General features: G+C 40.3%; 1 protein-coding gene across 1 annotated transcript; it reads right to left on the reverse strand.

Annotated features, from left to right (window-relative positions):
- Window positions 1–12,240: 12,240 nt before the first annotated feature.
- On the reverse strand, window positions 12,241–35,674 carry smad6b (SMAD family member 6b). The gene is made up of 4 exons (XM_079466610.1): window positions 34,131–35,674; window positions 32,054–32,110; window positions 31,337–31,414; window positions 12,241–13,109 (listed from the first exon to the last, which is right to left on the reverse strand). Exons 1-4 carry the CDS (start codon window positions 34,936–34,938, stop codon window positions 12,568–12,570), a joined length of 1,485 nt encoding a protein of 494 aa, XP_079322736.1. The 5' UTR covers window positions 34,939–35,674; the 3' UTR covers window positions 12,241–12,567.
- Window positions 35,675–72,089: the final 36,415 nt, after the last annotated feature.

A 72,089-nucleotide genomic window follows, 5' to 3' on the forward strand; every position in this document is an offset into this window, starting at 1 on the left:
GAAATTAAGTTATTCAGTTTCAAACCTGCGACTGAACCAGACAGAGAGAGAAAAATCTCTTTTGTGCTCCACAGACGAAGCTCTCTCCATCTCGCCCTCTTTTTCCCTGCATCTCCTTTTCACGCTGAACAAGGGTTGACAAGCTCTTGTCGTCCCTGGCTGGTTCTAAAGATCTAACAAAAGCCCCCTTGTTCTTGACTTATTCCTGTCAGACAGTGTACTTTGATATTAAAAACTCACGAGCAGGGGAGGGAAAGTGGGGAGTGACAGAGGCAGGGGAAAGATAAAAAGGATGAAAACAAACTCCTACTGTCTCCTGAGCCGGTGTATGTAGGTGTAACCCCATAATGGACTCACAAATATTTGTCCAGTCAAAACAAAATAAAAATGGCTCTTTGACATTTCATAAAGTGGGCTTATCCAGGTGTGACCCGTGTGCCCCACCATCTGCAACAGTGATGCCTTTGACGCATACTGTACCTGCTTTTCTGATAGCGAGCATCATCAGGTGTCAAACCATGACAGCTGCGGTCGGTACCAAAATTCCCCCAGAGCAGTTGGGGAAAATTCCCACCGAATTGTTCTAAATGAGACAGAAGAAAATTAGTGGAAATTCATAGGAAAACCCAGATGAGGCTCAACAGCACAAAAAGTGTGCCATCCTCAGGGATGTGGCTCATTTAATCCAGCATGAACTTGATGGCCTTATAATGATCCGGTTGGAGCAGTGAAAGGGGCCGTTCACACGGAGCGCTTTCCTGCTTTCAAAAACAGCCAGGCGCAGCGGAATGGAAAAATAAGCTATTTTTACCTTTCCAATGATGAATATGTAAACATTAGAAAACAAACAAAAACACACAATAATAGAAGAATAGCCTCCAACTTGTTTGCTTTCATGATGAATACCAAACCTTGACATTAAAGGGATAGTGCACCCAAAAATGAAAATGTTTCAAATAATTGACTTACCCTTATGGCATTGCAGACTTGCATGACTTTATTTAGCAGAACGCAAAAGTAGATATTTCGAAGAATGTCGGTAACCAAACAACACCTATTGACTTACATTGTATGGACACAAAACCACAGAGACACTTCTCAAAATATCTTCTTTTTTATTCCACAGAGAAGAAAGAGTCATATACTGTCCAGTTTTTGAACCACACAGAGGTGAATAAATATTTTTGGATATTCTATCCCTTAAAGTATCAATAATTAAGGTTAAATTAAATTAATTGAACTCCCTGCCAAATCATTGCACAAAACAGACTCGCTATTTTCCAATAAGCTATAAATTGCCACTCTAAATCAAAAATTGTTTATGCACATGAGCGCACACATTACATACTTTTGACTAAACTACCTGTTGTACGCTTGGCTTGTTGTGTGAACAGAAAAGGATTGTGTTAGCAAGACAAGCTGCACACTTTCCAAATATCAACAGCAAGTCTCAGCATGCAGGCTTCTCAGGAAGAATGCAGAAGGCCTCTCTCTCTCTCTCTCTCTCTCTCTCTCTCTCTATCTCTCTCTCTCCCTCTCTTTCTTCTCAGGCGCCTGCTATTATACAGACTGCAGAGAAGCCTCAGGGCAGTTATTATTGCATTTATTAATAATCTGCCCTGCTTCATTCTGTTCATACTAGCATAAGAAAACACAGGTATAAATGAAAGGCCAATGGGGGTTGAAATGATATTTGTGAATACCGAATATCTGGAAATCTTGTAAAAAAACAATTAAAGTAATAGTTCACCAAAAAAGAAGATATTTTACTAATTCACCTCTATTGTATGGACACAAAACCAATGCAAGTTGCTAACAGTATACTATATTTATTTAGCTATTGCACTGTAATGTCATACTCGCTTCAGATTCTACAATACAACTTAAAACTACAAGATAACTGTACTAACTTGGTATCAACCACCGCTGTTACATACTGAATGTAAATGTTATGTTAATTTCGAAGCGATGAGTCTGTACGTGCCGCTGTCAAGCCTGAGGTTAAACTTGATCTCTCATACCTGCAGGGTGATTCTTAATAGAGATTTTTGGTCTTGTTAATGACTGTTTGAACATCGTCAGCATCGTCATCCATGACAAACTGCCGCCAACTCGTACCTGCAGGCGAGGGGAAGGGCACTTACATAAATCTCCCCGCAAGAATCCGTGAGAACCAGGCCAGGAACGTTTCTGTAACACATGACGCCATGACAGCAAATGTATGTTTTCTCCCATTCTTTTTCCTGAATATTGTTTTTTCCCTCGAGGCTTGCAAGCAGGCTGCACTTTTTGGTGTAGCTGTCTGGTGAACCTGTGGGTTTAATGGTATACATTAAACAGGCATCAATCCGTCTGTGAGAGCGTGTGTTAGGTTCGGACACTAAACCGCCATGGAAAGGGCCAGATGGAAACACTTCGCTGCTCCCTCCTGCTTAAACCAAGCCTGCAAAGTTCCACCAATGACATGTAATATATTCCTCCAATAACCTGCCTTAACAACTTCAAGGTCCCCGGCAGGCCAAGACCTGATTACAAACTCCAGACATTGAAATATATGTAATACAATTAACATCTGGTAGATTCTTTAAATAACAGAAATTTTAAATATGCCCAGCATCATGTCATTCCAAACCTTAATGACTTTTTTTCTTCTGCAAAACTCAGTTGTTCCTAATCGGTATTTCCTAAGAACTTTATGGTTACAAACCTTCTTCCAAATATCTTTCTCTGTGTTCGTCAGAACAAAGACATTTATAAATAACTTGAGGGTGTGTAAAGATGACAGAATTTGCATTTTTGGGTGAACTGTTCCTTTAATTATAGACACACTTTTGAGTCAAGAACGTGGAGCACACATAAACCTCACTACCAACCCTCTGTGCATCGCTCTCATTTCATCTTAGCTTTGCCTCCCTTTCCATCTCATTCACTTGTTCCCCTCTCCATCCCCAAAACCCCAGGTCTTTACTCTCGGGTGCTGACAGAAGTTAGCATTCATAGTCAATCAGTTCGGGCCTTAACAGGGCACAGCTGACAGACAGGTCTAGATTAAGGCCTTAAACAGCCTCCAGTAGGATGGCACAAGACAAGCGAAGCAGTCAGGAGCTCCGGCAGTCTGAAAAGCTCAAAACGCAGTCAAACAAAAGAGCAAGGAATGTGAGCGAGGGCTTGTGTTACATGGCGGCTCAGCGGTAAGACAGGTTATTAACGCAGAGTGCTGCCGGGATCTTTAAAAGCCTTTAGCAACAAATGTTGTTCGTGTTCGAGAGCCTCGGGTCTCTCGGCTGATGATACGTCTGGGTAAAAGCACACAAAAAGAGGATAAACCGATATATCCTCACTTTTCAGCTCTTTCGTTTGTGAAACTCAAACTTGAGGAGGCAATATGCATGTCAGCAGTGGATTAACATTAAACCTTGTTTTTCTCTGAAGTGATGATAGTCATAGAGCCAGAATAGTGGAACAGTAGGGTTGTTATAAAACTCTGTACTAACATTTTTAATGGTTGAAAAAATAATTCAGTTCAATTCCATTTCTTTGGACTTGAGTTTTGTATTGTAAGTATGTAACGTGTAAAGCAAGCCTGTTTCGGCCATTTTACAAGAAAAAAGCCTTACGTAAATAACAGTCTAAACCAACAGTGAACCAGCTGATTGTGATATTTAATAAACAAATACGTCATTTGCTGTACATACAGTTCCCTCTTCATTGTTTTCCATAGAAGTCAGAAAATAGTCAAATAAACAGCATTGTTGCTAATCAAAGCCACAGCGTGGAAGGGCTTGGTTCTCCTCTCTCTCTCTCTCTCTCTCTCTCTCTCTCACAAATACACACACACACGTCCAGTAGGCACCAGAAGCACTTAAAGTCACTCCCGTGGTTTCTCTTACTGGATTCCTCAGAGTTTTAAGGGGAACAAGCTTTTCCGCAAATTAGACTAAAAGAGCAGTGTTCTTTCTTTCTCCTCTTTTCCGTTCTCTTTTTCTATATTATCTCTCTCGTATGTGATTGTTTATGGATTCTATTGCTTTCAAATCCATTCGGTATTGAGCCTGTTACTTACAGTAATGAAATCAGTTTGAGGTCATATTTACTATAGAGCTTTGTATACGTCTTCAGCTGTTTACCATAGAAACTTGAGTCCTGGTTTTATAACAATAAGGTTATTATCTATTAACAATCCTCCGTGAAATCGAAAACCGAGCTTTCAATTTCCTACATCGGTTTTATACTGAACAATTGCTTTATGCAAACAACAGCAAAGTTTATCCAACAAAAACGTATGCGTGGAGGACTTAATTGAGGACATTTTCCATCAAAATGTGACAGAAAGTCTCTTTGGGTGTGGCCATTGTGACTCAGATATCTGAATGATTGAAGAGAACATTCAACATCTGGAAAGTCCATGTGTAGGGGTTGGTCCCTGGGGCTCTCTGGACATTTACAGGCCAATTACAGTGGCTGCCTCTGGGCTTCTCTCTCTCATTACCCCTCTCCACAGCTCTGGATCCTGGCCCTCATACCAGCTTTATTCTCTCCCAGTAATGTCAAGAGAAAAAGCCATCCACAGACTAATGCCTGGTTATTCTGCTCTTACAATACTGTAATTATATGCTGGATATCATATCTGTAATGAACCAGAAAAAGCTAACCATGGGCTTATGAAAAGGAATACTGTGCAGCATGGAGATTTTTTCGTCGTTTCTGAAAATTATGTATGTGGACATATGCACAAATGGATGCACACACACATAAATGCACAGGTATTTCAGTGAGGAGACAAGCAGTAGTGTGTGCCCCTGGAATGTGTAACCTGACCTCTAAGCTGAAGCTGAATCTATTCACTCATCTTTTTTCCTGAGAGAAAAGTGCTCAAAACCCCCCTTTTACCCTTTGCACGCACGTACGTAAGCACACACAAACGTTTACTTACCTATCTAAATGAGGACATTACAAAGACTAATTTTAATACCCAGCTAGTTATAAACACTACAGTACAACCTCACCCTGACACACGTTATAACTCTTACTCTAAAAGATAACTTTTTACTTTTAAAAAGGAAAAGAACAACTTTAATTTCTATAGTTTTAGCGTTTTACAAACGAAGACGTTACCTAAGGGAGGTTTTGCTCAGATTGGTCAGATTGTGCTCACTTCTGGGTCAAAATTTGTCCTTAAAATATGATTTATGGGACAGTTCGCCCACAAAATCTTTCTCCGTGTGAATTTTTTCAGAAAATAAAATGTAAGTTCGCCCACACAATCTTTCTCCGTGTGAATTTTTTCACACACTCATTCTGGACTGATGCTGCAAACAGCACTTACATCCACAATAAAAATATGTCTTAGAGTCAAGAGGCATTTTGTTCACGGGCGATTCTGCATGAGATACAGCCTGAGATAAAGACATGAATGAAAGCTACAACACTGCTCGGTCTAATACCCCTGCAAGAAACACGTCAGATGTTTGGCAGCAGTAGAGCTGTCTCTGTGATTGATTATCTGGAGTAGTGAAACAGGGAGGTATTCACAGAACATCTCCGATCTCCTCTGCTTCCCTGAAGTGTTCTTGAAGTTCTCCAGATTATCACAGAGCTCAAACGGGAATATTCAGGATACGCAATGCACATTCTATGGAAGAAAAATACACTTTCACACAATGTGGGCACACGAGTTCTCACCCTTCATATGAAAAAAATTATTTGCGGACTTTTATGAGTATAAAACAAGTTCACTAAGCTCCTATAACTGCTTCAATTACCCTGTATAACACTTAACAACTGCTATCGTCTGCAAAAGGATTGCATCGCAAAGCAGCATGGCACAATACAAGAGTACAAACTATTTTGCATATAAAACAGGCGACGTGGACACCTATTCTCCCAGGAGGAGGAAACCCGACACAGGCTTGCCCAGGAGACCGAACCCGCAGAACCACCACCACACCGGGCCAAACCTCAGCCTGGAATCTTGGAAAGGCAAAGCAGTGTGACTGCACTTCCTGAATACACCCTATTTAAACTCACAATATGGAACATATTAGGAGGGAGAAGAGAGGGAGAGAATGAGAGAGGCTGTTAGCGGTGTACATTTTCTGTTTAATAGGCCCCCTTGGAAAAAAATGTTGTCTTTCGTTGAGCTGATGGGACAGTCTGGTAAACCAGTATAAAGCAGAGACGCTTGTTCACCCCAAATTAAACATTACATAGTTTTAAGTCATGGAATGCTACGCTATGGCTAAAACAACATTACATGAAGGAATGTTACACGAAAGTACACACAACATTCAAGAGGGCATCCATGAATAATGACTAACATAACATTACACTTTTTTCACGATCCACATTTACAAATGTAGAGCCACAATCCACATTTACAAATGTAGAGCCACAATCCACATTTACAAATATTTATAAAAAAAACTTTTTGTGCTCAACCGTATTCAGACGTTTTTTGGTTGCATATACACAATTGCATATTAGATTAAGCAAATATGCCAGCACGACAAGTACACTAAGAAAACTTGCCCTTATTAACTACACTTGTCCCTAGGGGAATATACATGGAATCTATAGGAAGAACTTAACCTTCCCTTTCTAAAAAAACAGAAGGACTGAGTAATTTAAGTCTGATTCCATCTGAATGGAGTCTTGTCCCCTGGTGGCTAACTGAGAGAGGAATGCCTTTCTCATTCTTCTGAAAAGGGGGGGACTCTTGGCCAGGTTTCAGGGGTAGGGACACAGCTCACTGTCATGGCTACACGCTGCTGAAAGGGAAGATTGTAGTTGAGTCAGGCGTAGTGTCTCTTTGTTGAGACTGAAGGAAAAGAAACATGCTTCTCTGCTCCATTTTCAAAAAGCACCCGAAGACAATATATCGCTCTTTAAAACGTAAAGCGATCCAAAACCTGAGTAGTTTACAAGGTTGGACTATTGTCTCCCTGCTTGTGCTAACACGGAGTACAAGGCAGCCCTTTGATGAAAGCCTTCTCAATGAAATTTTCCAGTAACTATAAATTATCAAATAAAGGTCTTGAACGTGGGTGAATAGCTGAAACCGCAAAAACGGACGTGGTCTATTGTGCGTCTCTTGCCTAGAGACAGCCTTGAATAAGTTGGGGGTTACGAAGATGTAACGTTTGATTTATGTTATCAGAAACTCACCTACTGCTGTGTGTGTGTGTGTAGTGTATGTGTACTTGTTTTTTACACATTAACAAAGTTTCACACACTTACATTAGATGGTCGGTCCCCACGATTCAAAATGGATTATTAAACATGTTTATTTGAAAACGTAAAAATGCTGAGAGTTTTCTGTGATGGTTAGGTTTTGGTTTAGGGGATGGCAGTAGAATATAAAAATCATTACACCTATGGAAAGTCCCCACAATGTATAGAAACATAACATGTGTGTATGTTGGAGTGAGGGCATGAAGGGGAATGAGAGCGCACTTGTATTTATTGCATTTTAGCCTCAAAACTCTGGAGTGCTTGTATCTTTGGAGGGTGTGCTACGGCATTCTTTACACACTGTGGAAACTCACTAAAATAAATCCTGCGTCTACGTCAGTGAGGCCCCTCTTAACCCAGCAATTATAGTGGGGAGGGAGGGAACATCACAGGAACGTTGGTGCTGGCAAAAAGCACCTCTCACCAGTTGCCTGCCGTTTCGCAGAAATATGCCTAATGTACCTCAAACCTTGAACATCGATGCTTCAACCGCACCGAGTCACGCTCAGAATCCCGATACAGAAAGGGAGGCCTCCTTTCTCTCCGGTCCAGCCCGAGTTTGGTCTTATCTCTGTACATCCCCGACGCATTAAGCGATGAGGCGTGTGCGTGCATGTCATGCAGTCAGGTGAAGTACAAGCGGCTTTCTGTAATTAAAGCACACTAACCTTAGCCTAGGTGAGAAGACTTCCGCAGGTCTCGCTCATGAGAGAGCAAGCAAGCAAGCAGGAAGTCTTCCAGGCACTCTGTGTAATCTTCGTCTCTCGCCCGCCTTCAAATGTGCTATTAGTGCGGTGTGTTTGTGCCAGCGCCAGATGTGCCGGGCTGGATCAGGTCATCAACAGCAGCTCCTGTGTAGTGTACGGTAATCATGCAGCTGCTTGTGTAGCTGCTCCTACGCTCCCATCTGTGAGAGCTACTGCTTAAACATCTAATGACCTCAGATGTATAACCTTTAAAAAATTTACTACAGACAGGTTCTAAATATAATAGCTGTCAATGAAACATCAAAGTTGTAAATATTTAGGATGTCCACTATTCTGAAACAGGATGCGACGCCTTGCAACAAAACAAAACCTTTACGTGCGATGATCAGACGCTGATAACTGCGTTGGAAATTACCTGGGAGTGGTGTAAGAGTGATTCTGCAAGAATAAACCTGACCTCCTCATATTATTTAACATTTTGGATCTCATTAAAATATCAGGATTGAATGCATTTCAAGTTTGGTAAATATCCAAGATAAACTTGTTCTCTTTTACCTGTAGGAAAGTAATAAGACAGATGAGATGTCTTCGGTACATGCGATATATGTGCTTTCTCTTGGGTTTTGAAAGAGATATCGCAACATCTCAAAATGTGCTCGGTTTCAAGTTCTCTCATCTGGGACTTTTCTACCCCAAAAAAATGAAGTTTACTTTAGAACCGAAACAAAACACAGGAAGGAAAATTCCGTCATCATTTACTCACCCACTTGTCATTCCAAACATTACTTTTTTTCTACAGAACATGAAGATACTTTGAAGAATGTTGGCAACCAAACAAAAGCTGTACCCATTAACTAACCAATGCAAGTGAATGGGTTCCACCGTTGTTTGGTTACAACAATCTTCGATCTTTAAAACAATCTTTCAAAATGACAAGAGGGCGAGTAAATAATGACAGAGTTTTTGGGTGAACTATCCCTTTAAGGTGTATAAAACCTGTAAGCATTATACTAGTGATACATGTTGTATATCCAACACAAACTGACAACAATTTGTGTTTTACAAGGTGACTATCTTATTCTTAAAGGTTATAGTACAATTTGCCTATGCGCCAGTGAAATTAGGTTTAGAGGTGGGGTTAGGAGTGAAGCTTCAGTATAGCTTTTCTACAAATTGTGGTTTTTGTGCCACATGTATGAATTAATAGAAATTAGCCACCTTTTAAAACAGACATGAATTCCTGTGAGATCAGGCTGGCATACCTGCGAAATTCAGGACAGCTCTGTCTAGCTTATCGGGAAAAAAGTCACTAAATTTCAGGGTCATGGGAGAAAAATGCACAAAAAGTGTACAGAAGGCTGCTCTTTCACACAAGGACAATCTAATCTGCATTTGTCACTCTGTAGCATTCCCACCTTCAGTTTCATCCACTGCATTTTTCACACAAACTAACTCTCAGAATAGTTGAGTATAGGAGGTGTTGGTCCATCATACATTTTTGTCACGGACAACATTTCAGTTCACTTTATGAATGCATTTTGACAAAAACAATTTCCTTTAGCAGTAATTAGTCTGAGTGCAATAGGAGAGCAGAACCGAGGAAGGATTACATTCTGAACTCTGTGGCCTATGGAATTCATTGAGGGTTTGGCAAGACGCATGTCATAATCATAAGGCTTCCAAACCATGCTTTAAAAAGTAGTTAGGCGCATACTCGGGACACTCAGTTTTCAGAAGTCTTTATTGAGACTTTGGAAATTTTATCAAAGCCGTTTGGAATGATGGTGATCTGGTTGTTAAAAGAACAGTTCACTCAATAAAGTAAATTCCATCGTTATTTACTCACCATCATGTCGTTCTAACCCTATTTTATTTTCTCTTTTCCATGAAACATAAAATGAGTTATTAGATATTCAGCCTAGTTTCTTCTTTTCCATACGATGAAAGTGGATGGTGATTTATAATACAAACTATAAAACTGTCATAAAAGACCAGACTAAAGTGCTTCATTCCAAATGTCAGAAGCTATATGATCAGTATTGACTAAAATCCTCCTCTGCACTGTGGCTATCAATAAAATCTAATATTCTGCCTGTTTTATGTTTCATAGAGGGGGGAAAACGGGTTCAGAATGACTCATTTTGGGGTGAAATGAAAGTTTCGTCATCATTTACTCACCCACATGTCATTTAAAACCTGGCTTTCTTTCTTCAGAACACAAAAGATGATATTTTGAAGAATGTTGGTAACAGAAAATCCGTTGGTCCCCATTGACTTGCATTGGTTTTGTGTCCAATAGAGGTGAATCGGGACCAACTGTTTTTTTCTGCTTTGTTTATTTTGCAGAAGAAAGAAAGTAATACAGGTTTAAAATGACAAGACAGTGGGTAAATGATGACCGAATTGTCATTTTGGGGTGCACTGTTCCTTTAAGAAATGTAAAAGTATAAAAGCTCATTACACTTTATTCTAAAGAGTTGTTTTTTGTACATAAAGAGGCTAAACAAAATAGCGTGCTTGCTGGACTTCACCAGCTCGAAGCTGCTTAAGACATCTTTGGCAGCGAGAGGACTCTGAAACCCTGTTAATCAATACCATCCCTGAAGTAGCTGAGCACTCGCAAAGCTGCTTACGCTGCTTTTCCGTTTCTCCTCCCTTTCTCCCCCCCATCCGTCCCTCCAATACTCACCGCATGCTGGAGTTTCAGAGCTCCCACATGTGAGAGAAGAGCCCGTTCCCAGGCACGGCAGTTGGACGTGAAACCCGTCCTTCACTTCTGTCTATCTGTGTCTATCTCGCGTTTCTTTTCCTCTGGACCTCACCCGGGCCTGGTCTAATTAGGCCCCCTTTTGTACCCGCTGAGATGCCTGTAATTTGTGTACTATGTGTCACAGACTCTCGCCCTGCCTGATATAATAGTCTGCCAGTTCCTCCCCGAGTGGTGATCTGGGACCTTTTCCCATAAAGCAGACACAAAGGAGCAGAATAATGGCCCCCAGTTGCAGGGAGTGGAGCCACTCCTCTGGGCTGTTTGAACACGGCACGGGGCTGGCGGCAGACCCAGGGTAGGAAGAGAGAGCTTTGCTCTCTGTGTGACGTTTTTGTAACACGTCCCAGGGTAGACAGTGTTAACCGAGTGCAGCCGTGCTCGACTCGTCTCACGCATCTCCCTGTTCACAGTTAAACAGTAAACTTAACACTCGACAACAGTTGAATAAACAGTGCATTTTATCTTGGTGCAGGAGAGCATTGTTTGCTTTCGTGGCCGGATTGTTTTTTTTGTCTTGGCAGGTTAGTCGGCAACCCCCTCCTCTCCCCCCAGCGACTCGCACAACCAACACCCACAATTAGAAAGGAAACCAGCCCGACCACATCCTACTTGGATGCAGTTTACTGGCCAGCCCATAGTTTCGTTCAAAGGTCTTGGGTTTTGCAATGTGCAGTCGTGGAGATATATCAATGCAATGGGACCAGAGCCACCACCTCTTCCCCTCGCAGAGCAGTGGAGCGCAGCTGGGCCTATAAACCGCTGACCACGGCCGCTGTGGAGACCGGTCGCTCAGGACGCAGGCATGCAGGCTGAAGTTGTAGGGACAGAGAACAGGCCAGACTGAACCATGCTTGAGGATACATCATCTTCTCCTCATAATGCTCCTCCTCCATTCTCAACACTGGCCAACAAGGCTCTCAAGGACCTCAAGGAACTCTGGCTGTTAGTTGCTCTTCACCAACCAAGCGCGTGGTTGGAGGAACACATCAATTGAAGAAAATTATGTTCTTTCCTTAAACTATTAATTCCAGAGGTTTTAACAATTTAGAGCCAATGCGACCAAAGCCTGAAATCTGGTCTAAAATGATTGCCTGCATTTCTTTTCCAGTTCCACAGGGTTTGTTTCAACAGCCAATAAAACAAAATATTTTTCATATATCGACGCTGTCCTTCTGAAACCTCAACTGTCCACATTTGCTGTTTTTCAGGAAATAGAGTAAACCGTGTACTTTTTAAATGATTAAATACGGGGTTGTCAAAGTTGAAAAGCACTTTTTAATACTTTTCGTTGGTTAGATATTTGCAAAACCCAGTGCCAAACATAAAGGGTGACTAATATTAAAGCTTTAAGGCAAAAAAAGAAAAATCATGAAATATGGAGATACAAGGTTTCAAAGGGACAGCAGCGATATACAAGATTAATGTGAATCAGTTTATGAGTGAAGAATTCATAACTAAGAGACAGAATGCAAAGAGGTATAATGCGAATACTTTATTATCAATGTGTGAATGGTGTTAGCTTTTCATCTGGATATTAATAGTATATGAAAACTATACACCAAAACCAGGCTCTTCCTATTTTTGCTGTATCATTTTTCAAATTGGTATTGAAAGATTCTTTACCTTTATAGATATTTATATATATAATATATAAGCCAAAGTGCATTTCCCGGTTTTTTCCTCTTGTCCATGTACACATTGCACCATACATAAATAATTACATCGTAAAAATGACTCCAGTATTTACAAGTATAATATATATTTCTTATAATATATAAAACTTTATATTAAATCTAAGTAGATGATATTTGGGATAGTTTGTGGAGTCCAACAGTCCGTCCACGTGCGTGTCTGTGTGTGTTATCTGTGGTTGCTGAGGAGGATCTCGAGCCAGCAAGGGCAGGAGGTGATGAATTGGCGAGAGTAACAAGGGCCCCAGCCCTTGGCAAAGCTGATGCGCACACTGTTCGGGTCATACGGTCCGTCCAGCAGCTCAGACTCCGCCCCCTGTCTGAGTACGGCTGAGCGTTCAAAGTCAAACACCTTGATGGAGTAGCCAGGCATCACCTTGCGCACCACTAGGCTACGACTCCCCGGTACGTCCAGAGTAGGCGAGTTAACAAAAATGGGGTGCTGACTGCGGTTGTAGGCCCAGACCCCGTCTGGCTCTTTGCTGAGAAGCAAGCCATAGCCGATCTTCCCACGCGTCCGCTGCACGTTGCTATTGCGCTGATCCAAGCTCAGCTGGCCAAGACAGAAGCCGGTGCCTTGAGGTAGGTCATAGAATATGCTGACGGCAGGCTGGTACACCGTATAGAGGCGGCCCACCCGCGTCCTGTGCTCCCAGTATGCCACATTACACCAGTGACTCTGCTTGGGGGCGTCAGGTGACAGACTGGCATCTGAAACAGAAAACGAAAGAGTGTTACTTGCTAAATTCAAACACGTTTGCAAACGAAAATATAATCTTTTATTATGATCAGAAATTATTTCATGTAACTCTGCACTGCTATATGTTACCTCAAGAGGGCACTACTTCAAAAGTTAATTCATTGAAAGTATCAAAGGTAAGAGAGAAAATCACAAATGAGAACTCTGTCTTATTACAATTGCTTCTCATATCCAGAAAAGGTTAAATGGAGACTACATATGGATTTTTGTGGACCCTTTTATGTTTTGAGCAAAAAATAGCAATCATTTCTCCTTTAGAGCCGCAGAAGATATCTTCATTTAAACTTTGCCGAGATCTCAAATTTAGCTAATTTTATTTTATTTCAACTATACTAGGCTTCCACACATAGGCTCGCCATCTTGAGCAAACTTTTAGCAAACATTCCCTTCGAAACCACTGAAATAAAATTGCGCGCACACACACAACACAAATCTCTTGAGAAAACGGAACCTCTCCAGATCAGCTCATTTAATTCACTTTTCAAGGCTCAGGAGCCAGTCTGCTGCGTTTCTGCTGTGCCAAACCCTGAGTGAGTTACAACTCCCTGAATCCTTGTCTACATCATCCACACTCACACATTTCTTAAACGCTTCCACACGATCTCCCACCACACACCGTGCATATTTCTCCTTACTATTTCTTGATCCGAGGAGAAAGTAAAGAAAAGAGGGGGATATGGAAAAGCTATGAGCTCATACGGGTTCGGACGCCCTCCCCCCTCTGTTCTCCTCCACATTCCTGTGGGTGGGTGATGGTGGTGATGGCTTGGGTGGAGAAGGAGAGTCTCCACCCTGCCAGCTCCTGCTGTGGGCTTGGGGACAGCTTTCAGCTCCCTGACAATTTAGCACAAGCCTGTGACCCCCTGACCTCTCGAGCTTCACGCTATCAGCTCAGATTAACACGAACACATTGAGCGGTGCCATTATTTTGCTCTTGAAAGGCTATTGGCAGGGGGAATTTGTAAGGGCCCGGACTTCGGTCCCATTCCTTTGCACTCAGAGCTGAACAAATGCCCGGGTCATTAACCACTGCCTTGAAAATCTGCTGTAGCAGTAAGACCCAAAAAACTGGCCCCAAGAATCAACACAAGCATGCATGCACACATCACAGCCCCTCTGCCATGGGCCCCTGCATGTTAACATTACTGAATTCCTTAGATCGTCCTTGAGCTCGCAAAGCGGCGTTTCATGCTCGAATGGACTGATGAAACCATCACTCTCGCTTTTACACCGATGGACAATATTGTGACAGAATTATATACGATTCTTCGCTGTATAGACTCTATGTTAAGGCAAAGAAAAGGACACTGGAAAGCTGAATTTAAATTGATATCGAACCAAACAGATGCAAAAAAGCAAAAGTTTCAAGTGGCCATCTAACACAAAAGTGCTGTGATATGATTAATGTGGGACATAAACAGATATGTGTGGCGATGTTTTTGTGGGTTTAAGCAAAGGTGCAAAGATTAAAGGTTAATAATCTATTTGATGTTTAGCTTGGGAGCGAACAACGCTCAGCCCAGAAACCGGCCCATTTCCTGAGGGTGTTCTGCATGTGTGTTCATGTGTTTTAAGTGTATTCGAGTTGAAGAGAATATCCGCCAATGTTTGTGTTCGAGAGGGGAGTGTGTGTCTTGGCTGTTCTCACCGAGAGGTGCCGTGTGAGCGTGTATCAGTGGGAAAGGAGACAGGGAAGGAAGGGAACAAATCGGGCAAACTCATCAGAATCCAAGAGCTCTTAACCAACCCGTGCCATCGGTCTGTTTTTTAGATTTACTCCGACGTCGTGTCCTTTGCGAGTTTTCTTAATGCACTATGTCTGTCGTCGCATCATCCTGCTTTTGACAGGCAATTTGTCTAAGTGAAAACCTTTGAGATATTCCCTCATTTATCTTGGGGTGAAACATGTTTTTTTAAAGTACCGTGATATTTCACTTAACAATGTATTGATATTCGAATGCTGAGAATCGTATTTTTAATAGACCAAACTACTCAGAGCCTATGACCATGTGGTGCACACTCTATTATTTATTTATTTCAATGTTTCAACTTTAAGCTGTGACACATTAATGTTTTGGTTATATAAAATCTGTTATTAAGGAACTACATTATCAGTCTTAAAGGAACTGAAAATTCTGTCATCATTTACTCACCAAATCTATATAAATATCTTTGTTCTGATGAACACAAAGACAAATATTTGGAAGAATGCTTGTAACCAAACAGTTCTTTGCCACCATGGTCTACCATAATAGGAAACATTGCTTTATAAATGTTCTGTTGAACACAAAATAAGATATGTAGGAATACAAAAAGTTCTGGGGCACTTTAGACCACCATTGTAATTTTTCCTGCTATGGTAGCCAATGGTGTCCAAGAACTGTTTGGTTACAAGCATTCTTCCAAATATCACTGTCTTCATCGGAACAAAGAAATTATAAAAATAACCTGCAGATGTTTCAAACAAAGATGTAATGCAAATTTAATTGACATTTCTTATATTTTATGCATTTAGCATATGCTTTCTATAAAGCGACTTCAAGCTGTACATTATCAGTATATCTGTTCCACTGGACACAAAAACAAGAATCTCTTATATGTTTTCAAAATATGTGCCCAAGCTTATCGTAACATTAACGTATCCCATACAAAAATATCATTTCAAATCGATTAATTTATAGGTCTTTAATCTAGTCACACTTCAACGTCTTCGACAGAACGTTCAATCGGTGCATGTGTGCGTGCGTTCAGGTAGGAGCTGGAAACTGCACATCAGCAGGCACACAACAAGCAGGATGCAGAGTTCCTGTCTCCCTTTCCCATGAGGCCTCACTCATGAGTCAGTCAAGTGCCTCTGACAATCCGCCAGAGCTGGAAATACAGTCTTACTCAGAGCGGGAAACAGACAGACAGACGGACGGCACCTCTGCTCTAATCGCATCCAATGACTCTACTTTAGTATAATGAACCTTATTTAAGCTATCAGCCGCGGCAAGTAGGTGTTAGTTCAAAGGCAGCTGACATCCAAACTCATGTAAACGTAATGACTCAGCAACGGTTTGGTTAACAACACTCGAGTGCTGTGGGCCCGTCACTTTAAGAACAGATGATAATGCCAGAGTAAACGGTAACTCCTCACTTAAGCTGTGGAACTCTCTCACTTTCAATGCATCCGCACACACATCTCACAAGGGGTGAAAGACAAAAGCTGGGAGCAATTACATCGCTCTGTGTTCATTTAACCCCAGCACCTCTCAACAGCTCAGTTTACCCATTAGAAAGTTAGAGTATGTTATTATTGCCATTATATTCTCAAAACTGTCTCCGCCACTGTCAATCTCCTCCGAGACGCGCGCTGTCAACGGCACAAAGGGGACGGCTGTGTCCGAATTCAGAAAAAACTAAACACAGGCTCATCCCTCCCAGAGTACCCGTTGAGTCATTTCACTGTCTGCCCACAGATGCAAGATGTGTTCGAAACACATGTGACACACATCAAGTTGTTTGAGGGAGAAAATGGCTTTAAGGTAAGCAAATATGGAGCATGGCAGCTGAGATCAAACAACAGCGAGGGCTGTGTTGACTCACAACACAAGAGCTTATGACGGAGCCTGTGAGACTAAAGGTTACTTTTTGTGAAAACAAAATGGAGCCTAAATAAAAGACAAAGAGCCGCTCTTTTACAAAGCTTGAAATGCACGAAACACACACACACACACACACACACACACTCAGCTAGATAGCCACAAAGGTATTTCCTTTGAAATTCAGAGCTTATACATAATGCTCTGGTGGACGTGCCGCACAATCAGTAAGATAAACAAGACTGTTCCCAGACCAGACGGCCACATTCCCATCAGAAAAAACACTTCAGGGTCAGGCGGTATGGCGAAATATAGTTCTAAACAGCTTTAAAAGCAACAAAATATAGGCATATTAGTACAATACATATACTGTTTTGGGTTCGTTTTTTTAACAAGTTTATGATTTACTAAATGAACAAGCTCCATCCACTCCCTAAAAATAACTACAGTATATGGTGATATATATCAGTACCAGGATTACTGTGATATTAGATTTCGCTCATACCACCTCATACAACATCTCTGCCCTTTCAAGAATCAAACCTGTAGGAAGCTCATCCGGAAAGGCCGGTTAAGAAACATGGACAGGCTCACAACCAACAATAAATACATTTTTGCATATGCGGAAAAAGACACAAGAGATGCTGTGATTATCCGCTAATGCATTTAGAAGGGAGAGTAAAAGAACGGCTCTGGGATAAACACACACATCTACAGAGCTCCGGGCAGAGAAAAGCAGCGGCTTGTCATCTCTTCCCACCAAACTCCAGAGGTTTCTCTCTAATCCAGGGAATTCTGAAAAGATGAACTCATTCCTCCACAGCTCTCCTGCCAGAGCCTTTAACCAGAGGAAGAGAGACACTGTTGCTTTGGAAATAATGTGATCCTAACGTTCATGGCAATAGAGCGCTCGCTCTTGAATCGAATTGAACTGGGAGGGAGAGAGAGTCTCTTATCCTGTGCCAAGGATTAGATTCCCTCCAGCTATTAGACTGTACCATTGACCTGACATGCAGAGGGGGGAAAGAGTAAGGCTGTGTTTATGTGCGCAAGAGACAGAGAGAAAAGGTGAAGTTTTATGGTGGACAGAATTTATCTTTTGACGCCAGTCCTGACAGGCCTGGGCCTTCTTTTGCTTACTGGGGTCAGAGAGAGAAGCTGCTCGCTGGAAATCCGCTTGCCAGATTTGGGAAAAAAGCCAAACATAAGAAGCAATGCCACCATGCCTCCCTCCTTCTCTCTGGTTTTTGGTACGGCTCAGATTATTTAGACAACTATCACTACAGGGCGACTTACGACACAGTAACGGGCCACATTTAGGTTGGCGTCTGCGCTATCTCTGCCATCAAAGACGGCTTTATCAGTCAGACGCACTCACCGAGACTGCATTCGCACACTGCATGGCTTTACTTCTCTTTAAGCCTCTCTTTCTTTTTCCTTCTTGGCTTACTTCATACATTTTTGGGAGATTTTACTGTTTTCTCAGGCTCCTTGTTTCGAATGTTGGGCTATAAAGTGGTGGAACAACATGTCGACGGGAAGAAGTGAGAGTAATGGAATCATGCTGAGGGAAATGCAAGGCAGGAATTACATACTCGCTCATTTCTGTGAGAATGAAGTGTGAAAAAAAATCCAGATTCATATATTTACTTCTGTTGCAATGAATCTATTTTTGCTGCATATTTAGTTGTATGCATGTGGCTCTTTTTCTTGTTTCCACAAAATACAAAAAAACTAAAGAGCGCCTGCACATTGCATTGCGAACGACGACTGTATATTATATCCTTTCGCCATGGCTCTATCGTGTTAATGATGACTTGGTCAAATGTGCATAAGATTCACACCTCAGTCCCACATAAAACCCAGCTTAGCTAGTCAGATTGACCGCCCTGCCTCTCCGGATTCCCTAACACTCACCAGTGTTGACATTTCAACACATGGGCCATCTGAGCCCAGAGCAACAAATGAACGAGTATGCGGTCTGCCCAGGTCACATCGCTGGGCCTCTGCAGTGATTTCCACAGCCCAGTCAAGCAGTGCAAAGACCCACAGATCTGTGTACTGATCTCCACAGGCGAGTCTCAGCCAGAAGGACTGGGGGTTCCAAGCCGAATTCCTTTACCATGACAGATGGGGCAGTGTGAAGGACGAACTCCCAGAAACAGACCCTCTACAACTTCACACTTCTTCTGTTTCTATCAGGGATCGTGGGATAGATTTTTGATTTCTGCTTTGATCTGTGAGTGTTCTGTACTTGGAAGTATAACAGGGTGGTGTTAAGGTAGATTCTGCACAGCCTGCAAGGAGCCATGAAAATATCCATAACCTAAGCCATAAACATCTGATAAAAGCTGAAGCCTTCACTCAGTGTAAATTACTCATTGGTTAAGGAGTTGACAGTTTTATGCAAGTGATTTACAGTACAATTATAACAGGCACAAAGCAGGTGAACCAATAAACAGTAACCAGTCCAACCACAGAGTAACAACATAACAACAGGAAATAACTACCTTACCTAAAATGCATCGACTGCCCTACAAATATACACTTTTTGTCTTAGAAAAGTGTTAACTGATATAAACTTGCATGCTCCAAAATGAGACAAAAATCTCATGTCCGGCAATACAGACTATGACACTATGCACTTCAGCTTGTCATCAAATTTCGGGCTGAGGTAAAATGAACGTTACTTCTGTTTAAGTGGAAATTATGTATGAGATTTTGTGGCATCTAGTGGCGAGTTTGCAAATTGCAACCAATGGCTCACTCCACCCCTCCCTTTTGAAGGCCGTCTACGGTGGCTGAGACAGAACTAAGATCTCGTCACGTTTGGCTTCTTTGCCAAAGGAGATAACGTATTTACGAATCTGCAGAACAGTATGTCTCTTTAGGTGTACTGTAGGACAACATGGCGAATTCCTTGTAAGGGACCTGCGGGGGATGTAGATATAAATAACTCATTCTAAGGTAATAAAAACATAACCTTTCATTAGGTAGGGTCTTTATACATCTCTGAAGACATAGTTGTGTATATTATATAAGGCCCTCTGCTTTTTTCGTGCTTTATATCAAACAATATCAGTCTGATTTAGTGACTACACACATCGATCCCTCTGTGATCTTCCCTCAACAAAAAACACCTTTCAGATGCCCATTTCAACTAGGTGCAAAACCAACATGATTTAACCCCATTTCTTTAGTTTATCAAAGAACTGGAGTGGATCATCGCAACTATTGCTGTGACAAAAGACATCAAGCCGCCGTGCATCAATGTGAAATGGCAGCCGAACGTTACGCATCAGGTACGGTTTCACAGCGGGGAGCCGTGCCAGCGTTGAGACAGATTCTGAGCTCAGGTTAATTTAAGACGAAAGATGTGTATTTGGATACAGCACGTCTGCAAGGTGATGGACACGCACACACATCGGATGATGAGCCACTATTGATCAGCTCACTGGATCATAAACACTCTAGCCAATGTCTTCTGACAGCAGCCTCGCCACCTCCGCATTCAGTTTCACACACGAGATCTTGCAATGGCTCTCGTGCGGTGCAGCAGCTTTATAGAACAAAGCAAAATGTTTATGTTAACTATTAAAAATGTAGGAGTGAGCGTTTCAGCTATGTTTACGTATTTGGCTGTCATAGGACGTTTGCGCTGCTACTGCAATACTTGACAAGAGATATTTTCGCTGGTTTCGCGAAAGATATTCGCAACATTAAGATATTTTAAGGGTTTTATTTAAAGTATCATTTATGGCGACAAAGCTTAAAATGTTTATGTTTAGCTACTTGTTGTCATACTGTACGAACAAACGGCAGTTTTTCAGGTGGCACATTGCTTCTTGTGCTATGGATTTAGCATCACACACTTAAATAAACACTCCACTATAACCATTTACCGCAGAATACCACTCGAAACTCTGAAAACCCCCACAAAAAGCCGAAGTGAATGGTCTGTTTGCTGTGGGTTTTCAAAGTACTCAATAAGGGCCACTGAGGTATGGCACAAACTTCCCATTGAGGCCTCTAATTGCATTTAGCAAGAGAGACCGAACTCCGGACACAGATCAAATACGTCAAGCTGGTGCGGACCAACTTAGCGTTCCCTCTCACTCTCAGCCGCTCACAAATCCCGTTTTGTGTCTCTGAGGGAGTCTTCTGTTCCGTGCGCAGATTGACCAACAGGGCAGACTAAAACAGGTACAGCGTGTTTCGTCATACCACTAATAACATCAGAGAACGTGCTGCGGCTATGAGTGAAATAGTGACTGATCGCAGTCTGATCGCTAGGCCTCTCTCTCTCTCTCTCTCTCTCTCTCTCTCTCTGTCGCTGCTTTATCTCTCTCTCGCTGTTATCTGTTCGGAGTCATTAGCGTCGGGATCAAGGACTCTTGTATGTTAGAAAAGCAGACGGCTGCTCTTTAGTCATTGGAATGAGTGGACTATTTTGCAATGTTTGTGTATTATTCAACACAATGAGTAATGCGTAACTATTGGTATAAATTAGTACGATCTTATTCGTTGGTTTTAGTATTTTTTGCATTAGCATCAATGACGTTAGGATCGGGGCTTCAGTATTGCTTTTTCTCTAATTATCTGTTCGTTGTTTTGTACGATTCACATCCTACGAATTCATATGAATTAGCCGCCTTGTAAAATAGTTACCAATTCCTGTGATATTACGTTTGTATTATTCAACAATTCAATGCAATGACATTGTGTAAAAACTGGCGAGTGCAAAGCTAATGCGATCACGTACTCGAGTAAAATGTGTGAAGTCACATTCATTTCAGTGCTGAATGGCTCTTTAAGTTATCCGTCTGTATGATTTATGTAATGGATCTGACTTGTAAGAGGGTTTACAGAATTCCCCCTTTGTGAGCTCAGCTCTCTCTGATGACAGATGTTCAGATCCCACTTGGTAAGTCTGAATAATATTTCCATATTTTTGAGTAGCAAAGACATGGGGGGAAAAAACAACTCTTCTCAGAGTGTTCTGGAAAAATCTAAAAATATGCTGATGCCAATATGAGTTAGCTTGACAAGTGTGCACTGCGTTCAACCCCGTTTGATTGTAGCACCCGTTTCTAAAACAAGGGTCCATCATCACTGCTTGGCCAAAGTTGTGGAAAGAAACAGAAAAACATCAAAAAATTAAACATTCCAAAAGACAGGAAACTCAAATGTGCTGTGACAAATGCCTCCAGTGTGAAAATAACATTACGTCAGAAAAATACTCTCACCGCATGGAGAGAACTGGAAGTCATGCGCAAAATAACACTTGATGACCTGACGAAATTACAATGAGAGGTTTGTGGCTTTTAGTCCTCGTCTGTTAAGGTAATCTATAGTTCAGGATTCTCTTAAAGGTCCAATGTGTAATTTTCTGAATATAATACACATAACTATGTCTTCAGAGTCGATAAAGTCCCTACGTCATAATTTTATTATGTTTATATTACTTTCAAATGACTTATTTCTATCTACATTACACCACGGGTCCCCGTGCATGGAAATCGCCATGTTGTTTTTATTGTAGCCCTAAACGGACAACAAAAATCTGACATCTGATGACATCTTAGTTCTGATTCAGCCGCCGTAGTGCTTCAAAAGGGAGAGGTGGCGTGTGCCGTTGCTAGCAATTATTATGATTACGTAACCTAAACAACACATGACTAAATTTCCTTAACTAAAAGCTATCGCCTATTGTGATCTGTTCCTTTGATACATTTCAATAAGAAATATGTTCACAAAGAGAAAAACTGCACTTGTCAAGCAAAGTGAATATTAGAGACTTTAACTCCATTGATTTAGCCGTATGCACACACATACACACACATCATGTTTGTCCATGCATAATCTCTGCCTCTCTCTTAATGAAGGTTAACGTGAGGATCTCGGACTCTGCGGGCCCCTGCAGTTAATCCACGGTGCATTCTGCACGCCAAAGGAATGCGTTGGCTCTCCCAGTTTTATTAATACTGACTGCCACAGGTCCCAGCACAACTATCAGTGTTCCTCTGGGAAGGACGGGGAAAACATTCTTCACTTTTAGTCAGGCAATCAAACCACAGGCCTAAAACAAGGTGCCAAACTCAGGAATTGCAAATAACCGGGTTGAAAAATAAAATCGCCCTATGCATCTGTTACAGCCACCTTTTCCGCCTGCTCCCCCAGGCACAGGGCAGCTGAGAGCAGCAAAAGCATTTGACAGTGATGGTCGCTCAACGGAATATTGTTCCCTCTTCCGCAGCCTTGAGAGGAGGCTGGCTAAAACACTAAACTAACAGTTGGACATTCCATACATTTTTAATGGCATGGCTGCCTCTTTATTTGTTTCTCTAACCCCGTGGCCTGGACTGAATGAATGGCTCTATTAGAGGAGGCAGGCAGGCGCAGCGGCGTGCAGGGTGGAGGGAGCCACGGGCTGCACCAGCCTTCCCAGAGTGCACTGCAGGACTGGATGGCTCACTCATTACAGGCAGGGGGGGGGGAGGGCTGGGAAAATATTAACCTGTACAAATGGACTGCATTTTTAAACAAGCTCTGTGTGGATGTGTGTGTTTGCACTGCACAGGAACTTTGGTCATATGTTGGATAACCACTGAGGTTTAAGAATTAATGCTTCTGGCTATATTAAACACAGTTAGTGAATAATGACACTGTTCAAGAACAATATATTCTATTCAAGAACAATAGATTTAAACAAGACAAAAAATTACAAGTCTCTTGAGAAACTTGAGAGACAGGATTGACATGTAGAACTACCGATCACAGTTTTACATTTTACATGCTGTTTAGTAGAGGCTTTAAAATAGACTATACCGCAATAATAATACATTTAATAGTGGCACAGCAGTCTTCAGAAACAAGGGTACAGAAAACACAAAAACGTCTCTCAGCATGCACACATTGCACTAGATTAGTTTGCCGGGAAAAAAACACGCCTGACCGAAACTAATGTCACACTCATTTAGAAGACAGCTCTATTATGATATTGCCAAATACTTTCTCTTGATATTGATTTTGTGAAATACATGACTGATGTGCCTGCAATATGCAAAGACAATACTACAAAGAGATTAAAAAAAACATCCATCTTTCTCCCTCTCCAAAACACTTCACATCTTGAAATATTTATAACAGTCAAACAACGCAGAGAGCGAAAACAATCCTAATCTAATATCCCTGAAAACCAAGTCGGATTTCTCATCGAGGAGGCCAAGTTGCATGCACTCGCACACGCAATCCCATTGACAAAGATGCAAACACGCTACGCTCCCACCGAGACACAAACAATACGATAACAAACAAATGCACCCACGTCTCATACGGGGCCAATTTTCTGTTAAGGTGGGCGACTAATTCCGCTGTCCCCTACTGGCTGATGAGCTTGTGTTTGGTTGTTTACGTGTGTTATGTAAAGGGAAGAGGAAGTCGGTCATTCAGGACAGGAACACGCACTCAAGGAGAGCTGTATGGTATAGCCATGACAGCAAGGCACCGCCTGTGTCTGTTACGTCTATTTGCATTTCACAATCAACATAAAAACACAACACAACTGTAGCTTGTAGCGTTACAACGAATCGGCGAAATACGTAACATGGACGCACAAACAGGCATTTTAACCCATCACCTCCAGGCCACTGGCCTTCTCTTCAACATTCCTCAGCCTCCCCCTGCCGTCAAAGGGGTAGTTGAGCAGCCCCTGTGCTACAAAACCCAGGCAAGCTTTTTAAAACAGGATGTTTGGCCGAGGCCTCCTTCCCCTCAAATAAACAATCCGCACAACCTGATTTTCTGGAGGCAGGGTGGAAGTACTCCAGTCACATTATTTCCACATCCCGTATCCTGGAGCACTTGGGGCCCTGGGGGAGTGTGGGCAGGCTCTGGGACTGCGGTGGAAACCTGAGGCCCCATGCCAGGCAACGGGAATATGGGAGAGAAAGATAAAAGGAGGGAAAGAGAGAGAGAGTAAGGGGGCGAGCGATACTAAGGGATTATGAGGGGGAGGACAAAGGGGTGGCCCCCGCGCTGATACAGCCTCTGTGTCCACTTCACCGTGGCCCATTTTTCACTGGCACGGTAGAGCTGTTATAGAGATTGGCGCAGCGGCTGGGTAGGGTGTGTATTATGTTTTTATGGAATGGACTTTAAAAATGAGAGGAAAATATGGCAATTGACTTTAATCTTCAAGTTATATAATGCATCGTTCTGCTGTAAATGATGTAATGGAGCTGATGTCACTCTCACGAATGTACATGACCTCAGCGATGGACAAACTGCAGTACAGTTACAGTCTTCACATTGTGTACAACACAACAAAGGTCTAGGATTAATGGATTAGTTCACTCATAAAACTGTCAAAAGCCATTTACTCATCCGCAAGCCGTTCCAAAACTTTCCAAGATGTGCTCAAACGTGACGTGCCAAGTTTGAATATGTGGACGTGTAACTTGAGAGTTATTGCAGAGGGCAACTCAATAACCTTTCGGTGAATGACACGTTTTTGACACTTGGCCCGTGTTTATCTTAAAAATTTCTCAAAAAATAGTTCTATTCTTTCTGTGAACTATTCAATAGCCCAACATCTTAGAAATAGGAAATAATTGAAGCCTCAACACTGAATCTTCACTCTTGTCAGATGTTCACGACTAGCGAAAAGGTTCAAACTGAGGGAAAGACATCACATGCCTTTTAAGGCTTTTCAAAATCTATGAATGTAATCGAATCAGAAGTGATCAGCAGCCCCTCACATGCCTCGATCATTTTGTGCATCAATTGTGCCTCTTTTTCAGACTGGCTTTCCTTAGTGCTATCGCTATATTAACCTGTCTGTTTAAAATGATGATGAACTTTCAATGCTATGATCGACCAATGACTCTCTGCTAGCAATGAACCTCTTTAGTGCACCACTGAGAATCATGGGAATCACTTTATTAATTCCAAGTGTTGCTCCTAGTTATGTACATTTATTTTAACATTTAATTTAAGTCATTTGTGTCTTTACGAATCTGAGCTTACTTTTACGTAACAGACAAAAGGTATTCTACTTCATATAACTTATAATTCATATTATTCATTTTAATTAAAAAGGGTCTGAATTGACTACATTACATCACACAGAATCACTCATTATAATTGGAGCTGACTAGTTTTGCACCACCTAGTTTTGTTTTGTTCCTAAACCATGCCACTATAGTTCCTGGTTCAAGACCAGCATTTTTTTCGGCCTGTGAAATGAGCAGAAAGAATCGGACACTAGCACCAGAGCTCACACTCTGTTAATGGAAAAAGTGAATCACTGTCTTTAGCTTACGGTCACACTGGTGATCAGTTTGGGGAAAGCCCAGTTCATGTTGAAAGAAGTTGTTATTACTTTTATTGTCAAGACACAGCACAGAAAGAACTCACAGTGATGCCAGCCAGGCTGTGGTCTTCTCCTCAAAACAGCGAGGGCGGTATAGAGTAAAGCCAAAGTTTAATTACAGAACATCACAACCGTTTCCTTTACCTGACAGACTCTTTCCTCCTCAATCTGCCATTCCATTATTTTCTGGCTATATTTAGAACGGAATACATTCATTTTGGTATTATCCTGTCACTAATTCTCCAGGATGTGGTAGGAAATTTTCTGTCCCACAATGCACTGCACACACTGACTTTCGGTTTCCAGTGAGAAAAAAAACTTTTAAAACTTTTATCAAAATAAGTTTAAAGATACATTTGCCCACTGTATTTATGCATGTTTTCAATATGGTATATACAGTCAGTTCCATAAATATTGGGACATCGACACAATTCTAATCTTTTTGGCTCTATACACCACCCCAATGGATTTGAAATTAAACGAACAAGATGTGCTTTATCTGCAGACTTTGAGGGTATTTACATCCAAATCAGGTGAACGGTGTAGGAATTACAACAGTTTGTATATGTGCCTCCCACTTTTTAAGGGACCAAAAGTAATGGGACAATTGGCTGCTTAGCTGTTCCATGGGCAGGTGTGTGTTATTCCCTCACTCTCCCATTTACAAGGAGCAGAAAAAAGGTTCAGAGTTCTTTTCATGTGTGCTATTTGCATTTGGAAACTGTTGCTGTCAACTCTCAATATGACATCTAAAGAGCTGTCACTATCAGTGAAGCAAGCCATCATTAGGCTGAAAAAAATAAACAAACCATCAGAGAGATAGCAAAAGCTTTAGGTATGACCAAATCAACTGTTTGGAACATCCAAAAAGAAAGAACGCACCGGTGAGGCTCAGCAACACCAAAAGACCCGGAAGACCACGGAAAACAACTGTGGTGGATGACCGAATAATTATTTCCCTGGTGAAGAAAACACCCTTCATAACAGTTGGTCAGATCAAGAACGCTCTCCAGGAGGTTGGTGTATGTGTGTCAAAGTCAACAATCAAGAGAAGACTTCACCAGAGTAAATACAGAGGGTTTACCACAAGATGTAAACCATTGGTGAGCCTCAAAAACAGGAAGGCCAGATTAGAGTTTGCCAAACAACATCTAAAAAAGTCTTCACAGTTCTGGAACAACATCCTATGGACCGATGAGACCAAGATCAACTTGTACCAGAGTGATGGGAAGAGAAGAGTATGGAGAAGGAGAGGAACTGCTCATGATCCAAAGCATACCACCTCATCAGTGAAGCATTGTGGTGGTAGTGTCATGGCGTGGGCATGTATGGCTGCCAATGGAACTGGTTCTCTTGTATTTATTGATGATGTGACTGTTGACAAAAGCAGCAGGATGAATTCTGAAGTTTTTCGGGCAATATTATCTGCTCATATTCAGCCAAATGCTTCAGAACTCATTGGATGGCGCTTCACAGTGCAGATGGACAATGACCCGAAGCATACTGCGAAAGCAACCAAAGAGTTTTTTAAGGGAAATAAGTGGAATGTTATGCAATGGCTAAGTCAATCACCTGACCTGAATCCGATTGAGCATGCATTTCACTTGCTGAAGACAAAACTGAAGGGAAAATGCTCCAAGAACAAGCAGGAACTGAAGACAGTTGCAGTAGAGGCCTGGCAGAGCATCACCAGGGATGAAACCCAGTGTCTGGTGATGTCTATGCGTTCCAGACTTCAGGCTGTAATTGACTGCAAAGGATTTGCAACCAAGTATTCAAAAGTGAAAGTTTGATTTATGATTGTTAATCTGTCCCATTACTTTTGGTCCCTTAAAAAGTGGGAGGCACTTATAGAAACTGTTGTAATTCCTACACCGTTCACCTGATTTGGATGTAAATACCCTCAAATTAAAGCTAAAAGTCTGCAGTTAAAGCACATCTTGTTCGTTTAATTTCAAATCCCTTGTGGTGGTGTATAGAGCCAAAAAGATTAGAATTGTGTCGATGTCCCAATATTTATGGACCTGACTGTACTTCACAAAACAGTAGTATGCTAATAATCAATTCCAAACAGAGCCGTTTCAATGAAAAACAGAAAGAGACGAGAAAAACACATCACATTATCTTCCAAAATTGCAATTACACATCGTGACTTCTCGCACTACAATCTCACACATGTAAACAGTGGAATTTGCTTGCTTTTCCACATCTGGTGACAAACTCCAGCAGGCTTATTATAATGCAGCTCTCAGCTGCAGCACATCTATCGCAGGACTGAGAATAATTTGTAAACAGCCACTGGTCTTCTCGCCCCTGCTGGCCTTTCATTCCACATCTGTCAAGATAGCTCATTACAGAGTAATAATTACTGGAAAAACAATTCTACCGCTCCACAGACAGCATTAGGGCTCGTGTCGCAGATCAAAAGGCGTAAATTCTCAGGCGCAGCAGGGATGAGAAGACCGCCTCTTGAATACAGGGGCTTGTGGGCCACAAAGATCACAGAAACCCCAATACTGGGAGGAAACGCAAACTCGCATGCATACAGTTATACAGGAAGCAATGAGACCTACTTCAAAGGGCATCATTCTGATTTCCACACGACCACAACACAGGGTGAGGAAACAGGTGGGCTGCATTACAAGCCAGTCACAGATACAGAATGTGACAGCGAACACACACGTTCAATAGACACACACGATGCACAACACGACCACGTTTCAACAGCCACGCTGGGAAAACAAAGTGAACACTTAATCAATAGCTGCGCGTTGACACAGCGTAGACATTAACTGACAAACACAGTTTCGTTTGAACAAACTACGATGATGGGAAATTCCTTGCGGGGGAAGACGAGCTATAAGCGGCGCCCACATAGATGTATCCAAACACACGTGAGTGCAGACATTACAAAGATGTCAAAAATACATCTATCTTTTTAGCAGTCTGATGGGGGAAGCTTACGGAAACTTAATAAGGAATTTGAGCTTTATTTCCTTCTCACGAAGGCAGCAAAAGATCAAAGATGTATTAAGGCTCAGATCTAAGACTTCCATTGACTGTCAAAATCTGTCAAATCTCGCCCTTGGGCGACGGACAGTTTTCATCAGGCTGGTTGAGATGTGTTGCTATTGTCAGACAGAGTTCGAGGGGTGTTCCGAGAAGGAGTTACATCCGCCTTGGGGGCTGCAATCTGCTTTACTCCAACTGCCGGGCCCCCAAGCCTCACTTTCAAGAGCTTTACTAGTTACTGCATGTGGGTGGGGATAAGGGACTCGGAGGTCGGTGTATCGCCACATGTATGAACACTGTTGGATTTCGCGGTTTTCTTATTTTTATGGCTAGGGAGGTACATAGAGATATAGAGGTGATGAATGACATGGAATTCTGGTGAATCTCGTAATATGTGTGGAATTCAGAAATCTGATTTAAATTGTATTTCTACTAAAAACAGAACATCACTACGGACAATGTGGTGTTTTAGATGTTTAAAGGAACAGTTCACTCAAAAATGAAAATTCTGTTTTCATTTACTTACCCTCTCGAGTACAAATCTGTACACATTTCTTTGTTCCGTTGAACAGAAAAGAAGATATTTTGAAGAATGTAGGAAAGCCATCAGTTCAGGCGCACTTTTGTCATTTTTCTACTATGGTATTCAATGGCGGTGAAGATCTGTTTGATTACAAGCATTCTTCCAAATATCTTTCTCTGTTTTGATCAGAACAAAGACATGTATACAGATTTGGAACAACTTAAGGGTAAGTAAGTGATGACAGGATTTAAATTTTGGGTGACCTGTTCATTTAACTACATTAAGTCATTTAGCAAAGGCGTTTATCCAAAACGACTTGCAAATGGGGTAAACTACAAAAGGAAACTATTAAAGGAGCATATTCAGGTCTCCGATTCACTTCAAAACATTTCATGCAAAGTTTGATATTTACCAGAGCCTAATTTGTAAATCTGTTCACAATGGTCCAACGGCAAAAACGAACCTGGTTAAAAGCGATCACAGACCAAATCCTGCACCCATAGTAAAACGACTTGATTATATAAGCAAATCATAGCTCCCACAAACCCATTTCAGAGAAACAGCCCCACAACATTTCAGTGACCATTTGAAACAATATTTGTTTACGCAGGGAGTGTCGCCAGGCTGTGAAGTGGTGGCGACAGTGTGAATGAATGTAAGTGGGGGGGTGTGTGTATGAAGCCCCAAGCTCAGGTAGCTTCTTCTGGGAAAGGGGTGGACTGGCCTGCTCTCTCTTGAATGCTATTTCAAGCTCGGCAAAACAAAGCCTTAGCCTTTCTGTCTCTGCGGCCACGATCCTACGCATGCACAGTTGGGTTGCAGTTTTATGAGAGAAGAAATGTTGATTTTATTCCATGAGAGGGGAATGTTTCATCTCAAAGCATGAGACAGAACTGTTTCTTCTCATTTCTCTCAGTGTGGCCCTCTCATAAAAAACACAATCCTGGCCCACCCCTCGCTGCTGATATCAAGATAGAGCTGTAAAGGTTATGTGTGTGCGTGTGTATATGTAATATCTGTCTGAGCAAGCGTGTGTTTGCGCGCCATGCGTTCACAATCGGCCTGTGCGTATAACGTGACTTTGTGCGCTCGAGTGTGTGTGTCCCTGCGAGCTTGGATCTTATTACAGTTTGATCCCACTCAAATATTTCTGAAAGAAAACAGAGGAGGGGAGGCAGGGTCTATGGCCAGCCAACACGGCCCACTGAACCTCCGCTGGGCTCACAATGAGAGCTTTATCTCCACCGCACTCTCTATTCTCCTAATGGCCTTTAATGAGGAGGAGCAAAGCACAACATAAAAACCAAATTACCTGCAAAGTTTGCTCATTTATCTAAACATGGAGCTTAAGACAATAGAAGGTATGCTCTGCCATTTTTAATGCCTTTCAGACATTACTACACACTTAACCCTTTACTGGCCTTTAAAACTGATGCAGGACTATGTCACCGATCTTAAAGAACAAGCATGATGTGCTTCCTCCTGAAAAGAAAAAAGTAAATATCCGGTGCAAGGTCACCATCACAAGCACGTTACATTTGTTTGAACAAAGATGTTACCACATGAGCTGCCCAAGAATGGAAGAAGCACTAACAAGTGTGACTGGTCTCACAGACCAAACAAATCAATTTATCGTCTTTCAAATCATGATTTCTAAGTCTACATTTAATAAATAAGCAGACTAACCTGAGAATTCCCCTTGGGTGGCATTTGGTGAGCTGGCAGCCTCTGTTTCAGTGTAAGACAGTGTGGAATCAGACAGATCTGAGGAGAGAAAGCATGACTACGTCATTTCTGGGTTAATTTGTTTGCTATTATTATTTTAAAAAGGTCAATAATTTTTAAATGAAATGATAGTAAACATGCTGTTACGAAGATGGGGCCTAAAAAAATTTTTTTTTGTCTAGCCGAGGTGCAAATCCCGCCAGTTCTAGAGGGTACTCTTTCTACCCCACCTCCAGTCAACATTGTGTCCGATGTTGAGCTATGGTACCGATAGGGTATCCCATCCCAGTGGCCATGCCGGTGCCAGGCCTCACTAGAGATTGGCATGCTGAAAATGGGCCTGCCGGATACTGGCTGCAGCCTCCACTGGCTCTCAGCTGGTCACTGTGCCTAATTGCCACCATTAAAATTCTTCACGTTGTTCTACTTTCTGCTTCCCCTCTGGCTCTCTGTAAAGCCAGGGATTCAACCAGTGGGTGACAACTGATGGTACTGACTTCATTACAGGGGCCAGGTTATTTTGTTACACAGATTAGTTTATTCAATTTGTCAGAAATTGATCTTCTGACATCTGCTGCCTCAGAATGTATATTTACATCAATGTATACATTTAATGGATTGAGTCAATTAAAACCACGAAGTGTTTAATGTGCAAAAAAGACAAATGGGGAAACTTACCCAGTGGCTTATGTTCTTCGCTGGGGGAAAGTCTTGAGTAAGGAGGAGGGGGTGATTCTAAAACATAACAAGAGTATGGTTACACTTGACAATAATATGTATTGTAAATAATATTGTTAACAGATTTAATGCTGCTCCGAAATCTAGACAAACTGTATCAAGGCCTAAGGCTCACTTGAAGAGAATGAATAGGTTACAAAGTCTATAACTTTGCTAAACTACATTTTATTACGTTTTTTAAAAGGCAACCAAATCGATCTTAATTGCTTTACATAGGACCATTTAAAAACAAAGAAACACACAAAGAAATCAAATGATGCACCGGGAACAGTAAGGAATAAGTAACATATTTACATATACTGTATATTAAAGATTTCTAAGAAAAATGTTAATCGTTCAAACGAACACGCTTCCTATAAAATGCAGAATACAAACAATAATAAACAGCTTGATATTTGACCATTTAAATACCATGGGCACCAGTTATGTACAACTTTGCCACTTAAATCTAATACAAAAAGGAATGCAAGGTATGCATTTACACATGAACCATCTACTAACTACAGGAAAACACGAAAAGATCGTCAGCAAAAGGAGAAAAAAAGCCCCTGGACAAGGAATAACCTAGACTTTTGAACGTGGGGGAAAAGTATAATGCGTACTGTCTCTTTAAGAGTGGCGGCAGTAATTGCCAGGATCCTAAACTCAGTCACTCAGATACACAGCGAGTCAGTCTGGCGCCAGTTGTATGCAAACTGTATATTACCGCCACTCCTTCACCTAAATAGCATGAGGGGTCCTCCTTATGAAAAAAAGGCGACTTTTAAAGTACAACTTGAAACTGATATCATTTCAAAGGGTAATGGCTCAGAAAAAAAGTGGGGGCAAAGAAAATGTGTTTTAGTTCATATATATCCTATAAACTTGAGTTTGATCCTTTTAAGCATCCTAGCTAAACATGCAATGTTTGCTAAATTAAATGCTATCGTAGGAGCAGGGCAAGAACTAAACAAAATGATGAATCTCTTTTTCGTCTTTTGCGAAAACGAACATTAAAGAAAGACGTCAAAATCATTGATGAAGTTTAAAGATTGGGAGGGCTCTGTTGTTCAATCTCATGAAAGAAATACCATCTTCGTGGGGACACGCATGAGCGCCTGTGAGCTATGCGCGTCTCTGCACTCCAGCCCCAATATGAGCGAACAGAGGGGACTGCTGTCTCCCTCAAGCGTTTCTGCTCTGAGAAACTCGCATAAAACGCAGGCAAAAACTATTTTGAAGTCTACGCTGGTCGCGTTGTGCTTTTGAATAGCTATATATATTTATATTCCTTGTCCAGGGGCTTTAAATATATATAATGTAAATATTTATTACACAAAAAAAGATTTAGCCTACAGGTTGCCACAAATGCATCGCATTGTTGTAAATGTATCACTTGAATGCAAGGATTTTTAAAGCATCAAATAGTGATATGTTCAGCCTGTTTGTTAGACAATATTCTGGTCACGTCAGAAGTACAATCTTAAAACGAATTGGTTAGTATGAGATATTGCGATAGATACAGAGACATGAACATGAAGTAAATTGTGAAAGAATTCATTGGTTGAATGGTTTAATTAAGATCCGAATAAAGTGAAATAATACGCCCCAGAGTTTTATTCCCTTGGTTATTTGAGGCAATACATGAAAAAACAAGCTACTAATAAGCAAAAAAAAAAGATAAACTATGCAGTTATATTTAAGATGCACAAAATATGATTTATTGTTAGATCAGAAACGTCTAATAATAACATACATAATACAACCATAAGAGTCCACGCGTGTTAAGTTTTCATAAATGATGAAGCAGCAAAAATAGCATAAAACTATTAAGTGCAAAATAATCTGTAACATGTTAAACATTAAATATCCTATAACTTAAACTTTTCTTTACATATTATGTATTATCAAATAACAAAATCTAAGCAAAATAATATAGAATAACCTGCTGGTGTATGGATCACAAATTGATCTGGCCTAGTTACCGTTTCAGACATTCAACGTGCACTTTCACCTGAGGAAGTTTGGGAACGCTTACCTGGCCCACACAGTCTGCTGTAATGATATGGATTGCAGCACACAACCGGACCGTCCTGAGCACCGAAGCTCTTGCACTCACAGAGTGCTTTAAGCTGGGCTGTGTGCTGAAGATCTGACCACCGGTAAAGCTTACAGACGAGCAGCTGTGGAGGAGCCATGTGACCGCCCAGACGCAGCTCAGTCCGCGATATCATTACACAGTCACTCGGCATCCCTCCTTTGGACTCCACGGCCTCCAACAAAGTATCCAACGTTTTCTCTTTTAGCCTTTTCAATAGCGAGTAGGTGGCGGTCTTGAGCTCCTGCTCCATGACGGAGCGGGGTTTCGTCTCCTGGCTCTCAAAAAGACCCGGGTCCCGAGAAGACCCAATGTTCCTCAACGCGAACTGACACGAGCCTTGCTCTTTACCTTGAGCCGCATCTGGGCTTCTAGATCCAGTATGATGGTCCCGATCTTTAAACAAACAGCAAGTAACTGTTCTACAATCACTGTCCTGCACAGACCGAGGGCTTCCCTGCTCCAGAACGCACACCGTACCCCCATCTTGGTCCCAAACTCCCCCCGATGAGCTTCCGCCGCGCTCACTGGGATTCCTAGTACACAGTTCCCCATAGTCCACGCCAAGCGAACCGCTCGGGGTCATCGGTCTGAACTCCGTCTTGGGAATTTTCTCTGGGTTGGTGCCAAGCAGATCGTCCCGAGAGCTCTCGCCGCTTTTGCCATATCCATCGCCCCCCTCTTTATCTGGAATCAAACGGCTTCTCCAGAGTCGCCGCACAAGACCTGAGCGTTTCGTCCTGAACATACGACAACTTGAAACTCTAGATGTGTTCTTATTTGCGTCCAGATCTTCGCGATTCAAAACTATTTCTGAGGTCGTGCAACATTAATGTTTGCCGAACGCTGTGCAGCGCGTGCACAGCCGAGCCCCGTATATCGGTGGCAGAGCCACAACATTAGTTTTTAAGGCACAATATTATATTGCATTAAAATACAACATACTACACAAAGAGTACACGTACATTAAAATGCATTCATCTCAGAAGAATGCTGTCAGGTACAATGTTTGTAAAGCGGACATACAAGGCAATAGTTCTAAATGTTAAATGCACTACAGGTTTAAAGGGAACAAGCAATTATTCACCGCGTCGAATTACAAAGACAGAAGAGAACGACTTAAAAGACATCGCTGGCAAAAATGCAATAGACTTGCGCGTTCTTAAATTTTCGGACTTTGAAACGCGTTCAAATCCACTCTTCGGGTCTGGTGAAGCTGCTCCTCGGCGCATTAAATCCACAGACAATACCTCGCAGAATTAACAATTCCGGTTGTTTTCCACTATTCCAGCGCACTCCAAAAATATCCGTGCACACCCGGGTCAGAAAAGAAACAATCCATGGACTTATAGTACGCTCCTGATTCCGCGTTCAGACCTGGTCAAACTGCAACCCAGAACACTCTCTCTTTCTCCGTTTCTTTCTCTTTTTCCTTTTTTCTCCCCCTGTCACACACACATACAAATACGCGCACACACACAGGGCCCCCGAGGAGAGCGATGGAGCCATTGGCTGACTACCATCATGTGCTAGTCTAGACACTTTGGCGGCTCTGAGCTGCACTGATTGTTGCGCAAACAAGGTTTCAAGTTTCTTAACTCTTAAAGGCGTAACATCCCTCTATTTCTTTTACCTTCATATATTCCCAATAAGATGATTGTTTGTTATTAATAGAAAGAAAAACTTTCCTGTTGCTCAGTGGTTAGAGCATGGCACTAGCAACGTCAGTGATGGGTTCGATCCCAGGGATTGCACATGCTCAACATAAAAAGGGTGGAGTGTAATGCAATTTAAGTCAATTTGGATAAAAGTGTCAGACAAATGAATAAACGTACATGTAAAAACTGAGTTCAAATTAAAACTAATGTTAAAATCAAAGAATTATAAACATTATAAACCCAATAATATCATAGATTTTCATGTATGTTCAAGATTTCATGTTTTATTTTTTATATAAACAACTATCACGTGAAATCCCATGTTGGAGCAAAATTACATAGCAAATAAATCATACATGCATGCACTTACCTGCTCCATAAGATTTTTTGGTGGAGTGGGAAGCGCGTGAATTCCACAGAATGACCTCATGAGGTGCGGGGGCCTCTCGTTCTGGTGCGAATTCCAGCAATGGGCAATGCAGAATACGTGAGATAAATCCCCCAAATCCCCCCCTTAATATCCACAGCATACAAGTAATATGTAACACTTTCATGTAAACAATACACCAAAAGTCAGCTTGTTGTTATATTCTGTGACTTCTGGATACTTACTCTCTATTTACATTTACGCATTTGCAGACGCTTTTATCCATAGCAACTTACACTCACCTAAAGGATTATTAGGAACACCATACTAATAATATGTTTGACTCCCTTTCGCCTTCAGAACTGCCTTAATTCTACGTGGATTGATTCAACAAGGTGCTGAAAGCATTCTTTAGAAATGTTGGCCCATATTGATAGGATAGCATCTTGCAGTTAATGGAGATGGGTGGAGGTCTGGTGACCGTGGGGGGCATTTTAGTACAGTGAACTCATTGTCATGTTCAAGAAACCAATTTGAAATGATTTGAGCTTTGTGACATGGTGCATTATCCTGCTGGAAGTAGCCATCAGAGGATGGGTACATGGTGGTCATAAAGGGATGGACATGGTCAGAAACAATACTCAGGTCAGGCCGATGCCCAATTGGCACTAAGGGGCCTAAAGTGTGCCAAGAAAACATCCCCCACACCATTACACCACCACCACCAGCCTGCACAGTGGTAACAAGGCATGATGGATCCATGTTCTCATTCTGTTTACGCCAAATTCTGACTCTACCATCTGAATGTCTCAACAGAAATCAAGACTCATCAGACCAGGCCACATTTTTCCAGTCTTCAACGGTCCAATTTTGGTGAGCTCGTGCAAATTGTAGCCTCTTTTTCCTATTTGTAGTGGAGATGAGTGGTACCCGGTGGGGTCTTCTGCTGTTGTAGCCCATCCGCCTCAAGGTTGTGCGTGTTGTGTCTCCACAAATGCTTTGCTGCATACCTTGGATGTAACGAGTGGATATTTCAGTCAAAGTTGCTCTTCTATCAGCTTGAATCAGTCGGCCCATTCTCCTCTGACCTCTAGCATCAACAAGGCATTTTCGCCCACAGGACTGTCGCATACTGGATGTTTTTCCCTTTTCATACCATTCTTTGTAAACCCTAGAAATGGTTGTGCGTGAAAATCCCAGTACCTGAGCAGATTGTGAAATACTCAGACTGGCCCGTCTGGCACCAACAACCATGCCACACTCAAAATTGCTTAAATCGCATTTCTTTCCCATTCTGACATTCAGTTTGGGGTTCAGGAGATTGTCTTGACCAGGACCACACCCCTAAATGCATTGAAGCAAACCCATGACCTTGGCATTACTAACGCCATGCTCTAAATACTGAGCTACAGCCACGATTGATAATTAAAATATCTTTAATTATCTAAAATTTCTTTCCTTCTTTCTTTCTTTCTTTGGCAACCATTGCATCACACAATTAAGTTATGACAAATATTTTTTAAATATCTTTAAACAAATGCAGCGTGAAATAGTATACATCCGTTCCATATCCTTATGTTGCAGTCAAAACAGTGTAAAACATCTTGCCTTATTTAGGCAGACACAACTTGCTGACAACAAAAAAAAGTGTTATGAATAAAAAATATTCATTGTTTTAATATCTATATTAGATTATTGAAATAAGACAAACGTAACGTGTTAGTCTATTATTTTTACTCAGGGAAATCCTTTTCTTCACTTGCGTTTTCCGTTTCATTCTTCAAGCATGTGCACATAAAGAGTTAAATGCTTCAGCTGGAGTAGACCGGGCGGGGCGATATCTTTCAATGTATTAACTTGCACAAAGTAGCAAAAGTTCAGCAACGAACACCGCTGATTGGTTCCCCAATGTTAACGACAAGCCCCCTGAGACGCAGATTGGTTGGAAGAGGAAAACAACGCACAAACAGTAGACGCGCCCACAGTTGTTGCAATTGACAGTGAATGAAATAAATTCCCCACTTTCCGGCAAGTTGCCAAGAAGCAGAGCACAATATTTGACACGCTTATTCGGCACGAAGCTATGTAAATACACTCTTAACAATGGGCTTGTGCGAACAGCCTTATTTATCAAGTGATCAGGAAGATGTCAAATTAAGTAGTATGGGAGGAGATTTAAAAACGTCAAATAGGAGGTGTAAACATGCATTAATTTTGATTTAATGATTAATGATTTAATAGGACTTCAATAACTCCTCATGACAGCAGGAGTTGAGATTTGGAATTCCTGTATTAAAGAAGAATGTATTATAAAGTTCTGAACAGTAAATAAATGAATGCACAACTTTATTCATAAGCTAACATGCAAACACCTGTCCTCTCCTTCTGTCTCTTGCTCTGCGAGTAGAAGTCGTGTTTGCCTGTGTGTAAGTGGGAATCGGATTTCCCTGGCAGGTTCATGGAGGTTAGAGAGAGAGAGTCTACAGAGCCCCTCATGCCTGCTCCACATTAGAGGCACCTGTTGCAAATACATTCTCTTTTGTAACTTAATCACATGTCAGACAGGGCAAAGAAAACTGTTATTGCAGCACTGCACTCCATGTTCAATCATTCTTAAACTTTCTCGAAAAATGTGTGAAAGTCACTCACTGTATTGGAGATAATGGAAGCCATTCATTCACCTCTCTTCTGACAGGTAGCAGTTTAGATGGATTTGAGACGTGCTACCATTCGTTGAAATATAAGGACTCCTGTTTATTTTTCGTAATACATTATATTCTTTTTTATGAACGTATTGCACAGTTTCATGCCTATGGTAGGCACAGGTTCCATTATAAATCATTTGTGACATCATTTATTGGCTATTGCTATTCACTAATGTGGTTACAATACAATGTTTTACCCTAGGCTGTTTTTTCAAGCGTTGAGAAACAATGATAAAACAAGTTTTGCTTTCTGTCCAACACCATGTAAGCCTTGAGAGATTTGGCATTCAATGGCTTTGGCAGTGATCATTGGGTTTCTCCATTCGCTTGCTGATAAATAAAAAGACAGCATTTTTCTAAGGAACAGTGTGAGCGCATAAAGCACACAAGAAATTGCATTAAGATGATGTTTTTGGCCAAAGAAAGATATTTGCGGTTTCATGGACCTGGTCGCTGTAAAACAAACCATGTTACAAGTACACAACACATAAATTTACACATTTCCACATTACTGGATTCTTCTAACATTAGTATGTATGCTAATATCACATAACATGGGATTATTCACCTCTTTATTAGCTCTCTGGGTAACTGAAGATCCAGTCCACTCTCTTGACCCTTATGTGGCCTGCATGTGTGAAAGTATGTAAAGAAAGAGCTCTTCAAAGAGAAGGAGGTAATTGAGTCAGAGGGCTGAAAACAGGACCCAGCTGTTCACACAGGCTGTCCCTCTGCTCCGCTCTTCTTTACGTGACCAGGGAAGCTGACCGTCCACACCTCTGGAGACCCCAGGATAATACTCCAGCGGTCATGCCAGCTTGGTATACAACTGACACTTCAGAGGGAGAGGACAGACAATCGAATTAAACAATAGAGAGATTCGTGCAGGCAGAGGGAAGGCTGAAACATGGGATCTAGAGCGCAGCCTTGTTTTGAACATCTGGTTCTAAAAAATAAAGCATGATATGAACTCTTCATGTCACGTTTTACAGATATCTGATGGATACTGAATACTTATACACCATGGAGATCAGCATCCCTCCAAACATAACATTACTTTTGCGCATCTTAAAGGTACAGTGTGTAATATTTGGAGGATCTGTTGACAGAAATGCAATATAATACACATACATACATACATAGTATGTCCTTAGATGTGTAATAGATTTTACATAATGAAGCGTTTTGGTTTTATTACTGTGTGACAGTAATAATACCTTAGAATGAGCTATTTCTATCTACAGTACATACACCACGGGTCCCCTTGCATGGAATTGACCATGTTGTTTCTACAGTAGCCCTAAATGGACAAACTGCTCTACAGAGCGCGTTTCATAAATGTGTTATCTTCTTCGGCAAAGAAGCGAAACGTGATAACATCTTATTGCTGTGTCAGACACCGTAGTACTTCGTAAGGGAGGGGGAGCATTGGATTGAGGCGTTGCTTGCAATTTGCATCCTCACGGCAAGATACTGCAAAATTTTATACACTTGACAAAACTGCTCAACAAAACTGTCACACAGTAAAAACTAAGATTGTCCTTAATTAAAAGGAACACTAATGCGAAATAAAATCGCTTCAGAACGCTATATAATAATGAATGTTTTTAAGTGAAAAAACGAATCCTTAGAGAGAATACAGCAACGCAAGAATAAAATACACCAGCTTGTGACAGCGGCCATATATTCAATAAGCGAAAGGCATTAATTCTCCATAAGGAAATTGCGAGGGAGTTTGGTATGGACAGACAGTAATGAGAAACAGATTCGCACACTTAGGACTGTGGACACAGTGGGGGTGGAGGGCACTCGAGTAGAGGGGATTCTGCAGCTAATCTATTCACTCAATGCTACACAAAGACACAAAACAGAAAAATTACACCCCCCCAACTCTGTATATTCAATACTGTACAATAAATCTATTCTTTGTAAATGCCACAAGACATGTCTGAGCGTCGAGATTGAAAGCATGTCGTGAAAGACAGAAGGGATTGAGAGAACAGCAAAAAAAAGAGAGATGGTTAAATCTTTAATTGGAGGCAATCTGATTCACTTGCTTGTGTTGGAGACGGGTAGTCCAGGCAGAAAGGGCCCGAGGCCTCGTGTTATTTTCTCATTGAACCAGTCAGGGTAATTCATGCCTCCAGGGACGGGCTGTCAGAGGCCAGGCATCATGATCATGTTTTTGCTGATTTGGCCCATTATGGGTCCATTCACCCACTGTAAGAAAATGGGAGTGGGAGTACGAAGGACATTGGCCAGGCATCAACCTGGGCTTGAAGGATTACAATGACTCCTCAGATACGCCTGGGATGCAGACTCCTTAAACACACTAGACAGTAAACACCTCCTCGGCAGAACTATGAGCAAGACCTTGAGCTCTTAATTCAGGTCGGTTTTAAGAATGCGGCTCGCCGACACGGAAAGAAAAAGTAAATTAGATTTTTGTATATTTTATGTAGCTTTATGACAAAAACTGACTGAATATTGGTTAGATTTATAGGGGCAGAGGTATAAGATGAAATGTTTTGCAATCCGATTCTGAGTTCAGAACATTGGATTGAGCAATAAATCTGTTAATAATTCAGCTTTGCAATACATTACTCTTCAGAACTCGCCTCAAAACATTCCACACACTGCAAGTCTTCCTCCCATGCTTTCTATCGTGATGCTGTCAGACATCACAACCCCCAGGAAGGAGGCAGAAATGGCCCTTTAAGGACACATCGAATCTGACTAATGAATCAGAAATGTCTCCGTGTCTGCCGCTTACATCAACAAACCGAAGAAAACACACTGTACCGCCTCAACTAATTAAAACTTGTGTTCAACAATGAACATGGGAAGTAAAGCCAAGCATTACACCAGTGCCGTTTTCTCATGCCAAACACTAATGACAGACACGTCACCATCAGGTAGTTTTTTCACTATTACTGATCAATAGTTTGGTATCCGAGTGTTGCATGTTTTTTCCTATCTGTCTTCCTGACCGGCGGAGACGGCGAGGCTGAGCCCCGTACGACTGGGTCACCAGAGCCCAAACCAGAGACACACTTGTGTGAAGAATAATATTTTCCAGCGTTTTATCAGCATTTGTTCAGTGGGTTACGGAGACAGTCTGTCTTTGCGAGCCAGATAACCAAGTCAAAACCTCTAATTGCACTGTCTCGGCCAGATTGATCTAAACCCATTCACACACACACTTTCACAAACGCAGACACGCATTCCTCTAGGCCTCAATTCAGAGGCATGTTCACAGAGCAAAGACAACCCTGATGGGAAAGACAACGTATTCCCTCTCGGAAATAGCCACACTTTGTGACTTCTCTGGCAGATTAATTGTCGGTAATAATGATACCTTTGCGAAGCTTCGTGTTTAATTTGAAATAGATGTTGTGCTGACGTCGTTTTTGTGACACTTTTTATGAAACTGCAAGAGGAATCCAAACTGCTTTACATATCACAGCTTATCAAGAAACTATGCAGCAATACCTCATTTACCAACAACAACTATTTATAAATGCGCTCATAGCTGACTATTAAAAAAACTAGACTGGGCTCATTACTGTATGTTTATGTAGAGATTTATACATTCATAAACTTTTACTCAGGACTGCCTGCAGTAGAAACCAGGATCCATTACAGTAAGAAAAACTACTACGTGAGCAAAGATGCCAACACACACAGAAGAAAGAGAACAGGGCCAAAATAAACTGGCACCAGGGAAACTTTCACACCTTGGCATAACCCAGTCCTCACACTCTGGCAAAAACATTCACATGTAGAACACAAACGCACTTAGCATACCCTCAACCAATAACAGACTATTGACTTAGCACAACAAAGCATTCATAACACGTTACATTTAAAAGCCCTGCTTCTCAGAAGGTGAGGGGAAAATAATCGTGTAAGCTTCACACTTGGTGAAATGAGAGTATCAAATGCTGAACGTTTTAATAAAACAGTTTTTAACGTGTCCTGCCATGGTACATTGGCCAAGCTCTGGGGACACGAAGGGGTGGACTTCTGGCGAGAGCTCTCTAACTGTGAACCACTGTAGTTTTTAATGTTTCCCGAACGCTTGTAAATCTAACGCTGTGAAAGCCCGCTTTGGAACCAAATGCCAAACATGACATCATCTACAGACACTTTATGATTTCACAAACCTTACTGTATATGAAAACGGGGAAGCGGAGCTATGCCTGACTACAGGGCCAGTTATGTAACATGAGATTTGCATTGACAGGACTGGCCCAGCAAGCCATTTACGATGGCACTGGTGAGATTTCTCAATTCGTGCTGGCACATGGGGTATACAAAAACAAATTATAAAAGACACCAGTAGCTGTAAAATAACAAATTTGCAAACGCGGACAATCTGTTGCAGGATTTCTGCTTAATTGACAATTTAATCTGTGACGTGGCAAATCTCATCGCTCAAGCGCTAATGTAAGCCTCTGGGGCAAAGAACTTCATTATATCGCCTTGTTACTTTTGGAATGCGGTCGTTCCATAAGCTTTGTTAATGCAGATCAACAGCATTCCGACATGACAGAGTAATTGAGCGTGTGGGCTGATGTTTGTCCAAGTATCCACAGGCCCTTTTAATAGCCGACTTCTATCTCACAATGGGAGAGAAAGCCATTTTGATAGCCGCAGCTTGAGCGTGAATTTTTAAGGCGCTCGCAGGCCCTCCTCAAAGAGAGCTCTTTCAACACTTCGTTTCAATGCGAGGGATTACTGGACGATCGGTTACAACACACAACAGCAATGAGAAAACACCCAATATAATCAAGCGAGCAGATATAAACTTACAAGCGTGACAAGGCTTGTTTTTATAATGACACTCCACCCTATAATTATTATCATACGTAGTCACCATAGAGCCATTCTTGATCGTACAGCATGTAAGCCGCTGAACAATGCTTGAGAATATTGTGTGTAATCTTCTAGACAAAGCAAGGACCAGAAGGACAAAGTTTGGCATTGTCAGACTGAAAAAAGTAAAAAAAGGTTGCGCAAAAATGTATATGGTATAGTATAGTATAGGTTGCATACTTCCTGGGAAAAGCTTTGTTCAGGTCCCATTTAGGACAAAAAGGTTTTATAATGGCAAGTTGTTACGCAATGCCAATCGAACTGTTACGCAACACATAAATTGAATACCAATAAACACCAATAAAATAAAAATACAATCAATTATTGTGTTTAGCACTTTTATATGAGCTATTACCTCTCTGAACTAAATGCAACCCTACAATCAATAACACACTTGTTTGTGCTGCAGCAGTCGATCTAGCCTCTCTTTGTTTTATTCACTACACGTGTTGAGCTTGGCTTGGATATCTGAGGGTTTCTTAGCCACATCCTTTGGAAATGTTAGGGACAGAGGATTTAGTAAATTGTCTCATGGTTGTAAATATTGTTTATGGAAAAACCTGCCGTGGAGAATTCGCATCGCCACAAATAACTACGAAACCAGTAACAACATGTTTTCATACAGCGAGGCTACAGAAGCCTTACGTAAAAAAATCTCTCAAAAAGATTTGATCACATTTATTTGTTTTGGTTATGGTTATTATGATATATTCAACTATTGATCACAACCATTGATTCATCGACATTAACATTTACTTTTTATCAAAATATCTTCTTTCGTACTTTCACATTCAGATGAAAGAGTCACATACATGTTTCGGACAACACAACGGTAAGTAAATGATGAGAGACTATTTATTTGTGGGTGAACTGCCCCTATAATGCATCAATCCATTACTTGAGCCCTTGATGTTATTTCATGCTCCTTTTGAAAAATGCTCATTAGCACTGCGACTCGCTAATCTGGTGTCGGGGTCCTGATAATGATAACTGGTTCGCCTGGCGTCAGGATGGTAAATGGCACTGTCTCCCCTTTAAGAGACAGCAATCTGATAGGCTATCAGCAGACAGGCAGTCCTGGGGAGACAGGGCGTCCGGCTAAAAATGACCTCCTAAAATAGAGCATTATGCTGGGACTCCAGGCCTCGCCATCCCTTTCGTCAGAGAGGGGCCTGTAACGGGGCAGACACAGGAAGAGTATGTCATCACGCCAATTTCTGTTAATGGCAGGCAGGACTACTACCAGTGAGGTGGTGGACACAACCAACAAGAGGTCAAGATTACCAGAGGTCGACTCCGATAAAGAACAACTTGTGCGGCAAATTATGTCTTTCTCACGATCCACAATTTAGTTCTCAAAGACTGTATTTGTGCTGGAGACTGCTGTGGTGACACAGTGGCATCTGCTTTATATTTCTGCTAGATGTTACAATATAACAGCCATGAAGGAGAACATTCAAGCTAACAAAGAAACAGATGGAAAATGTGCATGCAGACATCTTCATTAGGCCTACTGATTTAAGAAAGTAGAATTGATATCATTTAATTACGTTGGGGTAAAATGTGCATTGTTGCACAGGAGAATTTTCAATTGAAAACTATTGTAATATTTAAATACATTTTTTAATTCAAATATATGTTTGTTTGTTTTTTTGATAAAGAATATGCAAAAATTCATGGAATTGAATAAAAAATGCATTAGGTGCTGAAATTATCAATTGATAAATTAAGCAAATCTCATTCGTTCATTCTGTCAAATGAAACATGCTGTTTTCATTACATAGTTGAACTTTCTCTCCACCCAGGGAAGCTGGGTGATTTAAGCCATGCTGGTGCTGCTGGGGTCATCCCTGTGACCCTCTCTCTCTACTCATGATTTATTCTGCTCTGGCGGGCACGCTTTCCACTGCCTTGCCCTGGCCTGATCCTCCCAGAAGAGCCACTTGTTTAGGCAGTAATACCTTTACTATGCCTCTGTTTCCGGTCTGGTGGAATAAATCAGAGTGTAAAGGAAGAGTGTGAAACAGAACAGAGATAGATAGATCTTAACCAAATACACGGTAACCGGTTGCTAGAGATGGGTCACCACAGTCGACTAAATGAGTAGTTGTACTCCAAATGACAAATTGATAAGTGAGGTCATTTCTTCAGGAAATCTTTTAGAATATGCTTGTTGCATTTAAAAATGCATCCTTAAAGCACTGCTTCGGGTTAGTTTTCTAACCTGACAAGGTCTTCATGGCCTAAAAGAAATGGCTTGCAGACGGTCTGAGCTATAGAATCAATTAATACAAGCCTCTGAAGATATTTTGTAACACGTACTGTTACCAAATAAGAAATAACATGTTTTATGGTTATTCTTCTTAATGGGACAGTTCACTAAAAAATGATGTTACATATACTCACCCTTGTCATTTCAAACCTGCATGAATCTTTCTTCTGCAGAACAGAAAAGAAGACTTTCTAAAGAAAGTTGGTGACTGAACTATGGTGGTTCCCATTGACTTGAATTGGTTTTGTGTCTATACATTAGAAGTCAATGGTAAAAGGCTACTTAAAACTTCTTCTTGTGAATACTTGACAGAGAAAACTCAACAGGTATTGGCTTTTGTTGAAACTTTGTATTAGCACCTATTGTATTATTGCTGTATGACATATTGTTTATTGCTCCCTGAACTCTCTGTAAGTCGCTTTGGATAAAAGCATCTGCTAAAAAACTAAATGTAAATCGAAATGTTAATGTAAGGGGTACCACAGTTGTTTGGTTACCAGCATTCTTCAAAATATATTATTTTGTGTTCAAGTCATGCAGGTTTGAAAAGACAAAAGGGTGAACTGTCCTTTTAGGGCAAATATATCTATTTATTACTTGACATTAGATTTTTTATTTGAAATTTGTATTTATTAAGTATATTTGTATTTTGATACGAAATAGTATCATAAAACATAAAATGATATAAAATGTGACCCTGTACCACAAACCCTTTTGAAATGGAGATTTATCTGAAACATCATCTGAAAACTGAATAAATAAGCTTTCCATCTTTCCATTTATATATGGCTTGTTAGGATAGTACAATATTTGGCCGAGATACAAATACTTTGGAATCAGAGGGAGCAAAAAAATCTAAATATTGAGTAAATCGCCTTTAAGCAGGCCGTTGCTAAGAAGAACCAGGTTTGTGTTAATGCTCACAATTGGCTTACCGCTGTAATGTGGTTGTGGAGAGTAGATGAACCCGAAAGCTGAAATTCAAAGATCTATAACAAATCTATAATTTTGACCCATACAATGTATTGTATTACTTCCTACAAATATACCCATGCTAGTAAGGACTGGTTTTGTGTTCCAGGGTCCCACATTTTTGCATAATTTTCTTGTACTAAAATATGTTTTTGGTGAAGCTACTTCGCAACAATGCACATTGGGGAAAGTGAAATAAAATAAATTACAATGAAATATTGTAAGTGTCAAAAGACTGAAACCTTGAGACGTTACTGCACACAACAGATGCTAAAATTCAGCCACTATGATTAGCGGAAAAAGTGCAGAAGTTATCAATCCACATAATGGCACAGCTGACAATGAGGCATATGCACACTCGGGCCTTTCATAAAGTCAATGAGAATTTAGAGGTTTACTGCCACTGAACAGACAAACAGCCCCGAGCAACAACTGCGCTTTGACATAAAGGTGGCCAAAACACTCAACAAATAGAAAAGCGAATAAAAAGTGCAATAGATCAGATGTCCACCTCTCCCCATACATCAAAGCATGTATCCGTGGATTTACCAATAGGCTAGTGGTGCAGAAGAGATTAATCTCCATATGTCCACTCTCCCATGTTTCCCTGACATGGAAGCCATATTAAAATCAATTGGTTTGTCTCTTGCCTTTATGGCCTGAGGAAGCCTTTGAAAAATGGATCTCTTTAAGAGGTGATAGAGTAACAGCACGGCACCAGGGGCCATGCATCTCGGCAGCTTAATGGAGCTCTGCCATGTCTGTTGGCCACTGCAGTCCTCTGAGCTGTAATACCAACACAAACACTTTCAGTCTCAGGTTAACCACACAAAAAGAATGCACGACACATGCTCAAGAAAAGCTTGCAAACACGGCTCCTTCAAAGATTCCAAATAGCACCTTTCTTTTCCCACAGCGTGTCGTCTCCCTGGTATCGGCGAGCGCTTGGTTGCCGGCATTAGGGCTCCTGAAGGGCTAACACGTTCTAATTCTGATTTACTTGATCTGGTATCTCAGAGGAAGCCGCGTAGTGCCTGCCAGTCTGGCTCCCCTTATGACCTCAGCGCATAGGCCTGATCACAATGGGCGGCCCAAAGGAGCCCCGCAGCCTCATGGGTAACTCACAGTCAGTGGCAGGGGAGGATATCCTGGTGGGGTTTATGTACTCAGAAAGCCCAAAGCCATCTAAGACAGACAATGCAATGAAATAATTAGAACCGCTCCCTTGAAAGCTGCTTTCATTTGATTGTTTGTGTGCATGTCATAAGACAAATTTACAGTTAATAAGTATTGAGAAATACACTAAAAGTTGACATTGTGGCCCTCACTAAAGCGTATTTCTTATGAAATATTTGTCATGCTGAAAATGTTTGATAAATACACAAACAAGGAAATGTGTCTGGAGGGGAGGGGGTGCCTTGATTTATTGTTGGTTCCTTTAGAGCTCAGTAAACTTTTTTTTACTGTTGATATGAAAACATCCTTGAACAAATTTCTCAGTGAGAGAGTGCTGTTAATATGGACACCAGGCTGTTACTTAAGATGGGAGGCGCTGCAAAAAACACTGAGGAGAAATTCTTTCAAGCTCCACTTTAAAGTGTGAAATTGAGAAAAAAAGTGTGATCCTGTACATGCATTGTTTCATGTACATCTGAGTCTATGAAGGTTATTCTCTAGGGAGCTCAGATTGAATCATTGCAGAGTTTCACAGAGAGTACGGTACAACGTATGTGACATCTCTCACTATGTTGCAGGTGTGCAAATGTTTGATCCTTGGGTCAGGTGAAGCTTATGACGGACACAAGTAATGAATCTTCATCTTAACATACTTTATGGTTCCATCTTAACAAAACTAGTATGAGGAAACCACACCACCTACCCAGAAAGTGAGAGATAGAAACATTAAACATAAGCATGTAATCACACATTGTCTGCTGAAGAAATCTGAACCTCCAGCTCTGACAATAGTGATACATAATGCTCTGACATGAACAACACTCTAGAGTATGCAGATCTGTTCCACATCAAGAATGAAATATTCTTACACCATATCTATAAGTCAGAGCCAGGAATCTCGTCATTGAAATGATGGCCTGTGATTGGCCGGTATTGTATATAGTGGCAGCATGAATTTGAAAGAGACGCTTTACTGCGCCTTCCTGAATGCCAGTGCCAATTAGAAGCTTCCCTTTATTTATCTTTTCATCTTCTCAATAAGTCTGTCAGCTTCACATCACTGGGGAAAGAATTTCGAGGAAAATGAGGAAGGAAATGCGATGGAAAACAGAGGAAAGGGAAAGAAATCTTCATCGTTAGCACGTCACTCCTGAGTACAGCAAGTGCATGGCGCCATCAGAAGCGGCCATCCAGGCGACTGCATGAGGCAGACAGGGAGAGGAAGACAAGAAGGGACGTTCACTAAATACCAAGTGAAAGGGCTAGCCAGTTAAACAGTCCGGGGCAGAGTTTATATGTTTTAGATGCTACTGATTGGGCTTCTGTCAAAAAAAACACAAAGAACAGAGAAATATATGAACTCCTCCCATAGTCAAGCATTTCAAATTATTTGATGTTATTGCATGGGGGTTGCCAGCACTTCGACTAAAGTAAATATTGTTATATATATATAAGGTAGACATTTAGCTTTTAGTTTAAGTCATCAAGCACAAGGCATTGGCAATGTAAAAAACTATGCAAACATTTCAAGATGAGATTGTTTTCTTCCAAGACTGACACAGATGCCAGCTTTTTTACTTCTAGTGCTTAAGGGACAGTTCACCAAAAATAACAAATCTGTTGTAATTTATTCTAGGGATGCACGATAAATGATCTTTTTTATGTTATCAGTATCTGCCGGTATATTATAGCCGATAATTCTTAAAAAATTTCTTTTGGTTAAACTTCTTCAGCTGCATGCTGTTGATGTAGGTGCAGTATATAGACACAGTATTTATGAATATGTGAATTATAGGAACAAAAGTATATTGTTTGAATCAGACTGCTGTCTGAATATTATGTGGCTATTAAGAAAAAAAATTCTGGGTTGCTCTGGAAGAACATCTATAATATGTTTATTACATAACAAATATAACAGAAAAAGTTTGAAGGTTATAGAATCTTCAGCTATTGTAAAGTAGACTTGGTAAATTATTTTCAGGGGAAAGAAGAGAACTAATGGTTACCTTGTTTTCTGCAGTCGATGTTTTCAAATAAAAGCAGCTGTCCACTTTTTGCCTTTTGTTTCAGTCTAAGGGAATTTTATATTAATATTTAGATACTGTATATTGACCAAAACATCGGTTATCATCGGCTTAGAATGTTAAACAATTATCGGTTATCATTATCGGCCAAAATTGACATATTGTGCATCCCTAATTTATTCCCTCTTATGTCGTTCAAAACCTGTACAACTCTCTTTCTTCTGTGAAACACAAAAGAAGATATCCTTAGAAATGTCTCTAAATGTTTTTTTGTGCATATAATGAAAGTCAATGAGGTTTCTTCTTTTGTTTTTTGCAGAAGAAAGAAAGTAATTGGTTCAAAATGACACGAGGGAGAGTACACGATAATGATTTACATTTTTTAAAGAACTTTCTTTACATGTTTATATTGATGCCTTTTTGGTCTGTTTGTATATGTGTGTGTGCTTTATGTCAGTATTAGCATATCCTGTCTTCAATAACCATCTCTGTGGATCCTATTGCAGTCTATTATGCAAATATAACCTCCGTTCAACTCCCTCAAGATAATTATACGAGTTAAGAGATTGAATATTTGCGCCCCAAAACATTTGCTAGTGTCCGTGGAGACGACATTCCCGTCTATTGCACAAGTCATGGCAATGGCAACGTGTTATCCATACTAAAATTAATAAGAAAGTTTGCACCCACAAACACACGCACACTCGCCAGCAACAAAGCAAGAACAAGGGAACAGCTGAGCGACGTGAAAAGGAAGCCAGAGGACCCATGGAGAGAGGGAGTTGAAGTTTAGCAGAGGCATGAGTGAAGAGAAAAATCAGCAGTACGGATTTTAAACAGGAAGAGAGTGGCGTCAGTACAGGCGAGAGATAAGAGAGCCGCGCTCCATACACAAACACAGAGCTCAGCAGACTAGCAGCTCCCAGCTTTACAGGCGCCTCGCAGTAGCTCTGTCCACCCACCTAGACTGAGCTCCAGGCCCCAGACCACCGCTCATACACATGCTATCACACACACACACACACACACACACCAACACAACCCTACCACCCCCCGGTTTGATGGTTTAAAGGCACGATAAGCATGAGAACTTTTCAGGCCATGTAACATAGAGGCTGTAGAGGGACTTTCACATATTGCAGTGAACGAGAGGATCACCGTTATAAAACACACACAGACAATACATCCCTATCATAACCAATTGAAGGACGGATATGCAACTGACGTGGAGATTCAATATTCTTGTACACAATCCCATCAAGAAACACTGAAGCTGTCTCTCCCTAACTTAATTTTGAGGAGATTAATAGCTCCAAACGTGACATTATTTGACATGTAAGAGTAAATAATCACCAAACTTTATAACTGCAATGAATTCTTCAAAGCAGAAGACAACACCCTCTATGATTCATGCATGGGAATTCCCATGTGTTCATTAACTTTACCGGAGACCAGGTGATTTCAGAACAGATCTAACCTGTCTTCAACAAAGATCACATTTATATGCACAAGCGTCAATTAAGGTAATTATTATAATTAGGCTTTTATTTACAAAAAACTTTAAACGCTCCATGAAGTATATTTGTTTAGAATTCTGTAAACATGGTTATTATGAATTGTATTTGCATTATGAAAATACCAGACATACTGTGCATTTTGCTAATTCACATTTAAAGTTATAAAATATTCTCTTTCATGTCTTTCATATTGTTTAAAGTCCCAGTGAAATAAAAGAATTACAATGTCAATAAATTTTTTCATGAAATATTGCAGCGTTTATTGTAAATCAATTTTCAATCAGTTTATCAACGGGGGCCATTCTCTTTAAAACATGTGTGTGCCCTCATAATCATTAGTTAAAATCTGAAAATGCAATTCCTTCCTGTAATGACTATCTATATTAAATGACCTCTGTTATCCGTGAGTATGCGTTAACTCCTCCCCTTCAAATGTCAGTCTGCTGCCAGTTCCATTTCAAAATGCAACGGCTGTTTTTATACATTCAATCAAATCATAGAAGAATACGAAAGCCACGCCCTTCTGATTTTCTCATTACAAATTCAAATTAACACATCATCTCTATACTGATCTATGCAAAACATTTTAAGTATGCATTGATTGTACAGTTGTAAATGTGTTTGTAATACAAACATAAATATTCAATCGAAGGTGAATTATATTACGTGAAATAAAAAAGGGAATTTCTCTTTTTAACACATTGCTTTAACATGCACTGAAGCACAAAATACATGAAGATATAGCAACAGGTTCCACTGGACACCCCTATAGTACAGCGCAACGTTTTTACAGCTCAGCTCTGAAGGAATTTGTGCACAACAAAGCCTCTAAATCCCTTTATTATTTTACCTGTCCAGACCAGCCGAGAGAGGCAATTATAAAAAGTAATCTTGACTGGAAACAAAATACAAACCTTTTTCTGTTCTCTCGCTGGCACTGTTCACTTTAAGAGAATGACACTTAATAGCCAAGACTGTGCTGCCTGAATAAATAAACCAAACGGAAGAGCTATTCCATTGACCGAATAAACATTTGCACATTAACACAAAAAAGACTCATATATTCGCACAGGCATACATTTTGGGAAATGTAGGGTAACTCCAATGTGTTTCTTCTGAAGATCAATATATCCGACACGGTGTATGTTATTCTATGTCAAACATTTCTCACTAGAAGTAATAAAATAAATGCGCACTGATACCGTTACTCTAAAACCACTGCCCAGTTACTTAAACATAGCCACACTGACGTGGGTCCAAACCAGGCTTTGCATTTTCTTCACCCAGAACCATATTGTTTTAAAAAAAGATCTTGTTAAATGTTAAGATTAAAAGTATATTTCTTTTAACAGGACAAATCCACCACAAACATATATATGGCTGGAAACAGAACCACTACCCTTACCCTGATGGGACGAGAGAGAGAGAGACCGAGAGACTGACAACAAAGAACTGCAATCTAAGGATTTTAATTAGAAACATGCACGATTGCAGATTAGCATTTCCCAAACTAGCAATAAAAATAAGCTTGAATCTAGTGGGCAGCAGTCTGATTTACCCACTGGGCCATTCATGCAACATCCAGAAGAAAATAATTAAGCTCTCTGTGAGGACCAAGACTTCTGGGAAATATCAAGGTCAAAGAACACAAGCTTGCACTTGCATATTCAGAAAAGCAAGACATCAGCAGAGTCTAAACATAATAAACAGAACAAAACTATTCCCTATTTACCTCACTAAACATGTTGATGAATTGGTTATGTACATATTAGTAGACACATTTTATAAGTGCTCAGCGCTAACTATGAATTGGGGGATTTAATTACTTGAAACCTCCTCAAAGTATGTTTCTTTCATGCTAAACCAAGCTTTTAAAAACAAAGAGTATATACCTGGCAATTGGAATGCAAGTACACTAATGCTAAGAAAGGCGTGACTGAAGAGCAGAGTAAATGTATCTGACAATACTTACATGTACTTTAACCTTATCATTAACACGCAACTGTGATTAAGCAAAAATCAGCCAGACCTGTACTTGACATGCCGCCCTCAAGATTTGAATAATCAGTAATTATGTATGCAGACTCTCAGATGTGTTATGGCGCTTGGTAAACACAAACGGAGTCATTTCCCTCTTGTGATTATCAGCATGGAGACAATCGGTACATCTCTATCCTGTCCGCTGTTTAATGGTTGTAGTCAGCGCTCTTGGACTTGCCCATGTAAACATAACATCACTGCTCTCTCAACAGTATCGGGCAAAATGTACCTTCCCAAGCTTTAAAGCAGAGAGTTTCGCTGCGTTAGAAGTTGAACTATGACGCTCTTTTAGCTCTTCGAACTATGTCGTATTAACAACAAACTATACATGAATGTTGATAAAAACCTAATTTAGTCACGCAGAATATATTTATTGGCACTTACAGTAAAAATGTCTGCCTTACAGTTGCATCATGGGATAGAGAATTGTCCATCTGATCCACATTCACGAAGTAGTAGACCATCCGGGTATTTCTCGCCTACACTGTTTTTTGCATACTGAGGTTTTGGGCATACTATGACTCATACTCATTTTCGCCAACTATATATAGGATGGAAGTAGGCAATTTCGAACGCAGCGTTTATACACAATCTATCCTTCTACAAATGTAGTTAACTACTCTACAAACTGTTAATGATAAGTAGCTAAATATATTAAAGCGACTTCATGGTGAAATATCTTTAAAATAAATCAGATGATGTAATTTAGAACAGAAAATAAATATCTTAATTAAGGATTCATTTAAATTCAACTAATAAAACAAAAACCACTCACAATTCTCTAAAAAGAGATTATTTTCACTTACAAAAGTCACAACAGAAATGGGATACTTGATTCCGATTGGTCAGTCATCACATTCCAACACATCACTCAAGGTGAGTGGTACTGTGAGTCATCTTCTTGCTGTTCAATTCATGAATTAGATTTTTAAAATGCTAAATTAACACATATGAGATTATATCTCTTACAAATGAGTTAAAACTATACTTGTTTTCATTTTGTGTCCGAGGGAAAGCTGCATTTCGTACACATGAGCTAATAAAGCATTTAAAATAGATATTTAAAGTACAATCCTTTTACTCGTATGGCACGTAGCCTTATAATAAGCAGGATAATGATTTAAAAAAAGATTTATTTTGCGATAACTATGTACATTACCCCTTACATTACATCTGTATACTTGACATATAGTATAATCTGTATTCGTCTTTGTTTAAATCAACTTAAATTGAAATGAAGCTCACCCACAAGGCAAAGAACATCATGCACTGAATAGATGATGGCAACCTGAATAAAAAAATAAACATGACATAATAAGATTTCCTGACAAGCGTCAGCTGATCTCCTTCACACAGACATGAATAGGTCTTGACATATGAACTCTGAACTGTAAACCCATCCCAAGTTAAACATACACCCACAATGGGGCTCTAGTGGCACGTCAGTTATAACCCATTTCATGATCTACACTGGGTTCAGTGGGTTCTCTTAAAGATACACAAAAGTGTATAAAAATAAATGTGGTATGTATATTTTTTGCAGCACACCGAATTTGACTTCAGACATTCAGTCAGGTCAGTAAATATGAAGAGTCAGTGTATTTTAATGCTCTACAGATTATCAGTCAAAATGCTCTTAGCTTAGATGAACAACATGTGGGTCAATGGAGTCTTGAGTGTTTTGTTGAAACACTGGCGTCAGTGACGGCGTATATGTTGACCACAGATGTTTAAAAAAGCCTGGCAAAACTTTTTTTAGGTCAAGTTATACCACAATGTCTACAGCGACATACAATCCAAATTTTCTGTTTGCAGAAGTCCTTAAAATGTAACAGTTTGGGTCTAAAATGAGCAAAACCCAAGACGGGGTCAATAGGTCTGATATGTTTAAAAGAATTGAAAGGACTTTTCTGTCCCCTACAAGGACGAATCCAATAACCCAATCATTTAATAAACAAGTGGATAAAAAGACAGATTCCACAGTGTGGAAACAGCAGATATCTGACGCTGTTTGTCTGCTGGGATGTCTTTCAGACAGTTCCCCGCCGCTGCGATAGTAAAGGAATCAGGGGGGCTCTTTTTCACCCCCCGTCTCAGGAATTCAAATGGAATTTATACTAAAGGCTTTTGCACATTAAGAGCTCAGAGCAGGTTTGGAAAAAATAACATGGAGATGAAATCAGTCAAACTGTAAGAATAATACTCTGATCTTCAATGATATACAGTAAGTGACATGAAAACACTTTACTCTTTGAGGTTTATATTTTTGTTCTCCAGAACTTTGTGTGAAGACACATGTGGAAGAATATGATATTAAGCCAGCGGTTCTCAAACATTTTCATTGTAAGGCCACCTTTGTGTAGGGTATGTCGCTTTATGCACCCCAAATAAAGATTTGTCATCCTAAACACAGAATTTCTATTAAACCAAAAACATTAATAATTATACAATGATGGAACAGCAATTCTTTTGGTTTGTGGTCTTATTTTGCAAACATTAAATCTTACAAAAGGTATCATAATTTTCTATATTTTCTATACTGCCTCAAAACTGTGGCCCCCCAGGATCCATATTGGGGCCCCCAGTTTGAGAACCACTGCATTAAGCAACCCAAACAAAAATGACAAACAAAATTACAATGGTACGGCTCAAACATGATGCAATGTCAAAAACGAAAAGTTTCTGTTGTTTGAGCTAAAAATTAAACACTATTGTGGACCAAATTATTTTGTTTCTATGGTTGTACGATATTTTTAAGGCTAGTCATTTTTTTCCATCCACCTGCCATCAAAGCTCCTTTCTCAAAGCTTATTGTGCGGATTTTTTGTTTATTGTTTATTATTTAGCTGCAATCAAGCTAGAAATACACATTTTTTATCAATCTTTCCCAACAAAAATGCATGTTTTGTAATAGGACAGGCCGTAATAAAGACAAGACCGGCGTGCAGCGTGACTGTGTGATACACAAGCACGGAGACAGAGCTTCACTATTGATTTATCCTTCAGTAACCTCTCTGTCTTTCTCAGTATCCCCGCAGACTGTGTTTTTTGGTCTGTCCAGGCAGATTTGACTGGAGCCAGAGTGTAGATACAAGGCTGAGCTCAGATAAACAGCTTCTTGTTTGAGCTGCCGCTGCGTTGAGCCGCTCTGTGCTGAGCGGGTTGATAAGAAACGAGGTGGCGGCGTCGGGTTCGCGGCAGCCAGGAAAATGGACCGGGGGCCGGGGGAAGCAGACTTTCTGACTGCACCCTGCCCTCCCCTGACCGCTTCTCCTCCCAGTCCTAATCTCTCCTCTTTTCTTCTCTCTCTCGCTCTTTTCACAGCAAAAGGGCAGAGCCGCCTAATTGCCTGGTGAGAGTGAAATGTATCAGCGGGCCACATCGGCGCGGGGAGCGGGGAAAGCGATGCAGACGTCGGCAGGAAGTGAGGTGCACTCGATGGCGGCTCATATATTACTGTCATTCTCTGAGGACCAACACAAAGAATGAACTCTTAAAAATTTAATCTTTAAGATTACATGGGATGGCTAAGAGTTTTGTAATGTTTAAAACTCTTCTGGTATGTGTCATATATTTACATCATATGGAGAAACTGCTGCCTTTAAAAGGATTTAAAGGGACTTTTAAGGGATAGTTAAACCCCAATAAAGGTATTCTGTCATAATTTACTCACCTTCGAGTTGTTCTTAATCTATATAGGTTTCTTTGTTCCGATGAACACAGATAGATATATTTGGAAGAATGCTTATAACCAAAAAGTTCTTGGACACCATTGACTACCATAGAAGTGAAAATTACTTTATATATTTTTTTGTTCTGTTAAACACAAAAGAAGATATTTTGACGTGGCCAAGAACTGTTTGGTTACAAGCAAATATCTTTGTGTTCAAACAAAGACATTTATACAGGTTTGGAGCAACTAGAGAGTGAGTAATTCAAAATTAGAATTTTCATTTTTGGGTGACTATCCCTAAAACAAAGTATCGGTGTGAATTTTAAAGCTCTTAAAAAACAGTTAAACATACAAAGTCACTCATCTAACCCATGACGTGTCATTCCAAACTCAAAACTTTCTTTCCTCGATTAAGCATACAAATTTTATATTTTGAAAAAGGTTCCCCAGACATGCAAACCAATGGTAGTACATATTTTAATACACAAGCTTAAATTAAACTTGAGAGCTTGCTTTGTGCTCCATTGAAAAAGTGAGTAAATGATACCCAAACGTTCATTTTTGGTATACTACTCCTTTGAATAGAATAACATCAATGTCTCTTATCTTCATAGTTTAAAATATTTAATGTCTCCATTGCCTTAAATTCTCCCCCTGCGCTAAATATCCCTTACTATCATAATCCATCATCCTGGTTGCAGAAGGCCGCTGATAGGCCAAACATGCCAGAGGATTGGCAATCAATAACACAGGGAGAACTCTTTGGCTCTGCTCTGGACCAAACCCACATCTGCTTCAAATATCCTCGTCTCCTAACACACACAATCTTCCCTCTCTCTGTCCGTGTGTGTGTGTGTGTGTGTGTGTGTGTGTCTAAGACTCCTTAAAACAAAATGTCAGCCATACTGACTTTCACTCACATTTCACTCCGAAAAGAACAAACAAAGAGGCAAAAAAACAACAACCATTGTCACCCGGTCAGCTATTTTCTAGTACATAAATACATGTACAGCTCCAATCTATTTAAGAGGATAGTTCACCCAAAAATGATTATGTTTACTTACCCTCATGCTATTCCAAACCTGTATGACTTTCTTTTCCAGAACAGAAAAGATGTTTTAAAGAATACTAAACATCACTGGCCCTAATTGACTTCCATTGTATAGACACAAAACCTTTGTAGAGACATTTCTCAAAAGATATATTTAAAAATTATATTTAATTGAAAGCTTGTTTCATTTCTACTGACACCAGATAATGTGTCAGGGAACACTCTATAGTCAAAATCAATGTTAAATTATCCAACACATGTGGAGACTCCAACTTGTGATGTAAAAACACACACAGCCTACACAAAAAAAATCTGGTTGCACAGCTATAATTAAGACTTTGGTTACTTGGATGACTAAATACAGTAATACTGACAGTGATTTAATAGGAACTTGCCAACTGTGTGGGAGTAACAGTGCTATCAAGTCTGTGGTCCCTGTCAGCCGTGGCTCAATGTTTTTTCCCTTTTATTCTCACAGTTGTACCTCACACCGGGCGCCTGAGGACTGGCGGTGGAGTCTTTTGTACTCCTGCTTATTTTTGCTGACCTGGAACAGACAGACAGACACTGAACAGAGCACAGGCTGGGGCAGAGGAAGCGGGGGCTCTCCTGAAATACGCTCCTCTGGGTTGGACTGGGTGAGGTGGAATAACAGCATCAGAGTTCTCAGGTGTCAGGTTGTCTGGCAGGGGGTTGGAAACAGGGGGTGGGGTGGTGGTGTGAAGGCAGTCTTAAATGAGATGAAAGTACTACATGGAGAAACTTTATTAGTGGATAAAGCAGTGCAGAATTCATTAGTGGGTCATGCGCTCCGTGGAGGACTAAAACAAATTTATACTGTCACTTTCCTTCCCAAACCTTGTATGTCCAAATTTGCTGTTTTTCAGGAAATGGAAAAAACACTATAGTCCTAAAAAGATTAATTATGATGTTGTCAAAAGTTGACAAGCACGTTTTATTGGTAAAATATAACGAGATATGTAGAACCAATGTTTCAGAAGGACAGAAGAAGATAGACCAACTGCTAATAATTTGTGGTCTTCAATTTCCTTCAATAACCCAATTCTCACATACTGCACATGGTGCAGCTCACTCTGTTCCCCCCAACGCAGACTCAGAACTGAGATAGAGCGTTTGTATTAAAACATTAAATACTTTAGTGGCAGGATCATGACAGAATCTCATGTTTTGTGTGGAGAGAGGCAGTTATGGCCCTTTTGGACTTCCATACACTCTCTCCGGTCTCTCTGTTCCCATCCTCTCGTTACCTCGTTATTGATTCATGCCCTACACCTGTTCCCCTCTTGATTTGGTCCCTTATTTAATGTCCTTGTGTCTTCTGTCTTGTGCTGGTTCATTGTGGTAGTTGGGTGAGTTCTAGTCTAGTCTAGTCTAGTCTAGTCTAGTCTAGTCTAGTCTAGTCTAGTCTAGTCTAGTCTAGTCTAGTCTAGTCTGTTAAAAGTTCATTTTAGACTTGTTTAAGTGTAGTTAGTGTTAGTCTTGTCTATGATATCCCTGTTTTGTTATGTTAAGCCCACGTGGGTCTTTGTTTTATTATTTATTAAAAACATGTTAACCCCTTACCCACTGTCTGCACTTGGGTCCTCTGTCCGTGTCTCACCCCACGCTCATGACAAAAGGGCAGCAGTTTGTTTATCCTAGAGAATCTGACTTGATCCAATATATTCTAACAAGTTTCTCTCAGAGGTGGTCCTCTGAAAAGAAAAAAAGGAAAAAGTCTTTCCAACAATCACCATTGAAACATCAAAATCACCGCCCAGTTAAAACTCATCAGAAAAGCCTTTTGTTCAGAACTGTTGTCAGGCAACACAAACATATATTTTGCTGATGAAGATCATAACTGCAAACCGACAACTAAAGGGTAAATATTTTAACCAAACTCCAAATAAATTTATGTCAGCTTCATGCTACGCTGTTGCTCAGAGAGGCAAGGATTACAAGATCTGTTTAATGACTGTACCAGTCCAGACTGGTTAATCCACAGTAAAGCCCCAGCACACTCACTACCTGTTTTTCTGTTTGTATACATAGTTATAGGGTGTGCACCGTGATTATCTGCATAATCTGAAGGAAGCCCATCCTGATTTTACCCTCATCTAAAACCAGCCTCACCTATCCCTGAATCTGAATAGCATACCTAAGACAAAAAACGCCCGCCTTGCCAAAAGACCGAATCTATTGCTCAACTTTCATGCTCAAAGTTTATTAAGGTTCATGCTGAACTGTTACATTTACCAAGATTTGATAGAAGATCCCTATTCTGTCATGTCATGATTTTCCAAGATTTGCATAGAAGATCCCTATTCTGTCATGTCATGATTTACCAATATTTGCATAGAAGATCCCTATTCTGTCATGAATTACCCCCCCCCCCCTTCTGGGCCAACATTGACTTCCAAAGAAGAACAATTTAAATGGTAGTCAAAATTCCTGAAATTCCTCTAAATATCTCATTTTGTGTTAAACAGATAAAAAAATTATACAATAATATTTCATACTATGGAAGTAAATGATGTCCCAGAAATGTCAGTTGTTAACACTTTCCCAAATACCTTTATTTGTGTTCATCAGAACAAAGACATGTATGCATGTTTGAATCAGGTTTTTATTGTTACCATACCAGTCATACCATACCATTTAACTTCTAAAACCTTTTCAAGACAAGTGACTGCTCGCTACCTAATGACAACAATCCTTATTCTTCCTGTTTCTTTAAGTGGAAAAACTGCAGCATCATCATCATACTGCAACAATTTCAACAATCCAGACGTCAAGGTTTATCAAGGCCATAATAAGATTCTTCTTCTAATATATGTCCTAAGTTTTAACATTGATCTTGCATTGTCTTAAGATTTGAAGTAGTCAAAACTGCCCCAACTGAAGAATCCCCCATATATTAAAGGAAGATAAGGGTGGGCAAACTGTCTAAAGATCAGCTGTTCTTCAGCAGGAAAAGATGAAAAGCCACCACAAGACTGGATAACAAATCTGCCTCAGTGTCTTTGGAACGGATGACCAACTGTGGATGTCATCTCAGGATACTGTCAAGGTGAGTGTGAGGACCCGTCTCAAGTCCTTGCGTGCTGCCTTTTAAGGAGTGGGCACACCTGTCATGCACCCAACAAGATCAGAAGATGTGCCCTGCTCACCCTCTGTCTCTCTGGGCTTTGAGCAGGATGGGCCATGACTCAGCGACAGACAAAGTGGCCGATGACGATGGTGATAAGGGTCCATCGCGTCACTGGAGAGCAGGGTGATAATACCGCTGGCCTCTCCCCGCTGGCTCCTGTCTGCTCTGGCTTCCAGCTGGTGCCATGCTGTCTTCGTTTACCAGCCCTAACACAAACACGCACACACAGAGGCTGGTGACTCGATAGTTTTTCTCACCCTCCCGGACAGACCGCCTCCATAACGGCACGGTCCACTGCACAGAGAAAGAGAGATAGAAAGAGAGCTCCTGACAGCCATCGCAGACTCAGACGCCAGTCTCTGAGCTATCATCAGAGCATGATTGGGTAGATAATAGAGGGAAATCTTTACAAAAACGCACCCAATGCTATTGTTCGGAGATAGACAGAAAAATAGACAGAGGGATCAGATCATTTTTTTCCATGTCGCCAGTCTTTGTTGCGTCATGAATAGCAGTTAAAAATAGCGTATTGTTTTTTATGTTTAAATACGTACAACAGGGCTGGCTCAATATAAAAGTATCAAAAGTGATTTGTTGGTTGATATGCCTGAAAATGTCAACACAGGGTTTGTGACACGTTTCAAAACACCACCCGTCTAAGAATCCAAGCAGCAAGATAAGCTCAAACAAAGGTGTGAGTTTTGGCCAGGCTGATCTGTATGTCCAACCAATGGAAGACCGGGGACATCTGGAAACGTGTTTAAACGAAACATTATGTTGGCTTGACCAAAACAATATTTAAAACTTTTTCTGACCTGTTATTTTTCACCATCTTTTTGGAATCTTAAAGGGATATTTCACAGTTAAAAAAATGTCCCCATGTTTCACTCAACTTCAAGACATCCAGACTGAATATGACTTTCTTCTTGAAGAATAATGCAGTTGAAGTTAAAATTCCAAATCAGGGCCGGAAGTGATGCCAAATCTAAAATGACAATAAATGACATTAGCAAATAGCTACACCTACACCTACCCCAACCCTAAACCTTACCTCACAATAATAAGGAAATATTAATTAACTGTTGTTGGCGTGACAAAAATGATGCAGTATTGAAGTGCGCATGCCCAGTGTAGCTGTATCCCTTATAGCCATAACATGAGCCTGAGGTTTGTTTTTCAAGCAAATGAAAACAATCATCAAAAACAAGCCTCAGGTTAACGCGTAGCAGAGGGATAATGGAAGCTAGACATCAATGTTAATAGCGCTGTCAATATGGATATTTCTCTTAAACAAACGCATCGCTTCGCTGCATTTTTCTTCAAGAAGAAAAACATATTCAGGCAGGATGCCTTGAGGGTGAATAAAACATGGGAAAATTTTGTTTTGCCAGTGAAATATGCATTTAATAGTAACAACACAGAAGGACAAGAGCAAGTAAACATGATCGATCAGGGCAGTAGGGTACAACAAGACGACGTTCATTACCATGCTCAGAGTGGTACACATACAGACGTGTATCAACGGGTGAACGTGTCTTACTCCACGCAGCACTACTGTTGACTAGGCTGGATGTGAAATCCAGGTTCAAGTTCAGTTCAGGGGTTGAAGACTAGCCTGCTGCCCATGTGTCCTTCTGTTTCCTGTTGCTGTCTAGGCTGGAGAAGGAGAGAGGGTCAGCAGTGATGGCTTTGTACTGTGACCCCTGACCACACACACAACCCCCTTCCGTTCTGCCACAGTGACAAAGCTCACGTTCACAGCTCAAGGGAAGTCAATAAGACCATGACACACATGATTGAACTGACCCTATAAGCAGCACCTTGTTGAAACTGTGGAATTCCGATTGTCCTTGTACATTGCAAAGGATGCTGTAATCAGATTGTGTGGGATGGAGCCAAGTCGACGCTGTATGATTCATATTAGGCTTTTATAACATATACATTTCAACATCCTTTGAATCCGATGAAAAAAAAGTGCACGACGGCCAGCTTATCAGAGTATGGCACACAAATACATTTCTTTGAGAAAACGTTCTGTTTTTAATCATGTAATTCATGTCATACAACTGGTATGATTTTAGGCATTAAATTACGCAAAGTTACAAAGGTCTGCCAAACGTAACCAACTCCCCTTCTTTGTCTTTAGTTCTGATTGTTGTTTTGTTGGAACGCTGAGTGGAAAACAAATAAGATCCAGGTCTTTGTGCTTCAGAGAATTCTGTGTTGATTTTACAGTGCCTTTAGGAAGGACTCTGTGTGTTATAGATGTATTCAAAACGACTGCATTAATATAACTGATGTCAATCAAATTTATGATAAAAGTATTTTTTTTATCAAAAAGGATGCTGAAATGTTTATGCTGTTATGCGTTTGTATTGAATCATCTAGCGTCTGCTTGGCTCCATCTCACAAAATCTGATTACAACTTTTGCAATGTAGCCAAACACTTGTTTTTGCTTTGCTTTAAAATATTTCTAAATATATTGGAAATATTTTGAATTCTTCTGTGATAACACACAAATCCTATTTATTTTATCAACAAATCATTAGAAAAAAAGCACTCTGGTTTTCATGATTCACTTATATTCATTAATTTTAAGGAATATAGGTAAAAGAATCGACATAAAAAATACACGTAAGGGTTTTTTGGTGCGTGTATTTTTTGGTAAGAAGGACCTCGATGAGGAAAGCCATTTCATGCACTTCATAAATCCATAAATCCAGCTTTCTCTTGTAAAGCAATAAGACTTCTGAGTAGAGCGCCTATGAGTTCCAGCATGACAACAACACAAAACAGAGCCAAAGCACACAGCCATGAAGTGGCTAAATGAAAGATCTCTTAATGTCCTTGAAAGGCCCAGGGCCTGGACTGCAGAGAAACCTGTATATTGGAAATTTACAACTTTAGTGAGAATTCGTAAGTTTGAGAGGAACTGCCCAAATCCAGATGGGCAAAGTTATTTGGAGCATACCCGAGCAGACTTGCATCTGGAACTGAAACCAAAGACGGACTTTCAAAGTAACAAAGGCTGTACATATTTTTGTTGTGTAATATAAAAAGTACAAAGACACAAACAATACGTTGTTACTTTATCATTATGGGCGGCAAATTTTTAAAAGGCAAAAAATGTGTCTGTAGAAAAATAAATATAATTAATGGTCAAGAATACTTTCTTAACGTGGCAGTGTGAAAAGTAATTAAAAAGCACCCCAGTTGATGCCAGTTACTTTACAGCCCTTTACAACTGTTCAGTCTGACACTAGCTTTATAATCATAGAAAAAAGGGGACATATTCTAAAAATTCATATCAAAAGTGATTATCCAATCTGTGTCATTGCACTTGCTCTATGAGAAACACTTAACTGGAGTATCTGCCAAAATGAACCCACACTTAACAAGCTAAACATAATGCTGTTCCATTCAGAGACTTTTACAAACAGAAAGAAAAAGGAAAGCGATGGGAAAATAGAGGCGACAGTCTGATACAAAGCCAATCTTAGCATACAGTGCTGTCTGCACCACTGGCCCGTTCCCTCTTCATCATGCCACTGTGTCCATACTGATCTATAATTAATTTAAAAGGCTCGTTGTTCAGATCACACTGTTGAAATGCTTTCTCTGTATGCCTGGCTTACATCCACACTGTCTGACAAGGATTGCATTACACTTAAGTCACTTGCACTATTGTTTAGTCTAAATTATTATCTGTTCATAGCCACCTGTACATTAATGATCATAGTGTTAATGTTCATAGTATATTGCCATCTGTATATATTGTTCATAGTACATACCTACTGTCATATTTTCATAAGAACATACCTACTGTAAAATATTTTCATAGTCCATGCCCAATGTATAATATTTTCCTAATATTGTATTCTGTATTTATTCTAACTGCATATCCTGCATATTAGACCTAAACTACATTTCGTTACACTGTACTTGTATATGTGTAATGACAATAAAGTTGAATCTAATCTAAAAAATAATTGCTCTGCCTGACACGGCCATTGTAATGCCAAACGCTGAATAATGATCACAAAAAGCTGATTTATCTTAACAACAGACTCGTTTCACGGTACACACTTAGTCAGGTTTGATTCAGAGGCTACAGGGATATTACGCCCAAGCATGACATTCATAGTGTTTCTAGAATACAGGAGTGACAATGCACTCTTTCTAAAACCTAGTGTGTTGCCTCACTCCCTACATAGACAGCTGCCTTCTAAGGCAGAACCTCGTAACATAAATCACTGCAATATTAAATTATGAATGTCATAATAAATTATATATAAATTGATTTATTTTCAAAGTCCCAATGTCTAAAATGACATCTTAAGTACCACAGTTGATATACAAGTTTGATATAAGCATGATATTCTCAATCTGCGGTTATAAACTAAATAGGTTTTTGAGGCTTCACAAGAGATATGCAGGGTCATAACAGCCCTCATTCTCAGTAACAAGCAAAGAGTAAGAGCGAGAGAGAGAGACCGAGAGAGCATTGATGGTTCTTGGCAGGGTAGGATAAGGGTAGCAGTGTGGTCATGGGCAGAGTCATCATCTGGCAGCACATTCCTGCCCTATCTGCGCAGTAAACTGAATCTCCTACTTCCTCTTATCAGCTGTCAGGAATTCTGAACTGAGGCTCTCCCACTCCCTCTCTCTTTTCTCCACTGCCTTCTCCCTCTCTGACATGGAGCAAAGATGGTTAATGGTCATTAAGATAAGGCAGCACCACGGGATGTCAGACGCCTCTGGGGACAAACTGGAACCCAAACACTGGGAGTTAATGCGGCACATCATAACCGTCCAACATGTAACCTTCCTCCAACCTCCATCAGCCAGTCAGTTTACATTAGTGTTTAACAAATATGTGCTGATTAGAAGAGGAAATGGTATTGTAAATGACCTAAAAATGTAATCTAATTAATAAACAGGGCTCTAGATTGCGACCAAATGGTCGCATTTTGCGACTTTTTTTAACTGCCAGTGCGACAAGTTTTCCTAAATGGTCACACTGCCAAACTGATCAATACATAATTTTTGCATATTAGAAATTCAATTAGCAGAAATGTTATATTGCTACCATTCTTCAACCATTCACTTATCAATTAGTGCCCCCGAGATAAATGCGTGGATGTAACACTGTATCTACACCGGATGCGAAATTGTGTGCGAAATTACATACTGACATGTGTCCTGAATTTGAATAAGTACCACCAACCAATCGGCCGTTAAAACAGTATGTTCTATATAGTATAAGTGGGAGAAGTATGAATAGATTTTGGACATACTGCGTCCGCCATGTTTTATGGTCATGTGACCCATATGCTCTGACCTATGACGTATTAACAACACCCTACATGTAAGCGTTGATAAAAACATAATTTAGTGAAATTCAGTTTTTGACACTTACATTAAAAATGGACGTAGGCCTTAATGTTTTCCGGAATATTGTTGCTCAGCTGTTGCTCAGCTCCCGTGGCATCATGGGATACATAAGTGTCCATTTGATCCACACTCATGAATTTTGGAGGTAGTAGTAGACCACCCGGGTATTTCTCGCCTATTGTTTTCGGACATACTATTCATGACTCATATTCATTTTCGCCTATTATATAGTATGGAAGTAGGCGATTTTGGACGCAGGCATGGTGTATGAGGTGCATTTATGAAGCAGAAGGACCGACAGAGCCAACGAAGGGAAGCGGTTACTCTTGCAACTGGAATAAATGTTTTGCCGCCTACAGAATACAACAAAATTTCCCCTAAGGAGCAAGACATTAAAAATAGCGAAATGTGATGTGTTTATTGTATGCATGTGAAGCTAATGCAGGAAACATGTTTTAAACCTTTAAGCACTATATTGTATAAAGATCTCTAACAATACTAAAAAGCATATAAAATGTTAACGTTTTACATCACGTTAAATCCTATTTATTTGTGAGTTGCTAGTGATAAAAGCCAAATGTGCATCAATGCATTTTCATGAAGAATAATCGCTTTCACGCCTTCTTACTCTGAAACGGACATATAGACACAAAATTACGTAAAAATTCCCATATTAACAAGAATCCTTGGAAAGGTAGTCTATTTCATGAACAAACAATTGGCAAAAAAAACTAAATGCATGTGTGTTACAGTATAGGTTGCTAGCTCTTAATGGGGCAGCGGCATAATAAATAATTCTGTTTATAATGTTCAGCAAACAACAAAGGACGGTCCCAAAAACACCCAGTCATATTAAAAGAATTGTGTTCTCTTATATGAGTTGTTCACAGCCAATAAACGAAGGAAGTAGCTCTAAGAAAGATTTGCTTTAAATATGGTAAAGTGTTGAAAGAGTTTACATATACAATAAAAATTATTAAATCATAAACAATGATTTTTATTAATTTCTAATTGATTTATCAATGTTTTAAACACATTTTAATGAAGTCTTAGTGATTCTCTTTCCTTAGTCTAGAGCCCTTATAAATCACCACCAAAATATTTGTACACTTAACCCAGAATTTCAAATGACAACATTTTAACAAAGCAAGTGGAATTACTTATAAGAAATTGTAGCACAAATACTTTTCAACCAAAACTTCTGATAAATGCAAGTTTTTCCAATTTCAAAGACTAAAATCTAATGTAAAAGTTATTGTTTACAGATGTTACTGGATTTTATATTTGTTATCTATTCTACAACGCTTTTCAAAGTGTTTTAAGTATCTAAATATTTTATTGTTGTCACTATTTGCATTTAAACTAATTTTAATGGTAATAAAAATGAGAAGAAAATTATGTACATGAACATAAACACATTGTTAGCCTGTGTTTAAAAACTGCTTCAGCTTGTTAGCCTGCCCACTCAATAATGACAATCTAACAATACTTTCCTATATACAATGATGATATTTTAATACAAATACCTTTAGAATGCTCCTTCTGATTCATCAACCAAAAAAACAAATTCATCCAGTCCTTTATGAAACTGGAACCAGATTTACTTTAGCACTTCTGTCTTGTGATATTGAAAATGAGAACAAGAACTTCAAAGCTAACTCCGTATTTAGACGCTAACCACATTGTAATATTACACGAGACAGTTTCAAAATTCTCATGCCTTGAATTCTTACAACAGCATGAGCAAGCCAAAGGATCGCTTAATAGCTTAGTTACATAGTCACACGTTATAAATGCTACAGGATGTCATAGATTCACAAGATCTCTTGTAGAATTCAAAATAAATATTGCTAATAAGCCTATATTATATTCCTCTTACAGTGTTTTTAGCTTAACCATTTTTGATGTTGTGGTATTGTGTTGTTGCATTATTTTTAACTACTTTTGTATTGTAACATGTTAACTGATTCTGTACTTCACTAAGATGCAAAAAATAAATATATTGATAAACTATATAAAAATAATAATAAACTATTTACGCAAATATTCTAAGAAAAATAATGCCACTTAACAAAAGAGGTATTTGCAAACTTACTTGAATTTTAATTAAGTGTTCAATAAGTTTAAGTGCAATTTATCAAGTAAGGATACACAGTGACCTAAAGCACAACAAAAATATTACATCACACATCTTTCCCTTTACACACGCTTCGAAGCTCTGTAGGTTATGAGGTCCTATAACCAAATATTTTATTTAACACACTCCTTCTACCCAGCATATGTTGATTCTGACTAGCAGAAGGTGTGCGGATGACCATGAATCTCTCTTTAAATAAAGATGTCAGTCAGTAGGACTGGATCTTTGAAGTGACAGGACCCTACATCTGTCCCAACTTCCCCCTCTGCTCACGTGATCACAGAAGGCGAAAAAAGCGAGAGAAAAAGATTTATTGCACCTGCTCGACCCGCTAAAAATACAGCCCGTGCGGCACCCCTCCGCTGCAATCCTATACGTACATACGTGTGATTTAACCCAGGGAGAATGTAGTGCCCTGTGCTGGCTACAACTGTGGAAATACGAGATGATGGAGTACATGCAAGGCTGAGCAGATTATCAATTAATGAAGTGACCTCTTTGGTAGCACAGGCTCCAAATAAATCCAATGACCTGAAGAGTGTCTCCAGCTGCTACGGACAATTTCTTGCGAAGTTCGTCCTTCTTTCACAGCCCTGAATTTACTTAGAAAACACAGACAACAAGTCATAACTATCAATGTTCTTGAAAATACAGTAAACATTTTAAAGAAATATCAGTGTGAGGTGAAGTTCATCTCTGCCGTGTCGCATTTCTTTCTGTCAAGTGTCTGACGGTAAACTCTCTTATGCTTGTCTGACTTGTCTGTCTAATGGTAGTGCTCTCACCTGACATTTTGTGTCCGAATATACTGGTGAGGAGCATTTTGAATCCATTCTTATGAACTTGATGCTCCGCGAGCTGTACGAATACAACACTAGAACCCATTATAAACAGAAAATCTGTTTCCACTGGATGCAGCGCGAAGAGACGTTACTCGTGCCCATCCCTATCACTGTATTGCTTAAAAGTTCATATGAACTTGAAAGATGTGAATAGGATAAAACATTTGGTGAACCATCTCTTTAAAAACTGCAGTGGGAAAGTGGCCATGCATGAACATTACTAGAACCCACTAATATGCACATGGGAGTCTGTAATTACCCACAATCCAGCACTGTATCGGGCCCCGCCTGGAGTACTCTGTCCTTCTCTTTCTGTCTTTTATAGTTTGTTTAAGTTTTACAGAGGAAAGGTTAAAACTAAATAAGTACAGTAAATGATCCAAACCGATTTGGCCTGTGAATCAAAGTTTACACTTTAATATGTGGCAAATTATATACCTGACTATTTTACTTTAATAACATTTTTTATTTAGGCAATTTGTCTATTGATCCCTAAGTTTAAGAGTTCACAACAATAAGTTGACCTTTGCAATACCGTTACTCAGCCATTTAAGAAATAAGTCCTGCTTTAAGCTATACAAATGCTACAAAAACCTTAAAATATACCGTAAATGAGTGTCTCCAAATCTCCAGTGACCCCAAAACCGTCCCTTGTGACCTTTGACTGCTCTCAGTGTCACGATACTGTAAGATCTCTTGAAATCAATGCTACATTTTTCATCTAAATACTCTAGTTTGTGGTGACAGGTAACCTTGCACATACGAGACATATATCATGGTTTCGTGCAGAAAGTACTGGGAGTTCATGAGCTGCCGCACGGGGAAATAAGGCAGCACTGATTAAGATAGACTGCCGATAAGGGTCCAGCATGCACAATGGCTTCCATACTATTCGTGGACGCACTGTCGCACGCAACCCTACACAAGCGCACAGGAATGCTCTCTCTTGCTCTGCGTCGCACACACAGTCGCTCTCGCTTACACGCAGGACCGTGCTGCCATACCATTGGATATCTTAGCATTAGTGTGGAGGCTGGCAGACAAGACCCTTTGAAATGTGATCCCGAGCCTTTCCAAGAGCAGCCTCTTGCCCTAATTAGATGATTATATCCAGAACAACATTATTTTAACTCAGGAGAGCAGAAAAAGTCTTTACTACTCAGTAAATTCCTCCTGACTTGCTATTTGTAACCGTGGCTAAGAGTTACCAACTTCAAGCTGTCAAATGAGTGCCAGATTGCATCGAGTTTCTAAGCCGCTCAGGGGAGCGAATCGCTTCTCTAGATTAGTTCCGCTCTCGGTTTCTCGCCACAGGCCCGCGCGCCCACATCCAGCCGGGCCTTCTTGCGTAAGCGCCTGCGTCCGCAAACTTTTCCGCTCAGAAAACAAGCACTCAGCACATACCCCTGCATGTAATAAACAAAATGTCGTGTTCGAGTTCAAGAGCCCACTCAGTCAGAGCACTCTGTGTCCTGAGACGTCCTGCGAAAGAACCGAAAAAGATAAACACTGGGGTAATCAAATAATGATGATCAAAGCATGTTTGTAAAGGGCAGCTAGACAACATCAATTGCAGCCATGACTTTGATTTCTTCACTAGTTGACTAGCCCCTTAAGACAGAGATGATATAAATAAAAAACGGTTTACAGTGTGACTCTGGGTCTTGGTCTAAATTCCCAAAAATTTTGTCATTGCGTTCAGAAGGTTCTTTGTCTTCCCGACATGAGAAGGCATGTTATTGGTGGAGGGGAAACGTCACATTGCATCTCCTCTTGGCAGCTGCAGTTGTAATTTAGAGGCTGAAGCGAGCCGTGGAACAAAGGAGGTTTCGGCTCTGGGTGGAGAGCAGACGCTAGCATGTCATTTAAGCGGTCATCCATATATCTAAAAAAAATCTAAAAACAGAAGCTGCCTTTCAAATATTTCCCTAAACTCTGTTTGCCCCATAATCATGTAGAAAATGACAGTGCGCTTACATTGTCCAAGCAACAGAGGCTTGTTTTAAAGAGTTGGAACAATGACGGACATCTTCAAATTACA

Source organism: Barbatula barbatula (assembly GCF_947034865.1).
Source record: "Barbatula barbatula genome assembly, chromosome: 10".
Classification (NCBI taxonomy): Eukaryota; Metazoa; Chordata; class Actinopteri; order Cypriniformes; family Nemacheilidae; genus Barbatula; species Barbatula barbatula.

What these genes read in the sequence shown, in the direction of transcription:
- smad6b (XM_079466610.1), bottom strand. Translation starts at nt 34,938, where the DNA reads ATGTTCAGGACGAAACGCTCAGGTCTTGTGCGGCGACTCTGGAGAAGC. An exon ending in CAGCAGACTGTGTGGGCCAG is followed by an intron (nt 32,111 to 34,130) that starts GTAAGCGTTCCC and finishes GTTATGTTTTAG; the next exon opens with AATCACCCCCTCCTCCTTAC. An exon ending in CGAAGAACATAAGCCACTGG is followed by an intron (nt 31,415 to 32,053) that starts GTAAGTTTCCCC and finishes TTCTCTCCTCAG; the next exon opens with ATCTGTCTGATTCCACACTG.